Raw genomic sequence first — 72,089 nt, forward strand, 5'->3', positions numbered from 1 at the left:
ACAGCAAATATCAAACATCATACATTCAATCAACACAGTGACATACTAAAATTAACAGTGGGAACAAATCAAAGCCACCCAATATGGTCACTTCAAATCGTCTTAGTTCTCAGTATAGTGCTGACACAAAAACACTATAAAAGCACTAAAGCTCAGTAGGTGGCAGGGAGGGGACAGGTTGACTGGGAAGTGGTACTGGGTTCTTCTCCTTACAACTATGCAGGAGGCCGGGCATCCTTCATGGAAGCTCTGTCACCCTCTGCCTGTTCATAACGTGGGGTCGATGGGCCCTCCAATGGACCTATGGACAGAAATTGGGAGGTCTGTGAACCTGAATGGCAAAAAAGACACCTTTATGTTCACTAGCTCCTACATGAGGTTTACTCATCTCTTCAATTATGAATAGTGACAACAAATCGCAGTAGCATCACCAGTTCCTGTGGCTCAATTAACACTACCTGCGGCTCAATAGTCAATTGAATTCATGAATTTTCATATCACAGTACAGTCATTACAGAATCTGGAAATGTCACTTAAAATTATTATAAAATATTAGGCCTGGCTGCTGAGCGACTGAACAGCAACAGCAAAAGACCAACCTAAAAAAAAAAAACAAAAAACAAAAAACTATAGAATAAATTGTTATTGTTGAGTGGCTAAGTCATATCCAAACTCTTCTTGATCCCATAGACAATAGCCTGCCAGGCTCCTCAGCCCGTGGGATTTCCCAGGCAAGTACACCAGAGTGGGTTGTCATTTCCTTCTCCAGGGGATCTTTGTCACCCAGGGATCGAATCCCCATCTCCTGCATTGGTAGGCAGATTCTTTACCACTTCACCACCTGGGAAGCTCCACAAAACAAATTAGGTTATTTCAAATATTGATAACTATACTTTGACATATTATTTTTCATTTTAAATCTATATAAACTTAATTGCATTTTCAGCTCTCCCAGAAATGAAATCTTAAACCAGTCAGTCAGGAATCACCTGATTAGCACTAGTTAGGTAAAATGCTTGGTAGACCCTGCCATCCCTAAAGAAAAGTAACCTTGCAATAACCAACCTAATTTTTTGGCCTAGTATAACTTCCCCTGTTCTCACTCCCATCTGTCTGAAAATTTCATTTGGTACAGCTCCTCAGAATTCCTATCTGCTAGATTGGGTGTTGCTCAACTCACAATTTTTGTTCAAATAGAATCTTAAAGTTTGTAATATGTCACCTTTATCTTTCAACAGTTCTAGTGTCAGAAGAGGGAACCAAAGGAGACCCCCAATGGCCTCCAAGAGCAAGGAGCAGCTAGGGAAAGGCAAAGGTACCCACTGAGTCTCTGGAGTTCATTACTTTCCTGCTGCCCCTGGAAGTGGAGGGTGACATACCAAAAATTAGCACCCTAGCTCCCTGGCTTCTGTATGATGAATTTCTAAGGCTTCTTTGAGTGTTTCCTCTTCCAGACTGGGTTCAGAAACTGACAAGAATTAGACTAGGTCTGATTTTAAAACTGGACTAGGTATAGGGTCAGATTGGGTTCAACTTAAACTACACCGAGCCCTGTGTGAAGCCTCAGATGAATGATATTTTGTTTTAAGGCTGATCAGGTTAACCCTACCAAGGATAATCTTGAATTACAATGGCAACCATGGAAAACTTTTAATCTACATAAGTTTATTTATCAGGTACCCTAGATAAAAGGAGTCTCAGACAAGCAATAAGCATAAAAAGGTAGAGGTGAAATTAGTTTTCCTCCTCCACAGTTTCTGGTGGCCAGGATGAGACCTGCTGGAACACCCCACTCACTCTTGAGACTGCAGACGGGATCCTAGGAAAACTAGCAGATGCCAGCAAAGGATGAGAATTCTTCCTAAAGTTAGCTCTCCCAGATTTCTATCTGTGGTGCCTGGTCAAGAGAAACATAAATTTTCACACTGTTCCTTTCTTTCCAAATTCAGATTGGAGGCAAAAAAACATTTGTAAGAATTAGATCTTTAGGGACTTCCCTTGTGGTCCAGCGGTTAGGATCTGGCCTTCCAACACAGGGGGTTGCAGGTTTGATCCCTGGTCAGGGAGCTAAGACCCCACATGTCTTGCAGCCAAAAAAACCAAAACATAAAAGAGAAGCAATACTGCAACAAATTCAATCAAGATTTTTTAAAAGGCCCACATAAAAAAAATCTTAAAAAAAAAAAAAAGAAGAATTAGATCTTTGGATTGTGGCTCATGAATTTAACTTTCTAAAGGAAATCATTCCTGAGTATTCACTGGAAGGACTTTTGCTAAAGCTGAAGCTCCAATACTTTGGCTACCTGATGTGAAGAACTGACTCACTTACAAAGCCAACTGGTGAAGACCCTGATAGTGGGGAAAACTGAAGGCAAAAGGAGAAGGGGGGAAGCAGAAGATGAAATGGTTAGACAGCATCACAGACTCAGTGGACATGAATTTGAGCAAACTCCGGGAGACAATGGAAGACAGAGGGGCCAGGCATGCCACAGTCCTTGGGGGCGCAAAGCTCTGGACATGACTTAGCAACTGAACAATTTGTTCACTGTCTATCTTTCTCTCCCAGGCACAGCTGGAGCCTTCATATTTGCTTTGTGTCATGAGCACCTGTCCTGTCCCTTGTTTTGTGTCCTGAGAACCTGGCTTAGCAATTGTCTGACTGGGGCCAAAAAAATATGGCCAGACAGAATTGTGGCTCACTCTCCACTGAATAGATGTGACTGGACAGAAACATGGGTTTGCATTACAGTTAGGGTTCAACCAACTGCAGCCAGCTCTCAGGGCAGTTGTCTAAGTCTTTCTTTCTCTCAGTTATTTCTGGATATTGGGAAAGTAGTATCTTACACCCTCTTTGGGGACATCTCTTACATTCGTGGAGTTGTTCAGTACTGTCAGGAGTATTTACTATTTGTCCTGACTGAAATGTGACAAGTTATTTAAAAGCATTTTTTAAAGTAGCTTTATGGTCAGAAGTTGGCCAAATTAAAGGCTGATATTCAGAACCTAAGAGGAACTTTCTGTTTAGGCCATGCGCCTAAGCTAAAATGAAACTACATGCCCAGAAAAAAAGAAAAACATTCTGAACCCTTGTGGGAGGACTTACTGAAATACTCCAAAGACAAACATCTCTAAATCTAGAACACAGGAATCTTTTCACTTCTCTCTTAGCACATTACTTGCCAAGGATTTTTGCAGAAACTAATCCCTGTGGCTAACAATTTGCTATATAGGTGAATATTGAAATGTCTCCAGTGAATAAGGTTCAGGTAACAAAAGGTGTGTTAACATGTCTTTGGTCAATAATGAGTTCATAAAGACCTCTGAGACATAAAGAAATAAACGGAATATAATATACTTATATGGGTAGGTTACCACCTTGATATCACTCAGTTTTCAACCCAAATCTTTGAGGAATTTAAAACAAATCTCCAATAAATTGAGGACAACTTGTACAACTTGTCCTACAAATTGAGACTTTGCAAGAACAAAAAAAGATCACCTGTCCTTTTTACCAATCCCCAAACCTCCCCTACTCATCTCAAAAGGCTTGTAGGTATTGAAAAATCTCTGCCTTTAGGAAACCAAAGTCCTTCTAGGAGGAACTTGTTTTCTTTCTCTGTTCCCTTGAGATATAAATATTCTACTCTGTCTTCTCTAAGAACTGAGAGTCATCTCTTTAAAATGCAAACTTCAGGGGGTCATCCTTATCAGAAGGGGGAAAAAAGGGGGGAAAGGCTATGTGTATGCTAAGTAAATGAAAAATCTTAAAAAATCTTCACTACAAATGTTAGCAAAAAGTATAAGCCTCTTGAACAAGTAATCTGAATTATTCCATCTGCCAGATACACATTTGGGATCTGTCCTTTTATAAATTAAAGTTTATAAAAATTTTGCATTATCATATCTGTTTCATGGCTAAAATTTTAAAATGAAAGTGATATTGTGCAGGGCCCCTTGGGCCTCCTGGGCACAAAGGCTTTCTGTGTCCCCCCATTATAAGAAACAGCCTTCACTCAGCCTCCATGACCTTCCCTGATTTCCAAAGGGCAGATTCAAGCAGTTGTTAACTAGGGAAGGGACGGGATACAAGACCAGGGAGAAACAGTCAAGAACAGCCTTGGGACAAGGTCCTATTTCCCCATCAATGTACACACACAATATCTTTGAGCTACTTTACAGAAACTAAAAGCCCCTCCAGGTGGGAGAAGCTAGTGATTAATGATGGCATGCTGCCCAAAAGCATGTAGACCCCAGATCAGTTGACCTGAAAGCTGATGATACTGACTCCTACTTACCTCACCACCAACCCATTAGAAGAATGTCCAGGAGCTGATCATACCCTCTTTAAACAACTACTGTTAACATAAACATTATAGCTCTCGTAGCTCAGTTGGTAAAGAATCCATCTGAAATGCAGGAGACCCCTGTTCAATTCCTGGGTTGGGAAGTTCTGCTGGAGAAGGGATAGGCTACTCACTCCAGTATTCTTGGGCTTCCTTTGTGGCTCAGCTGGTAAAGAATCTGCCTGCAATGTGGGTGACCTGGGTTTGACCCCTGGGTTGGGAAGACCCCTCAAAAAGGGAAAGGCTACCCACCCCAGTATTCTGGCCTTGGACTGTATAGTCCATCGGGTCACAAAGAATTGGACACAACTGAGCGACTTTCACTTTCACTTAAAACTCACTATCTTCCTTAAGTTGGGATACATAGTTTTGAGGGCATTAGCCTGTTGTGTGCCCCTTTGCCTGGTTTCACATCCCCTTTCTTGCATATCATTTTCTACTCACCCAAAACTCTGTCTCTGAAATTTCATTCAGCACTAGTGTACAGAGAAGCTGAGCTTTTGGCATCAAAAGCTTTTGATACAGAATCTGTCTGTATGTTTATGTACATCTATGTATAGATATGTGATATTGTTTCTACTCTGGGAGGTATTGCCAAACTTAATTTGTAAAGAGCTCTATTTAATTGACTTAAATTAAGTGTACTCTCAGGAATATAGAAGCTAGAATGTTTTTCAAGTTCACATGATCTAGGATAATCTTTAGTAAATAAAAGCTAGTTTAAGTGTTGGTTCAATTAAAACAGGACTATCTTTAGAGTTCTCAGTGTTCAAATATAATGCAGACATATAACTTTTATTCTACTTAAGTTTATTGAAAGCTAAATAAGCTCACATTATCTCTGTTGCATAATTTGCCAGCAAGAAAGATAACTTAAGCTGATAGTTAGCGTTTAATGTCTCATAAGGCTTGTATGAGTAATCTAAACATCACTGTCAAGAATAAGTAAGTTAAAAAGATATAAGTTAGGGAAAACTTTATAAATGAACTTTTCAACAATAATTATGCTTTATGATAAGTCTACATAAGAATGGTTTCTAAATCATTTTTAAAACTTGAAATCTTAAAGTTATATTGATATAAATTAAATGATGGCTATTCACTGAATAGCTAGATCATTTTCAACTAAGATAAAACACTGAAATATTAATTACTGAACATAGGTTTATTCATTTTGGCTTCATTTTATAGAGGAACTAAAGATATTTGAGCTTATTAGCAAACATGTTTTTGAGACATTAAAAAATTTACTGTAAGGAAGAATGTACTTCTAGAAATTATTAAATGTATCTATAAATTAGGCAATCAATAGAGTGCCAGTGTAACAGAGAGTCCACAATTGCTAACTTCTTAGTTTCCAAGAGGGCTTAAAGATGCTAAGGATTAAGAATTCTAATCAGGGGGAGATTAAGATGGCAGAATAGGAGGATGTGGGGTTCACCTCCCCGCCTCCCACAGACACATCAAAAATACCTCTACACATGGAGCATTTCTCACTGAAAACAAACTGGAGACTGGCAGAAAGACTCTTGAACAGTCAACGCTTTAAGGAAGATCCATGTAGAGTCAGGTAGGGAGGGAGGAGAAGCGATCAAGTTGGGACCAGCACCCCGGTAGAGGACACAGGTAAGGAGTGGGATTACACAAGTTCAAAGATCCTCCCTGGGGGTAAGCAGGTAGGGCCACATATTGGGCAACCCAAACCTAGGGTCTGACACCAGGAAGATGAGTCCCCTCCGCTGGTTTGAAAACCAGTGGGACAAACAGGAGGACTGTAAGAAAGCTAGACTCTGTTTGTAAAGAGCACACACACATACACTTGCTTACACCCAAAACTAGGCGGAGGAAGCAGGCTGAAACTGTCCGGGATTCTGGCCAATGTCCAACAAAGCCCAGTGTGAGCCCCAGCCTGAGATGAGCACCAGTTCTAGCCATTCTTGCCCTCTGGCAGATCTCCACAGTGGAGTGGGGCTGCTGCAGCTGAGGAGAGTGTGCAGTTGTGTGAACAAAGTCAGCACAGACCCAGCATGCCATCTGAACGGGGCCGGGGTGGCCACTGCCGGCACTTGTGGAGGCAGCATAGATGAAGCTGGGCAGAGCTCTGACTGGGGCCAGGAGTTCCACAGCCCAGGCCCCTGCCTACACCAGCTGCCTGCAACATCCCCTCACCTCCAGGGGAAGGGTGCCGAGTGGGAAGCACACCCTTAGAGGGAATAGAGCCAGCTCACACACCCACCCCTGAAAGCTGCTGCTCCAGCATCTGGAGAGGAGACCACACACCCATTAAGGAGGTGGTGGCATGGAGCGGAGGAGGAACCCTGACTCAGGAGGGCTCTGGCTCTGGCCCTTCCGTCTCTAGCCCCGCCTCCTACCAAGGTGATAGCTGCCAGCAAACCCTGGGGGAAAACATGATTCATGCTTATGTCAGATCCAGTTCTCTGACCAAAGCCACTGGGAACACACAGACTGTATAAGGTTACTTCCGCAAAAGGACACTGCTTCAAGATCAAAATAGCTAACTGGTTCGCCTAATTTCATAGAGATAAAGAAAGATAAGGAAAATGAGAAGACAAGGAATTTGTTTCAAATGAAAGAACAAGAGAAACTACTTTTTAAAAAAACTAATGAAACAGGGACTTCCCTGATGATACAGTGGATAAGAATCTGCCTGCCAGTGTAGGAAACACAGGTTCAATCCCTGGTCCCGAAAGAGTCCACCTGCTATGGGCATCTAAGCCTGGGCAAGACAACTACTGAGCCCAAAGGCCACTCCTACTGAAGCCTGTGTGCCTAGAGGCTGTGCTCTGCAACACGAGAAGACGTCACATAGAGAAGCCTGTGCTCTGCAACCAGAGAATATCCCCTCTCTCCACAATTAGAGAAAGCCCGTGTGCAGCAACAAAGATCCAGTGCAACTAAAAATGTTTTTTAAAGTAAATAAACATTTGTTTCCTTCTTAGTTTTAGCCACATCTCATCTCATACAATAATATTTAAAATTTTCATTATCTTAATCTTTGTAATACATAGTTGAATAGGAAAGGAAATGATAGAAAGTATAGATAAGCACATTAAAGTTATGAAATTTATTAAGCAAAAAAAAAGTAAACATTTTAAAAAATATTTTTTAAAAATATAGGGAATAATGAAAAAACTAATGAAAACTAATGAAACAGAAATAAATAATTAACCAGATAAAGAAGCCAAAGAGTTAGTAATTAAAACACTAATATATAGAGAGAATATATGAGCACCAAACTGTAATAAGGAATTGGAAAATATTAAGAAAAAAGAACCAATCAAACTTGAAGAGTATAATAACTGAAATGAAAACAAACGCACACACACACTACAAGCAATTAATGGCAGGTGATACAGAAGAATGCATAAGTGATCTGGAAAACAGGGTAATGGAAATTGCCCAATCAGAACAACAAGAAAAGGACAAATTAAGAAAATGAGAACAGTTGTGTTACAACACCAAGAATGTTAGCATTGGTATTTTAAGGGGCCCAGAAAGAAGAGAGAGAAAAAAGGATAAAAAATGTATTTGATAAAATTATGACTGAAAACTTCCAAAATGTGAAGAAAGAAACATATCCAGGTACAGGAAGCACAGAGGGTCCCAAACAAGACAAACCCAAACAGACTCACAAAAAGGCATATAATTAAAACAGCAGGAGTTAAAAATAGAGAATTCTAAAGGCAATAAGAGAAAAGCATACAATCACATACAAACAAATCTATAGAACTATCAGCTGATTTTTCTGTAGAAACATTGTAGGCCAAAAGGGAATGCCAGGATATATTCAAAGTACTAACAGGGGAAAACCTGCAACCTAAGATACTCTACCCAGGCATATTATTATTTAGAACTGAAAGAGATAAAGAACTTCTCAGACAAGCAAAAACTAAGAGTTCCTCAATACTAAAGCTATCCTCAGAGAAATGTTAAAGGGTCATCTCTAAGTGTGAAAGAAAAGGCTACAACTAGAAGTAAGAATGTATAGGAAAGAAAAATCCCACTAGTAAAGGCACATATATAGTAAAGGTTGTGGGTCAACCACTTAAATAAGCTAGTACAAAGATTAAAAGACAAAAATTTATAAAATCAACTGTAACTACAAGAAAGAATTAGGGGGTAAACATGAAGATTAAAATATGACATCAAAAACACAAAACGTGGTGGGAAGTAAAAATTGTAGATCTTCTACAATGTAGTTTTCTTAAATGACTACCAGTTTTAAATTAGTAGATAAAGATATAGGTCAACATATATTAAACCCCATGGTAACCACAAATCAAAAATCTACAATAGGACATCCCTGGTGGTCCTGTGGTTAAGAATCTGCCTGCCAATGCAGGGGACACAGGTTTGATCCCTGATTCAGGAAGATTTCACATGCCACAGAGCAACTAAGCCTGTATACCACAACTACTGAGCCCACAGTCTAGAGCCCATGCTCCACAACAAGAAGTCTGAGCACCACAACTAGAGAGAAGCCCAAGTACAGCAATGAAGACCCAGTGCAGCCAAAAATTAATTAATTTATTACATTTTTTAAAACCCATAATAAATACATAAATACTAGAGGGAAAGAAACACACTCATACCACTACAGAAAATCAGCAAACTACCAAGGAAGAAGTTAAAAGAAGAAGAAAAGAACACAGAAGAACTACAACAACAACCAGAAAAAAGTAACAAACTGGAAGTAAGTACATACCTATCAATAATCACTTTAAATGTCAATGAACTACAATCAAGAGAGATAAGGTGGCTGATTGGATAGAAAAAAAGAGAAACACAAGACCCAGCCATATTCTGCTTAGAAGAAACTCACTTCAGTGCTAAAGACACAGACTAAAAGCATGAGGATGGGGAAGGACATGTCATGCAAACAGAAACAACGAAGCAGGGGTAGCAATATTTGTATCGGACAAAAGAGAGTTTAAAAAGAAAGGCTATAAAAAAAGGCAAAGAGGGAATTATATAATGATAAAGGCATCAACACAAGAAGAAGATACAACACTCATTAATATATATGCACCTAACATAGGATTACCTAAATATATAAAGCAAATATTAATAGACATAATGAAAAAATGACAAAAATACAATAACAGTAGGGGACTTTAATGCCCCATTTACATCAATGGACAGATCATCCAAAAGAAAATCAATAAGGAAACAGCAATCTTAAATGACACATTAGCCCATTGGATTCAACATATATCTACAGGACATTCCATCCAAAAATAGCATAATACACCTTCTTTTTAAGTGCACATGGAACATTCTCCAGGACAGATCACATGATAGCCACAAAACAAATTTCTATAAACTTTGGAGGGCAGTAATTATATCAAGCATTTTTTTGCAACTATAGCAGTATGAAGCTAGAAATTAGTTGTAGGAAGAAAAGTGGGGAAAACACAACATTGGGAGACTGAACCACATGCTACTTAAACCTAATGTATCAATGAAGAACCAAAATAGGAATCAGAAAATATCTTGAGACAAACGAAAATAAAAGCACAAGTTTTCAAATTCTGTGGGATGCAGCAAAAGCAGTTCAATGAGGGAAGTTTATAGTGATACAGCCCTACACCAAGAAACAAGAAATATCTCAAACAATCAAACCAAATCTAAAGTAACTCAAAAAAGGAAGACAAATAAAGCCCAAATCCAAAAAAGGGAAAGAAATAATAAAGATAAGAGAGGAAATAAATAAAACAGAAACCAACACTATAAAAGAGAACATCAAAGAAACCAAGAGTTGATTTTTTGAAAACATAAAAAAATGATAAACCTTTACTCAGGTTCATTAAGAAAAAAATAAGAGAAGATTTAAGAAAAAAAAACTAAAACAAGAAGAAAAAGAGAGAATAAATAACAACCAATATCACAGACATACAATCCTAAGAGAATACAAACTTATTTGTCAATAAATTGGAAAACCTAGGAAAAATTGACAAGTTTCTACTTGTCAACATACAATAAACATACAATCTTTAAGACTGAATCAGGAAGAAATACACAATCTGAACAGACTAATCACTAATAGTGAAATTGAATTTATAATTTAAAAAAAAACAATGGGAAAACTGGTCAACCACTTGTAAAAGAATGAAACTAGAACACTTTCTAACACTATACCCAAAAATAAACTCAAAATGGATTAAGGATCTAAATGTAAGACCAGAAACTATAAAACTCCTAGAGGAGAACATAGACAAAACACTCTCCGACATAAATCACAGCAAGATCCTCTATGACCCACCTCCCAGAATATTGGAAATAAAAGCAAAAATAAACAAATGGGACCTAATTAAACTTAAAAGCTTTTGCACTACAAAGGAAACTATAAGCAAGGTGAAAAGACAGCCTTCAGAATCAGAGAAAATAATAGCAAATGAAGCAACAGACAAATGATTAATCTCAAAAATATACAAGCAACTCCTGCAGCTCAATTCCAGAAAAATAAATGACCCATTCAAAAAAGGACCAAAAATCTAAACAGACATTTCTCCAAAGAAGACATACATATGGCTAACAAACACATGAAAAGATGCTCAGCATCACTCATTATCAGAGAAATGCAAATCAAAACCACAATGAGGTACCATTACACGCCGGTCAGGATGGCTGCTATCCAAAAGTCTACAAGCAATAAATGCTGGAGAGGGTGTGGAGAAAAGGGAACCCTCTTACACTGTTGGTGGGAATGCAAACTAGTACAGCCACTATGGAGAACAGTGTGGAGATTCCTTAAAAAAACTGGAAATAGAACTGCCATATGACCCAGCAATCCCACTCCTGGCCATACACACCAAGGAAACCAGAACTGAAAGAGACACGTGTACCCCAATGTTCATCACAGCACTGTTTATAATAGCCAGGACATGGAAGCAACCTAGATGCCCATCAGCAGATGAATGGATAAGAAAGCTATGATACATATACACAATGGAATATTACTCAGCCATTAAAAAGAATACATTTGAATCAGTTCTAATGAGATGGATGAAACTGGAGCCCATTATACAGAGTGAAGTAAGCCAGAAAGATAAACACCAATACAGTATACTAATGCATATATATGGAATTTAGAAAGATGGTAATGATAACCCTATATGCAAGACAGAAAAAGAGACACAGATGTATAGAACAGACTTTTGGACTCTGTGGGAGAAGGTGAGGGTGGGATGATCCCAGAGAATAGCATCAAAACATGTATATTATCAATTGTGAAACAGATCTCCAGTCCAGGTTGGATGCATGAGACAAATGCTCAGGGCTGGTGCACTGGGATGACCCAGAGGGATGGGATGAGGAGGGAGGTGGGAGGGGGGTTCAGGATAGGGAACACATGGAAATCCATGACTGATTCATGTCAATGTATGGCAAAAACCACTACAATATTGTAAAGTAATTAGCCTCCAACTAATAAAAAATAAAGGAAAAAAATAAACAAAAATTAAAAAAATCAAAAACACCTCCCAGAAAACAAATGTTCAGGACCAGACAGCTTCACAGGGGAATTTTACCAAACATATAAAGAAAAGATCATACTCACACTTCTCAAACAATTACATAAACTTGAAGGGGAAGGAAACACTCCCAATACATTCAATGAAGCCACCATTACCCTGATGCCAAAACCAGGGAAAGACCCTACAAAAAAGAAAATTACAGGTCAACATCTTTGATGCATAATGGATGCAAAAATCCTCATCAAAATATTAAAAAACCAAATTCAATAATACATAAAAAGATAATATGCCATGATCAAATGGGATATATTCTAAGGATTCAAGGAATAATAAATCAGTGTAACATACCATATTAACAAACGGAAGCATAAAAATTCTATGATCATCTCAAAAGATGCAGAAAAAGCATTAGACAAAATTCAACATCCATTCATGATAAAAGCTCTCACCAGAGTTGGAATAGAAGGAACATATCTCACCATAATAAAGGCCATTTATGACAAACCCACAACTAACATTATATTCAGCGGTGAAAAGTTTCAACATGTCCTCTAAATGAGGAATAAGATAAAAATGCTTCCCACCTATATTTAACAGAATATTGAAAGTCCTAGCCAGAATAATCAGACAAGAAAAGGAAATAAAAGACATTGGGAAGGGAAGAAGTAAAACTACCACTTGCAGATGACATAATACAACATACAGAAAACATAAAGTCTCTATCAAAAAACTATTAGAACTGATAAATGAATTCAGTAAAATTGTAGGATACAAGGTTAGTTAATATACAGAAATCTGTATAAAGGAATACTGAACTATAGAAAGAAAAATCAATAAAACAATCCAATTTACAATTGCACTGAAAAAACTAAAATCGTTAGGAATAAACTTAACCAAGGAGATGAAAGAAACACATTCTGAAAAACTATGACATGGATGAGGGAAATTGAAGACAATACAAATAAATGGAAATATATCCCATGGATTAGAAATGGAAATATATCTTCATGGATTAGAAGAATTAACATCGTTAAAATGGCTATACTACCCAAAACAATCTACAGATTTAACTCAACCCCTATCGAAATACAGGCTTCCCTTGTGGCTCAGCTGGTAAAAATCTGCCTTCAATGAGGAAGACCTGGGTTCAATCTCTGGGTTGGGAAGATCCCCTGGAAGAGAGAAAGGCTACCCACTCCAGTATTCTGACCTGCAGAATTCCATTAACTGTCTAGACCATGGGAGTCGCAAAGAGTCAGACACAACTGAGTGACTTTCACTATCATAATACACAGACATTTTTCACAGAACTAGAACAAATAGTCCTAAAATTTATATGTAACCACAAAGAACCCAGAATTGCCAAAGCAATCTTGAGAAAAAAGAACAAAGCTGGAGTCATCACACTGGCTTTAGATTATACTATAAAGCTACAGTCATAAAAACAGTATGGTACTGGCACAAAAACAGACATATAGATCAATGGAACAAAATAGAGAGCCCATAAATAACACACAGCAATGACCAGGTAGTCTAAAAGAAAGTGGGAAAGAATATATAATGGAGAAAAGACAATCTCTTCAATAAGTAGTGCTAGGAAAACTGGACAACCATGTGAAAAAGAATAAAATTAGAACATTTCTCACACCATATACAAAAATAAACTCAAAATGGATTAAAGATCTAAATACAAGACAAGAAACCAAAAAATTCCTAGAAGAAAACATGGGCAGAACACTCTTTGACATAAGAACAGTATATTTTGGATCTGTCCCCTATGGCAAAGGAAACAAAAGCAAACATAAACAAACAGAACTAATCAAACTTAAAAGCAAAGGAAACCATCAACAAAACCAAAAAACAATCTACTGCATGGGAGAAAATATTTACAAAGATATAAGTGATAAGGGGTTAATATCCAAAATATATTAAGAGCTAATACAACTCAATATTTAAAAAAAAAAAAAACTTTTTTTAAATGGACACAAGACATGAACAGATATTATTCCAAAGAAGACTCAGATGGCCGACAGACACATGAAAAGATAGAAATGGAGACCAAAACCATGATGAAATATCTCCTCACACGTATCAGAATGGCTATCATAAAAATGTCTACAAATAACAAATGTTGCTGAGGATTTAAGAAATGAGAACTCTAATACACTGTTAGTGGGAATGGAAATTGGTGCATCCAGTTTGAAAAACATTTTGGAGGTTCCTTAAAAAACTAATATAGAGTTACCATACAATCCAGCAACTCCACTCTTGGGCATATATCTTGAGAACATTCTAATTAGAAAATGTTTATAGCAACACTATTTACAATAGCCAAAACATAGAAATAAACCAAGCACCCATCAACAGATGAATGGGTTAAGAAGAGGTGGAATGTAAGTACACAATAGAGTATCACTCAGCCATAAAAAAAGAAGGAAATATTGCCACTTGCAGCAACATGGATGGACCTAGAGATTATTATACTTAGTGAGCTAAGTCAGATAAAGACAAATTTACATGATCTCATTTATATGTGGTATCTAAAAAATAATACAAGCAAATCTATAGACAAAACAGAAACAAACTTACAGACATACTATAGAATGCAAAGTTTGGTTACCAAAAGGGTAAGGGGAATGGGGGAGGGATAAATTAGAAGTACGGTGTTAACAGATATAGATCAAGTAGATAAGCCAAAAAGGTTTATTGCACGTGCCATGTGCTCAGTTGTGTCTGGACTATTTATAGCCTGCCAGGCTCCTCTGGCCATGGGATTTCTTGTGCAAGAAAAACCCATTTTCTCCTCCAAGGATCTTCCCAGTCCAGGGACTGAACCCGACTCTCCTGTGTCTCCTGCATTGCTGGTGGATTCTTTACCCACTAAGGCACTGGGGAAGCCCCATTGTATAGCATAGGGAAAGTTATTCAGTATAATGTAATAACCTATAGCGGAAAATAACCAGAAATACATGTATATGGATATAACCTAATCATTTAACTGTATACCTGAAACTAATACAATATTGTAAGTCATTTATAATTCAATTAAACAGAAATACATAGAATTTTAAATTATTTGTGGGAAAATTAACAAATTTTTAATATTAAGCTCTAATATCTTTTAAAACATTAAAGTTTTTCACTCAAGGTCTTCAAAAGTGTTCTTCAAAAGAGTTTTCGAAATGCCTTCATCACAGTCAGAGATTATCTTCTATTGTATTTTCTGATGATTATCACCGTTATAGATAAATGCTATTTTTACAAGTTTATTTTGTATCCAGCTCCTCGTTGACTCTTTTAATACTAATAATTTGCTAACTCTGGTGGGGATATTTTTGGTGGACAATAACATCTGCAAAAAATAAAATTAAAAAAAGAAGAAAAATGAAAAAATAAGACAATTTTTTCCTTACAATTCTCATACACTTAATTATTTGTTTGTTTCATTTTGTTTTATTGTTCAGGACTTCTAATGTAACAAACATGTTTGTCTTATTCCTGACCTTGAAAGGAACTTGGGCTCTATAAATCTTTATGTTTAATTTTATCTCATTTTCTTGTTTCTTGTCCCTTTTGGTTTACTCTATTGCTTTGTACAAACCACAGGGGTTTTATTGATTGATGCTGGGGTGCAGTGGACCTATTTCTTTTTTTGTTTAAGCTTTATGTGTGTTCCAAAGTACAAGAGGGTTGACACCCACCAATCTATAACCATTGTTCTCATACTTACCGAACTTGACTGCAAGTGAGGCTTTTGAAAAAAAAAATAAACTCCTGGACAAGGCATTTAGTAACTATAATTCAGTTTATCTGGGCTGCAGCTTGAGAATCCATATTTTTTTAAAAGTTTGCAGTCTTCTCTGACCATCAGCAGGATTTAGATATCACTGAATTTGAGTACCTATAAAAAGATGGTCTAGTGTGAAAAGGATAAAAAGGAACCTCTAAGGTTCTAATGATTTCTCAGTAAGAAGTTGACAGATGTTTAGGTGGCTTGGGGGAAAATCTGTAGATGGCAAGTCATCTCAGAAGAGGAAATCACATTAGTAAAAACCAAGAGCTGAAGGAAAGGAAGGTCACTTCCTGAAAAATACAAACAGTTACTCATGAAAATGTAAAATGAAGAAAAGGAGTGGCAGGAACAAGAGAGTTAAAACAGAGGCGATAGAATGAAGCCATATTAAGACTGAACTTTACCCCCAAGTAATGAGAAGCCATTGAAAGGGTTTCAGCAGGGAAGGACATGAGTAGTCTTGCTTGAGGACTGATTAGTAACAATGGAGAAAACTAATTAGAGAGAAAGCAGGATGGAAGCCCTGACCCTTGGGATGACCACTACAATCAGGCAATCAATGATGGCAACTTGAACTGTGCTATAGTTACAGATAGGCAAAAGATGTACTTAAGTAGAACTAACAGACAGTAATGATGACTGGTGATAAGATGTCTAAGAAGAGTAAAAGCAAATGCACTGGAATCACTTTATTATTCATAAGAATTCTCTGAGCTCTGTGTTTTGGATTTAATATGTTTATCTAAAACTGTTGAGGCATTCTCTAAAACAATGCCGCAGCTGTTGCTGCTAAGTCGCTTCAGTCATGTCCGACTCTGCGATCCCATAAACGGCAGCCCACCAGGCTCCCCCATCCCTGGGATTCTCCAGGCAAGAACACTGGAGTGGGTCGCCATTTCCTTCTCCAATGCATGAAAGTGAAAAGTGAAAGTGAAGTTGCTCAGTCGTGTCCAGAGTACTGGAGTGGGTTGCCATTGCCTTGTCTGCTAAAACAATGAGGTTAATGATAAATGCTTACGTCTTATTCAAAATTGCCAGAGTTTAAATAAAATTGATGATAATATGTACATAAATATTCAAATGCATAATAAGTAAAAATGATTTGGACTGGTTCATTTCAGAGTATGTCACATTCCTTGCCATTCCAGTTTTGGTCCACTCTAACTTAGCCATTTCCCTCCACCACTGGAGTCAAAGTGTGAAAGTGTGAGTTGCTCAGTCATGTCCGACTCTTTGAGACTCCATGGACTTTGCCCATCATGCTCCCTTGAACAGGAAATTCTCCAGGCAAGAATATTGGAGTGGATTTCCATGCCCTTCTTCAGGGGATCTTCCCAACCCAGGGATCGAACTCACTGCAGACAAATTCTTTACCATCTGAACCACCAGGGAAGTCCTGGAACAGCTCCACAAAGTCCCCAAGCCCTAAAATACCGCCAAGCCTGTTAAAGTCACCAGTCAGCTCAGAGACTGAGCTGAGGATAAAGAGGATTGTGGAGAAACTAGACCAGCTGATCCCACCCAGACCCTTCACCAACGTGAGCTCCACCAGCAGCGCCACACACAGCAGAGCCACCCTCCTCAGCCCCCAAGACACATACTGCAGGGGGGACCGGCTGGATGTCCTGCTGGAGGTGAGGGACCACTTGGGGCACAGGAAGGAGTATGGCGGGGATTTCCTCAGGGCCAGGGTGTCCTCCCCAGCCCTGAAGGCAGGTGCTTCTGGGAAGGTGACGGACTTCAACAACGGCACCTACCTCGTGAGCTTCACCCTGTTCTGGGAGGGCCGGGTGTCCCTGTCTGTCCTGCTCATCCACCCCAGTGAAGGGGCGTCGGCTCTCTGGAGGGCCAGGAACCAAGACTGTGACAGGGTGATTTTCAAAGGCAGGACTGTTAATAGCCGTGCCCATAACTTCCTTGAATGTGACCTAACTCTAAGCCCGAGTGCTGAATTATGACACTTGAGAGAAGCCTTCTACTGCCTGAGGTCTTAACATGTATGCTGTGAGGTCCTAACTGGTATGACCACCAGTAATTGAGAAATTTCTTACCTTACTGTCAAGGAAGAAAGCCTTTTTTTCACAGGTAAGTATACCTTTGGATACCTGAGAGGTGACAACAGACACCGCTACATACAGTTCAGTTCAGTCGCTCAGTCATGTCCGACTCTTTGCGACCCCATGGACTGCAGCACGCCAGGCTTTCCTGTCCTTCACCATCTCCTGGATCTTGCTCAAACTCATGTCCATAGAGTCAGTGATGCCATCCACCTGCCTTCAATCTTGCCCAGCATCAGGGTCTTTTCCAATGAGTCAGTTCTTCGCATCAGGTGGCCAAAGTATTGGAGTTTCAGCTTCAGCATCAGTCCTTCCAATGAATATTCAGGACTGATCTCCTTTAGGATTGACTGGTTTGATCTCCTTGCAGTCCAAGTTACTCTCAAGAGTCTTCTCCAACACCACAGCTCAAAAGCATCATTTCTTTGGTGCTCAGATTTCATTGTAGTCCAACTCTCACATCCATACATGACTACTAGAAAAATCATAGCTTTGACTAGATGACCTTTGTTGATATAGTAATATCTCTGCTTTTTAACATGCTGTCTAGGTTGGTCATAGCTTTTCTTCCAAGGAGAAAACTACATTGCCCACCTCAATTAATAATGGGCATGACCCACTCAGATGCCTCTGCTACTCAAGGTCTGACTAGGTATGTGGTGTCTTCTTGAGCCCCCCTGCTCATGAGTCCCACCACCAAGATTGCCATTCTCACTCAGATGTTCAATAAAAAAAAACTGCCCAAGGTGGAATTGTGTATTATACATGTCCTTTTCCATCATGCCCTATGATAATCTCAGATCTAGTCATGTCTTTTACTGTAGACCTAGGTTTTACAAAATATGTTCAGTGGAGAAGCATTCTGCTATGTGTTAATAGATTTTATACTGGAAAAGTTCTCCTTGATAAGTACATGACAACATCTATGCTTCTTCATCTCTCATATCACTTTCTGTAGACTACCTCTTAAGTATCTCTTGCATTTACCCATTTCTCTCCATGTCTAGTGTTCTTACCCCTGTTCAGGTCATCATTATCTCATCTAGATTACTTGTCATAGCTTCCTTTTTGCCTCTCTTATCCTCTCTAATCCACTGTTCGCATTGTAGCTTGAGTCATGTTTCCAAAAATTCAACTTCTTCCTACTAAGTGTGTACTCACTCAGTAGAAGCCAACTGTTTTTTGACCCCATGGGCTGTAGCCCACCAGGCTCCGCTGTCTATGGGATTCTCTAGGCAAGAATAATGGTGTGGGTCGCCAGTTCTTTCTCTAGGGGATCTTCCTAACCCAGGGATCAAATCTGCATCTCCTGAGTCTCCTGCATTGGCAGGTAGATCCTTTACCACTGGGACCACCTGGGAAGCCCATCTCAAACTGATCTCAAGATCAAGTATTCTCAACTATTCTCAGGTCTCTGGTTGGAGGAGTCCTTCACACTCCCTGGGTTGCGATCTAGCAATTCTCGGAAACCGCAAGTTGAGCAGGCCTCCACAGACTGGGGTGTAAGCGGGTTTCTCGTATCAATCACAGCAAAGTTGATGCCAAGGCCCTCTCCCCTTGTTCACAAACAGATGTTCACTTCCTGGTCTGCCAGCTTTACACTCTGCTGCAAAACACTTCCTGAGCCACTTTGGAATTTGCAAAGGGTAACTTAAATGCCACCACAAACCCCAGAACCTGGGGGCCAATCCCTGAGACCACCTAGCAGTTTCAAACTCTTTTGCTCCTTTGCTAATTTACTGTTAAGTCTTGGGGACTCAATCCATTTCCTTTTCCCTTTCCACTCCTTTTTTCCTCTAGGGATCCATTTTTTTCCCATGGATTCGCTTTTTCTAAGCTTGGCCACAGGGTGGAATGCTAGGTTCCCTTTCTAAGCAGTTTTCTTATTTTAATTTTTAATTTTTTAAATTTTATTGGAGTATAGTTGATTTACAATGTTGTGTTAATTTCAAATGTACAGCAAAGTGAATCATATATATATATGTATATATTCTTATATACATATATATACTCTTTTTTTAGACTCTTGTCACATATAGGTCATTGCAGAGTATTGAGTAGAATCATAGCAGTTTTCAAAGTCAAGCTTAGAGTTCTTTTCCCTTAAGTTTCCAAAAAATATGCCAAGAAGTAAAGTATGGATAGCAAATATGGAAAAAAAACATGCATTCCAGATCTTACATAGTTATCCAAATGTTGGCTCCTGATCCATAGTCCTTGATTCTCTTCTGAAACAAGTAAAAGCACAGTTGGGTTTCTGCTCTTTCCCTTTGATCTCTGATGGTACACCTCACCAGATCTCCTCCTGTCCACTAATTACCCTTATGCCTGAGTCCCAGTAAGGATGAAAATGTGCTGATCCCTTCATTTCTCTGCAGTGAACCTGAAGAGACATCCATAGCACAGAATCAGGTACCATTTATATCTGCTGGACTCCTGTGTCCCTATTCACCCATGTTCCCTTTCTGCCTGCTACCACTTACCTACACAGGATTGGAACAAAGAGTGAATCAAAGGGAAGATAAGAGCTTTGAAGCAGGAAGTCAGGAAGCTTTTCATCAACTGAAGGAAAGAAATGCAATATATATTTTTTCATGCATCAGACTGAGCAGGGTTTCCCAGGTGGCATTAGTGGTAAAGAACCTGCTTGTCAATGAAGGAGACATAAGAGACGTGGGGTTGGGAAGATCCCCTGGAGAAAGGAATGGCAACCCACTCCAGTATTCTTGCCTGGAGAATCCCATGGATAGGGGTGCCTGGCGGGCTACAGACCACAGGGTTGCAATGAGTCGGACAAGACTGAAGTGACTTAGCAGGCACACACAGACTAAGCAGGACTTTCTGCCAGCTCTTTGAGAGGTATTAGGGACACAGCAGTGGATCAAGCAAATGTATTACCTTCCTTGAGGAAGCTCACAATCCTCAGAAAGCAAGTTTATAGAAAAAATGAAAGGTAAACATAAAAAACAACATATATAAAGAGGGAACCCTGTGATAAGAGGTCTTCATGCCCTGTTGAGGAGCCTGAACTCCTTCGTGAGGGGAATTTTAAATAAAGGACTTTAAAATAAAGGATTTTAAGCAGTAATGAAGTTGCATTTGCAATTCAAAAGGATGCTCTGGCGGTTGTGTAGAAGAATTTAGATGGGATAAAACAGAGACAATCTGGCTAGTGGCTTATAGTAATCTAAGAAAAATATTATATGAACTTGAATAAGTGATGCAAAGGTAGCAAAAGAGAAGAGAACTTGCAGGTTAGATAAATACTTTGAATCTAAAATTCCAGACACGGTGAATGCACATGACAGAAGAGCAGAGCTGCCCTGAACTCAAGGCTCTCTTAGAAAGGTATTTTTTCCTAAAGCATATACAGTGGCTACACACACATAAACACAAAATCCCAATTCACACACACACAGACACACATAGAAATGCCCAATAGATACAAAATTTATAATGGCAATACTTCACAGTTATAGGAAATTTTAAATTATCCTTCACTCACAAGCAAGTAGCTTCCATTACCTATATTGTGTGAACAGTCATTTTTGTCTTGTGAAGGTCCAGTATGGAGCAGAATGATGATGCATCTTAACCACATTGATCTCTCCTGATGTGACAGTAAGTTTGCTTTGTCCTGTGGTAGGTGGTATGTAGCATACATCTTCTAAGAGACAGTCTGATGCAGAGGAAACTTCATCAGAATCAACCCTAGCAATCAGGATTTTCCAAGGGCACAATTCCTAGCAGGGGTCTCTGAGGTCAGTCACCTTGAATTTTAAAGAGAAAAATCAATTCAAGGAAATTATTTCAAGCTCCTTTGATAACAGATTTCATCTCAATTTTTTCCAGAGGGGAGAGGATTCATATCCTGTCTCCAGATTTAAACCCAGGAGTGTATCTCCTAGAGTCAATGATTCTATATGGGGAACATTCTGGGCCAATCTTTGATGGATACCCACAGCTTTAGAGTAGGAACATTTTGATTTAGTTAGCCTAATTCTCTGTAGGCATAACTTCCTAACCTTTAGTGGATGCACTTAAAAGTTTTATATTGTGTTTTCCATTTCATTAAATGTGTTTTAGCGGCAAACACAAAGCCACGCTACTTAGGAAAGAACAATGTTTATATTTAGCTTTAATAGAACTTTCTTTAAAGCCTATGAGTTTACCAATAACAATCATTTTGAGATTTACTTCAACTGATTTATTGCCTAATATTTATTCATTTATTCAGCAAATGTTTATTGAGATTCTAACAGATATGAGGCATTAAGGGCAAATGGAGAAAAATAAATGTTCAGCACGGTTGCAATCTGAAAGACATTTAACCTACCAATTCTATGAAGGAAGTAAAAACGCAGAAGGGCTTATGATAAGGTGGTATTTGACTTAGCCCCTAAGGATATCTGTAGACAGGGAATGGAGTGAAAGAGAAAACTCATAAAGATCATGAATAAGGTTGCCAGGTTTAGCAAACAATCGTACAATGTATCAGTTCAATTTTGATAATTTCTAATTGCCTATGCATATTACATGAGATAAAGGGAAAATATTGCATGGGAAGTACTGACACTAAAAAATTATTGCTCATTAGAAATAATTCAAATTTAATTTATTCTGTATTTTTATCTAGTAACTCTAATCAGGAACAAAATTATCATGAACTTTGTTCAACAGTCCAAAGGAGTGAGAGCAACTGGTGGAATGTAGGGAAGAATGAGGCTAAGAAAAGGAAGAAACTAAATTATGGAGGCTCTCAAGTATGAAACTGAGGATTTTAGTGTTTATTCAATAAGTTTTTGAAAGCTACAAAAGCCAATTAAAGGAAGAGAGTGATGCATCCACTTTGTGCTCCAAAGAGCAAATTCACAATTTAACAAGACGTGCATGACCTATAGAAAGACAATTTAAAATGTTACTATGTGATATAAAATAAAATTTATATAAACAGAAGAAAAAATACTATTGTTTCTGGGTGGGATGACTTAATATTGAAACAATGCCAACCATCTCTTTAATATTTTCTTATTGTTGCTGCAACAAAGTGGCTTGAACAATAAGTGGATCATCTTGCAGTTCTGTGGTTCAGTAGCTCAACCTCTGTCTCAATAAGCTAAAACCAACATGTGGCAGGGGCCAAATTCCTTTCTGAAAGCTCTAGAGTATCATCTGTTTCTTTGTCTTTTCAGGTTTCTAGAACTGCCCACATTCCTCAAAGCCCCCTTCCTCCTGTTTTCAAAGCTGCAATGGTGGGTCAAGTCCTCACACCACATCTTTCTGAACCATTCTTCTGCCTCCCTCTTCCACTTTTGAGAACTAAGGAGATTTAGATTGGTCCCACCCAGATAATCCAGGATATCTCCCATCTCAATATCCATACCTTTAATCACGTCTGGAAAGCCCCTTTGTCATGGAAGGTAACAGATTCACAGGTCCCAGGGATTATAAAGAAGAAATCTTTGGAGAATCATTGCCTGCAGCAATCTCTAAACTAATCAATAAATACAGTGGAATCTTAGTAACATTATTAACATACTGTTTAAAATACTCAAGCCTAGGACTTCCCTAGTGGTCCAGTGCTTAGGACTCTGAGCTTCTGGTGCAGAAAGCATTGGTTCAATCTCTGCTTGGGAAGCTAAGATCCCACAGTCTGTGCAGTGCAACCAAAATTGTTTTTTTATTTTTAATTTTTAAATAAAAATTAAAATTAGGACTTCCCTGGTGACTCAGATGGTAAAGAATCTGCCTGCAATGCAAGAGACCCAGGTTCAATCCCTAGGTTGGGAAGATCCCCTGGAGAAGGGAATGGCAGCCCACTCCAGTATACTTGCCTGGAGAATCCCATGGACAGAGAGGCCTGGCGGGCTACAGCCCATAGGGTCACAAAACATCAGACATGACTGAGCAACTAACACTTTCACTATTCTAAAATGATCAAGTGAAATAAACATGTAAGACCAATCGTAAGAGATTTGTTATATATTCGAAATGGTCCTACAGAGCACTTCCTCTGACACTTAGCAAAATGAATATCCTGACACGTTACTATTATACAAGATATTGTTTATAATAATAATAAATTGAAAGACTGTATCCTCACCAAAGGGTAGCAGTGCATTATTAGGATGGGGGTAGCAATGCTAAGTTTCCAGGGTCAGACTATTCAACCATCCAGAATGTGATGCTGTCAAGCATCATAGAAGCCCAACCCTGTCACATGGAAATTCCAACATAATTATAGGATTATGAAAACTCTCTTTAGCAGACCAAAATGACCAGGACTTAACAACTCCTCCAGGTCATCATAGAAGAGCTATTCCAGAATTTTTTCAATTCTGCTATCAGTGCCATTTTGCACTGTTTTTATTGGTTACACACAGAGAACAACCATGCTGATGAACTCTTCTGTGGACACAGACAACCAGAGGCTAAGCGTGGAGAGTGAAGCAGAGACTGTGGGTGGTCTCCTAAAATCCATTCCCCTCTCCCTCTTTAGTAATTGAACAGCATAATTTTAGCTGGGTCCAGCGTCACCAAGCTAAAGGCCACAGACTTCCTGCAGCTGGTTATGGCCATGACGAGATTTCTGCCAGGATTGTGGGTGGAAGTCATATGGGAAACTTGTGGGCATGCCTTTAAAAGTGAAACAACTTGCTCCCCCCTTCCTATTGGCTGAACTGAAATATAATGATAAGAGATGAAAAAGCCATGTTAGGCTGTGGGATTGAAGTCATATATTAAGAATGCACCTTAATTGTGGTGAAGACATCAGGGGTTTATGCTCAGTCATTCAGTCATGTCCAACTCTTTGCAACCCCATAGACTGTAGCCCACCAGGCTCCTCTGTGCATGGGATTTCCCAGGCAAGAATACTGGAGTGGGCTGCCATTTCCTATTCCAGGGATCTTTCCAACCCAGGGTTTGAACCTGCATCTTTTGCACGGGCAGGTGGATTCTTTATCACTGTGCCACCTGGGAAGCCCAGGGGTTTATACATAATGCTCAGACTCATCAAACTGTACACATTAAGTATATGGTGTTTTGTACACCAGTTAAATCCCAGCAAAGCTGTAAAAGAAATAATAAAATTAAGAGCATCACGCTAGCCTCTCTTTAAAAAAAAGAACAGCTGAACAAGCACATAGAAGGAACTGGAGTCCCTGACACCATGTAACATCATATTAGCCCTGACTTGCTCACCCTATGACTGTTATGTGAGGGATAAATACATTTGCATTTTTTGGTCATTATTATTTTCTTCCCACTTAATATAGAATGTGATATTAGTACAGAAGTGCTAATGTAACCAAACCAAAATACAATGCATTGGTCTAATGGTAGGTGAGTGATACAGTGAGTGACAAGGAGGCTTGACAGGTGAGGAATTTGATGATTAAAGTTACCTCAAAGCAAAGATCATGGTGCCTGCTACCTGAGATACCTTGGAAGGAAGACCTTGTGCCAAGAGAGCTTGTAATTCTAGTGGAACTTACTGAAAAAAATCTCAGAATATTGGCATGTCACTTTTAGCAAAATCTCATTTAAAAACATGAATTCAAGTTAGATTTTAAACTTTTTCAAGTTTTTAAAATGTAGATGTGCTATTTTTAAGCTATTTTTTAAATTTTGAAAAATTCCTATAAAAAGGCTCATAGAAAAAATAAAACTACTGCTTCATTAATAAAACAAGGGTAAGTGATTTGATACAAAGACACCAAGTGTCAGACCAGTGATACTCAGGTTAGAAACCAAGGCCTATGTCAGAACAGCATCAGCAGAGATGCCAAAGAAATGACAGAACCTCAGGACTCAGCTAATAACCCGATTTGGGAGAAAGTGACCAGGAAGGAGTCAAGATGACTCAGAATCTCTTAAAAGAAAGACAGAGGAGAAGGGTCTAAGACAAATCAAATGATCAAAGAATAGTACTTGGAAGGGAGGAAGTAGGAAGTAGGAGTCAGCAGAAGAGAGAAGCTGGATATTTAACTTATCCCAATGGATAAACCTACCACCAGTTTATCTGTTACCAGAGAGTGAAAGGTGAAAGAGAAATGCCAAAAAATAAAAAATAAAAAAAATAAAAATAAAAAAAGAAAGAAAGAGAAATGCCAAGTTGGAATGAAGACTCCTGTCCCTGGTGGTTATACTTTAGAAGGAAGTAGATTACATTTCACAACCAGAATTCAGTTAATACAATTAAGATAAATGACTGTTTGAAAGGAAAACTCATTTATCTCCTGGGAGACTCTATACTGGGGCAATAACTGCACTACTTAACTCCAAGTTGTAAAAAAGCATGCAATTATTTTATATTCTTATAGAAACTTAGGCTGCTTTTAAAATATCTTTAATGAGGTCTCTATTCTCACCTTTTGACTGTTTTCTTTTCAACTTCACTTATCTTTCTAGATTTGAGCCTTTTAATTTAAAATATATTGTATTCCCTCTTTCATGAGAAATGCTGTTCTTATTTATAAATCCCAATGAAAACTTTACATTTTGATTGATACTTCACACATACAAACAGATACTCTACCCTAGACCCTAGGGAAGATCCAGTCAGAAATAATCTTGGTGGTTGAGCCTTTTAAATGATAGGATATACTTTTTAGAATACGAAATGCAAGAAGGCAAAATGGTTGTCTGAGGAGCTTACAAATAGCTGAGTAAAGAAGAGAAGTGAAAGGCAAAGGAAAAAAGGAAAGATAAACCCATCTGAATGCAGAGTTCCAAAGAATAGCAAGGAGAGATAAGAAAGCCTTCCTCAATGATCAATGCAAAGAAATAGAGGAAAACAATAGAATGGAAAAGACTAGAGGTCTCTTTAAAAAAATTAGAGATACCAAGGGAACATTTCATGCAAAGATGGGCACAATAAAGGACAGAAATGGCATGGACCTATCAGAAGCAGAATATATTAAGAAGAGGTGGCAAGAATACACAGAAGAACTATACAAAAAAGATCTTCATGACTCAGATAACCACGATGGTGTGATCACTCACCTAGAGCCAGACATCCTGGAATGTGAAGTCAAGTGGGCCTTAGGAAGCATCACTACAAACAAAGCTAGTGGAGGTGATGAAATGCCAGTTGAGCTATTTCAAATCCTAAAAGATGATGCTGTGAAAGTGCTGCAGTCAATATGCCAGCAAATCTGCAAAACTCAGCAGTGGTCACAGGACTGGAAAAGATCAGTTTTCATTCCAATCCCAAAGAAAGGCAATGCCAAAGAATGTTCAAACTACCACATGATTGCACTCATCTCACATACTAGCAAAGTAATGCTCAAAATTTTCCAAGTCAGATTTCAACAGTACATGAACCGTGAACTTCCAGATGTTCAAGCTGAATTTAGAAAAGGCAGAGGAACCAGAGATCATATTGCCAACATCCGCTGGACCATTGAAAAACAAGATAATTCAAACAATAACATCTATTTCTGCTTCATTGACTATGGTAAATGCTTCAACTGTGTGGATCAAAACAAACTGGAAAATTCTTAAAGAGATGGGAATACCAGCCCATCTAACCTGCCTCCTGAGAAATCTCTATGCAGAACAAGAAGCAACAGTTTGAACCAGACATGGAAAAATGGACTGGTTCAAAATTGGTAAAGGAGTACATCAAGGCTGTATATTGTCACCCTGCTTATTTAGCTTCTATGCAGAGTGCATCATGCTAAATGCCAGACTGGATGAAGCTCAAGCTGGAATCAAGATTGCCGGGAGAAATATCAATAACCTCTGATATGCAAATAACAGCACGCTGGGCAGAAAATGAAGAGGAACTAAAGAGCCTCTTGATGAAGGTGAAAGAGAAGAGTGAAAAAGCTGACTTAAAACTCAACATTCAGAAAACTAAGATCATGGCATCCAGTCCCATCACTTCATGGCAACTAGATGGGTAAACAATGGAAACAGTGACAGATTTTAGTTTGGGGGCTCCAAAATCACTGCAGATGGTGACTGCAGCCATGAAAGTAAAAGACACTTGCTCCTTGGAAGAAAAACTATGACCAACCTAGACAGCATATTAAGAAGTAGAGATACTACTTTGCCGACAAAGGTACATCTACTCCAAGCTATGGTTTTTCCAGTAGTCATGTATGGATGTGAGACTTGGACCATAACAAAAGTTGAGCACTGAAGAATTGATACTTTTGAGCTGTGGTGTTGGCGAAGATTCTTGAGATTTCCTTGGACTGCAAGGAGATCAAACCAGTCAATCCTAAAGGTAATCAGTCCTCAATATTCATTGATGCTGAAGCTGAAGCTCCAATACTTTGGCCACCTGATGCAAAGAACTGACTCATTGGAAAAGACCCTGATGCTGGGCAAGATTGAAGGTAGGAGAAGGGGATGACAGAGATGGTTGGATGGCATCACTGACTCGATTGACATGAGTTTGAGCAAGCTCTGGGAGTTGGTGATGGACAGGGAAATCTGGCGTGCTGCAGTTCATGGGAGTCACAAAGAGTCAGACATGACTGAGTGACTGAACTGAACTGATTCTTTTTAGAAATATTCATCATTTCCTTCTAGTTAAAAGGTTTATTTATTTTTAAATTTTTATTTATTTAACTGCACCAGGTCTTATTTTCAGCATGTGGGATCTAGTTCTCTGACCAGAGATCAAACCCGGGCACCCTGCATTGGGAACATGTAGTCTTAGCCACTGGACCACCAGGGAAGTCTCAAGGTTTATTTATTTTTTATCAGCACTAAAATTTTTTATCTTCATGGAACTAAGTTTTTAAGAAACAATTCCTTCTGGATGCAGGAAGACTAGGCATCAGTGGGGAAAATTCAGGTCTTCTTTTATGACTTTCCTACTCTGTCATAGATGTAGATTATATCCCCCAGGCAACTGACCAAAGTCAGCCATCACCATCATACTTGGCTAGCATTTCAGACCCTTCCCCTTTGACATTTTCATTCTTAGGTCATCAGGATCAGAAAGGCTACAGAATGACAACTCCTAAGAGGCCCAGTGACTAAAATGACTCTTTAAGATAGAGAACATCAGGGAGATACACGTTGACACAGAGAGGTTTGGAGACTTCCACAGTTACATTCAACATCTTACCATGAAGGATATTTTTAAGTCTCAGTGTAGGTATCATTGATACCTGAACCATGATCTTTGCATATGGCACCCAGAGTAACCACACACATGACCATGTGATTGAAAAGCAGATTAACATGTGTTCAAATTATATTTGCTAAAGCAGTTTACAAAATCCCTACAGACCAGTCTCTACAAATCATCCTAGTTGTATTGTCAGCAAAGTTTTACTTATTTTAGGGACTAAGAAAATCAAATTTAAAAGATTTCATCTGGGCAGGCAGGACACTTAAGAACAAAGACAACCAATATAAGATATGAGAGAATCAGATGTGAAGAATGATTATACTGTGTCTGGAGCTTGTCTACATGTGAACGCTTTGACTCTTTAGTTAAGTTTGGTTTGGGACTTCCGTGGTGGTCCAGTGGCTAAAACTACCTGTTTCCAATGGAGGGGGGTGGGTTTGATCCCTATTCGGGGAACTAGATCCCACACGCTACAACAAAAGAGTTCGCATGCTGTAACGAAAATGGAAGATCCCACAATGCTGCAACTAAGATCTGGGGCAGCCAAATAAATTAAAAATAAGTTGTTGTTTTTTTTTTAATAAGCCCTTTGAGTCACGATTGCTATTACTTGTGGCTGAAAGCATCCTATTTGATATTTTGGTAGGGCAAAAGAGAATAAACGTGATCATAACGGTGGTCTAAAACAGGAGTCATCAAAACTTTTTGAAAGTGAAATGGGCTAGATGACAAATGCTTTAGGCTCTGCTGGCCATTTTCCTCTGTAACAGTTGCTCAGTTCTCCCATGGTAGCCTGAAAATGGTCAAGACAACACATGAATGAAAGATACGGCCATGTTCCAATAAAACTTCATTTATGGACATGGAATTTTGAATTTCATATAGTTTCACTCTTCTTTTGACTTTTTTGGCCAATGATTAAAAAGTGCAAAGTCCACGTTTAGCTGATGGGCCCTAAAAATTGGGGGGGTGGGGTGGTGAGCTACATTTGACCTCTAGGCCACAGTTTGCCAACACCTCGTTTAAAACAAAAATCTTGATAGACATGAAGACAACTTCTTTGGAGGAGAAAAGAAACAAAATTGGAAGGGAAGAAAGCTCTCATAACTTAAGCTTATCTATCAGAAGACTATAACAAATATCACTTAATGAATGAAATATAATAAACATTTCTTACTAATATCAGGAAGAAAACCTGAATGCCTATCCCTACCTCTGTTCAACAGTGTAGAGGCAGTTTGTGTCAGAAAGAAGTAATTGTTCTGGTTATTTTGTCTTTCACTTTAAGAAACATTCTCTTTTTAAAAAATTCTCATTTAATAAATATTCTCCTTATTTAAAAAAAGAACTAAACATAAAAATTTAGAAGATGACCTAACAGAAACTCAATATATAACAACCAGTAGTTTCCCTCACAGTAGCAATAGGTGACTAGACAAGACATTGACAACAGCATGATTTGATGGAATGGAAAGTTCACTCATGAAGCATTCTTGTAATACATTTTCCCCTACATACTCTCATCCAACAACTCCCAAAGAACCAAATGGAATATTTCATCGAAGAAAATGCCTGTATTTAAAGAAGAGTCTGCTAGCTGCAACTTTCAAGGAAGACTGAAGAAAGTAAACCTTGATTTTAAAAAAGGAATGCTTTTCACTGCATATGAAGGTGACTTGTTTTTGTGAATGTGTTTTTTTGTCTGTGTTTTTGAAGATCTCACAGGTGTATTTTCGAATTAAAAATGTGATTATTGGTTCTTTGGCTACCTAGGTATGTTCAGGTTTTTACACTTTCCAGTATAAAATGTAGAGCCAGGGCCCCACTGTTGCAGGGTTGAACGTGCTGAGCTACTCCCACGGGCCCTGTACTCTGGGCAGATCGTGGCAAGCCCGCTGATATTGGGCAGCACAGTCATTCTCGCCACTGTCCTGGTAGCAAAGCCTCAATCATGTTGACTGCAGTGCTTCCTAAGAGAAGGGATGTCAATGAGAAGATGCACACCAAATAGCTAAGAGCAACATTTAACCCAAAGGTTTACAACTGGAGTGCAGGAACACGTGGGCTCCATCACCGCGTACTAACAGAGCCCGTCTGGCTTCACAGGAGGCCTAAGGCTTTCAGATACCTACACATCCCATGAACAGGCACACCTAGAACACCTCACTCCCAGTATTCTTAAGGGTCACTCCCTAACCGTTTCCCTCATACAAGCAATAGATGGTTAGACAAGACAATGACAAGGTAGATTTGACAGAATGGAACATACACATCACCACGCATGAAAAATCCTTGTAATACTTCTTCCACAGCCTGGCCCTTCTCCTGGCACTTGTGTGGCTACGACAGAGAAGAGGATGAACAGGGAGAAAGCTGCAGGAGAACCACCAGCACTGCAGCTGGGGCCCCGGCCAGGGCGAGGCATCCAGAGGGCCCTGAGTGCTGCATGCTGCCCTGGGACCAACTTCTCTTCTGCCCAAGATGCCTTCTCCCCATTTCCCTCTCCCCAACCTCTGGGTTATGTGTTCCCCACCCTCCACAGAGATGCCAGCCACGTCTCCAGTGCCTCCTTGGAAATCATCCCTAGTTTATCAAGCAGGACCAGGCGCATAGTAGCATTCAAACCGTATTTGCCAAATGAAGGGTGCTACATCCCTAAATACACACACGTGACATAGAACAGGACCTAACTAGTCATGTACACAGAAAAGGGACATAGCACATTTTAAAAACTAATCAACACTTGCGGCAACATGGATGGCCTAGGAACATTATGCTTAGTGAAATAAGTCAGACAGAGAAAGACAAATATTGTATGATATCACTTGTGTGGAATCTAAAAAATAATACAAATGAATATATATGTAAAACAGAAACAGACTCACAGATATAGAAAACAAACTTGCAGTTACTAAAAGGGAGAAGGAAGGTGGGGAGGGACAAATTAAGAGTATAGGACTAAAAGATACAAACTACTATATATAAAGCTGATAAGCAATAGGGAATTATACCCACTGTTTTATCTTGTAGTAACCTATAGTGGAATATAATATGCAAAAAAACTGAATCAATACACTGTACACTGGAAACTAACATAATATTGTAAATCAACTATACCTCAATTAAAACTAAAGCTACAGATTAATCCCACATTAAAAAATATAAAATAAAATTATAGCAAGAATACAAAAAATTAAAAAGACAATCAATAAGAAATCTTCTATAAGCCTAGAAGAGGAAGAAACAAGATAAAACAAAGCGCCATGATCATCTATGAAGAAGAGTGTGTGTGTGTATGTGTGTGTGCTCAGTCATGTCCAGCTCTTTGCAACCCCATGGACTGCAGCTTGGCTCCTCTGTCCAGGGGATTTTCCAGGCAAGAATACTGGAGTGGGTTGCCGTTTCCTACTCCAGGGAATCTTCCCAACCCAGGGACTGAAACTGCCTCTGTTGCATCTCTTGCATTGGCAGACAGATTCTTTACCATTAGCATGACCTGGGAAGCCTGAAGAAGGGGATGAGGGTCAACATTCTGTGTTTACAATGAGAGTAATTGTTGACACTTCTTTACACCTGTTTTCTGGGTGAGGGAGGGTGGACATGGAGCTGACATTATAGTGTAGAATGTATAAAGAAGAAACAATAGAAGAAGGAGGAAGCCTGGGTCTCCAAAAAATTGCATGCAGTCACTAACCACCTTATTTTTTCTTTCCTTCCTTTTTGTTTATACTAATGACACATACTGAGAACCTCAAAGATTCCCATGGAGAAGATATTAAAGCAATTATAAAGAAGAAGGGTCTGTTCTGAGAATCATTCATTAAACAACACTTGTTCACTCAACAACCATTATATGGTGACCTCAGGATGGGAACACAACATTAAACAAGAGAGAATACCAATCAGTATGAAACTACTGCAATACTCTGTGATACCTGCCACGAAAGGATGCTGGGGGAAACCCCCCGGCATCGAGTCCAGAGAAAACTTCTGAAAGAAGTGATATCTGAAACAAGACAGAGAAAAATGAGTAGGATTCAAGGACACAACAGAGGAAGTACAAAGGGAGCAATCTAGAGGTAAAGCCTTCTGGAAGGCACAGCATATACAAAAGGGCCCGTTTTCCATGTGACGAAATGGTAACCCATTCCAGTACTCTTGCCTGGAAAATCACACGGATGGAGAAGCCTGGTAGGCTACAGTCCATGGGGTTGAGAAGAGTCGGACACGATTGAGCAACTTCACTTCATTTCACTTCGCTTTAGCAAGCAGACCCTCCAGAGTCAGCTCTCTTGTTTTCAAATAAGATGATTCATAAAATTCTGCTAGCACCTATACTAGGGCTAAATGCATGGATTGTTTTTATAACTGCAAGTGTTCCACATTTTTTTTTAAATTTCAGTTTTCCACTTAGTCAATAAAACCTCTCTCAGAATTCAATCTATCCCAGGTCAGACTAAGAACATAGCATTAAATTACCTAGTGATGTATTGAGGGTGGGAAAGTTTTTTTATTTGGGAAAGATTTAATATATCCTCAGTTTAGCCATAACTTTATAACCCAAGAAACACAAGCAAATGCAATGGATAGAGTTAAACTCACTTTGTCTTGTGTCCCCAACTACAGTTTATATTACTCTTCAGTAGAGATCTTGCTTTGAATGCCCCTTACTCTGCCTAGAGGGGTCCCAGGCGGCTCAGTAGTAAAGACTCTGCTTGCAATTCAGGAGGCACGGGAAGACCCAGGTTCAATCCCTCGGTCGGGAGGGTCCCCTGGAGAAGGAAATGAAAACCCGCTCCAGTATTCTCACCTGGAAAATCCCATGGGCAATGGAGCCAGATGGGCTACAGTCCATGTGGTCTCAAAGAGTCAGACACACACACATACTCTGCCTAGTACAAGATAGATACTAAAGTGTGTGTTGAACAAATGCATAAATTGCTCAGTGTATTTTAAAGAAATATTATAGTTTCTGAAGTGCTTTAAAGGTTTGCTCTTTTTTTTCTTTTAATTAAGTCTCTTCTCCTTGGGAACTACCTCACTCTTGGAGAATGAGGGTAACCATGGAATAAGAATGGAAAATTCCCCTTCCATTCCACAATGCTTTCCATTCCATTCTCTTATAGATGGAAAATAGACTCCAGAGCTCCCCAAGCTGGCCCATAGGACAGGTTCTGAGTCCTGCTCAGCCTCTGTACCATCCCCAAGGGTTGTAGTCACATAAACTAACAACCCAGCCCCACCACACACACATATGTGTGTATGTACACACACAAACGCTCCCCACCCAGACACCTGGAGGTGGGGCTATGGAACGGTCAGATGACAAGCTTGAGAGTCAGACTGGCTGGACTGGAATCTTGACTCAGGCAGCTACTCATTCTATGGCGATAGGAAAATTATTTAATATTGATTAAGTAAATTAGTAATATTGATATTACTTAATACACTTCATTTCCTAATCTATGGAATAAATGTAAGATAAGACCTACCTCATAAAGTTGATTGTTTCCCTGTAATCACAAAATATTTATGTAGCTGGTTAAGTCTTCATCTTCTCCCCCAAATCTTCATTGCCCGGAAGCCACTTAGATCTCACATTCAAACCAATTCAAATTTCAAGTCTTCTGGCAATTTTTTCTAAGTTCCAGGAAATTTCAAGTCTAATATATTTTGACAACCCACTTTAAAAGTCACACCTTGAACCTTGTTACCACCTGACATCTCACACTTTTTAACCACAGCCACACTTCTTCCACATTTCTTCCACATTCCACAAATCGTCCACTTTTCTTACACAGGCATATCTTATTTTATTGAACTTTGCTTAATCGTACTTATTTAGACATTGCAAATATTGCATCTTCTAACAAACTGAAGGTTTGTGGCAACCCTGAGTTGAGCAAATCTATTGCTCAAATCTATTGCCATTTCTCCAAAAGCATTTGCTCACTTTGTATCTCTGTGTCATATCCTGGCAATTCTTGCAATATTTCAAACGTTTACATATTATTTTAGTGGTTATGGTAATCTGTGACCAGTGATCTTTACATTACTCTTATAATTGTTTGGGGGCACCACAAGCTGCCCTCATATAAGACAGTGAACTTAACTGATAGATGCTCTGTGTGTTCTGACTGCTACACCAACCAGCTGTTTCCCTCTCTTCCTCGCCTTAGACCGCTCTGTTCTGAGACACAATATTGAAATTAGGACAATTAATAAGTCCACCTTGGGGATTCTCTGGTGGCTCAGTGGTGATCCTCCTGCCAATGCAGGAGACACAGTTTCAATCCCTGATCCAGGAGGGTCCCACATACCTCAGAGCAACCAAGCCCGTGTGCCGCAGCTATTGAGCCTGTGCTCTAGAGCCCAGAAGCTACAACTACTGAGCCCGTGTGTCATAACTACTGAAGCCCAAGTGCCCTAGAGCCTGTGCTCTGCAACAAGAAGCCACCGCAATCAGAAGCCCTCACACCAAAACTAGAGGGTAGCTCCCGCTCTCTGCAACTAGAGAAAAGTCCATGCTGCAATGAAGACCCAGTACAGCCAAAAAATAATAATAATAATAATAAGCCCACCCTCGTTAGCCCACAGATATCAATATCAAGGCAAAACCCTCCACCAGCAAAAAGATAACTCTCTGAAGGCTCAGATGATGGTTAGCATTTTCTAACAATAAAGTATTTTTTAATTAAGGTATAGACATTGGTGTTTTTAGACATAATGCTATTGCACACTTAATAGACTACACTAAAGTGTAAAGATAAGTTTATATGCACTGGGAAAACAAAAAATTTCATGTGACTCACTTTAACTTGATATTTGCTTATTGTAGTGATCTGGAATCAAACCCACAGTATCTCCGAAGTATGCAACATGCTTGTACTCAGGGCTTCCTTGGTGGCTCAGACGGTAAAGAGTCTGCCTGCAACACCGGAGACACTGGTTTGATTCCTGGGTCGGGAAGATCACTCACAGAAGGACCTACTAATCCACTCCAATATTCTAGCCTAGGAAATCCCAAGGAGAGAGGAGCCTGGCAGGCTATAGTCCATGGGTCACAAAGAGTCAGCCATGACTTAGCAACTAAACAACAACATTTGTTCTCACTCTCATTCTACCTCCCCAAAACCTTGAAATCACACAAATGCAGCAAACAGAAATGTTTTGAATGCCTTTTATGTCCCAGGCACTGCTTCCTTGATTTTTTCATTTTCTTTCAACTCATAAGACCCTATATGGCCCCAATTTCCTTTTCTTCCCAACACAGGTTCTATAGCTAATTACTTGAACTGTTTTCTTCCCTAAATCCTCAAAATCATTGAACACATGCTTTGCTGTTTGAAGTCTCAGTTTCCTAGAAGGAAAGCATATTTTAATTTTTCATTTGTCCCTTGGACAGTTTCATCTTTCTGAAGGTTACAGAAGTAATAAGCAAAATGATTCACTAGATATCATCCTGGAGGTTACAAGTTAATTTGTATTCTCACCTTATACTACATATCAAATGAATCTCAAGTTATTTATAGATTCAAACTTTTTTTCAATCCAACTATTACAACAAACACAGGGGATTTATTCTCTATAAACCCTTCTTTTTAAAATGTAGAAGACCAACTTAAAAAAGAGACACACGATAAAATCACTTACAAAAAGGACAATTACTGATTCCACTAAACTATAGCACCTGCCAAAAAAAGAAAGAAAAAAAAACTATAGAAATAATGGTTGGGAAACCATAAATGTTGTGTGTGTTCTGACATACAAATATTATAAATAAATTGCAATAACACTGAAATGTTACAAATAGCAAAAGATGGAGGAGGAGAGATGTCTGTATCATTTTTTAGCCTGTTATTTAAAGATACTTTTTATTTATTTATTTATTTTTGTTGTTGTTGTTGTTTAATTTTTTTCATTTATTTCTATTAGTTGGAGGCTAATTACTTTACAATATTATAGTGGCTTTTGTCATACATTACATGAATCAGCCATGGATTTACATGTATTCCCCATTCCGATCCCCCCTCCCACCTCCCTCTCTACCCGATCCCTCTGGGTCTTCCCAGTGCACCAGCCCCAAGCATTTGTCTCATGCATCCAACCTGGGCTGGTGAAGCAACCTAGATGCCCATCAGCAGACGAATGGATAAGGAAGCTGTGGTACATATACACCATGGAATATTACTCAGTCATTAAAAAGAGTTAAAGATACTTTTTAAAGCTAATAAGTACATACACACACACACATACACATACATTAAAATATGTTTTAATAAACAAGTTATACATAATACATCTGTATATATTTATTACATATACTATTATATATATTATACTACATATTACATATGACAATACATAGTATATACTACATTATACTACAGTATAGACTTGGATTACTGTGATATTGAATGGTTTTCCTTGGAAATGAACAGAGATCATTCTGTCATTAAGATTGCACCCAAGTACTGAATTTAGAACTCTTTTGTTGACTATGAGAGCTACTCCATTTCTTCTAAAGGATTCTTGCCCACAATAGTAGATATAATGGTCTTCTGAGTTAAATTCACCCATTCCAATCCATTTTAATTCACTGATTCTGAAAATGTCGATGCTCACTCTTAACCATCTCCTGTTTGACCACTTACAATTTGCCTTGATTCATGGACCTAATATTCCAGGTTCCTATTCAATATTGCTCTTCACAGTATCAGACTTTACTTCCATCACCCATCACATCCTCAACACGGTGTTGTTTTGCTTTGGCTCCATCTCTTCATTCTTTCCGGAGTTATTTCTCCACTCTTCTCCAGTAGCATATTGGGCACATAGCAACCTGGGGAGTTCATCTTTCAATGTCACACCTTTTTACCTTGTCATACAGTTCATGGGTTCTCAAGGCAAGAATACTGAAGTGGTTTGCCAGTCCCTTCTCCAGTGGCCACGTTTTGCCACCATCCATCTTGGGTGGCCCTACACAGCATGACTCATAGCTTCATTGAGCTAAGGCTGTGGTTCATGTGATCAGTTTGGTCAGTTTTCTGTGATTGTGGTTTTCATTCTGTCTGCCCTCTGATGGATAAGGATAAGATGTCCTATTCATTATAGGGGACTGGGATGCAAAAGTAGAAAGTCAAGAGATACCTAGAGTAACAGGCAAATTTGGCCTTGGAGTACAAAATGAAGCAGGGCAAAGGCTAACAGAGTTTTGCCAAGAGAACCCACTGGTCATAGCAAACACCCTCTTCCAACAACACAAGAGAAGACTCTACACATGGACATCACCAGATGGTCAATACCAAAATCAGATTGATTATATTCTTTGCAGTCAAAGATGGAGAAGACCTATACAGTCAGCAAAAATAAGACCGGGAGCTGACTGTGGCTCAGATCATAATTCCTTATTGCCAAATTCAGCCTTATATTGAAGAAAGCAGGGAAAACCACTAGACTACTCAGGTATGACCTAAATCAAATCCCTTACAATTATACAGTGGAAGTGACAAAGAGATTCAAGGGATTAGATCTGATAGACAGAGTGCCTGAAGAACTATGGACAGAGGTTCATGACATTGTACAGGAGGCAGGAATCAAGACCATCCCCAAGAAAAAGTAATGCAAAAAAGCAAAATGGTTGTCTGAGGAGGTCTTACAAATAGCTGTGAAAAGAAGAGAGGCAAAAGGCAAAGGAGAAAAGGAAGGATATACCTATTTGAATGCAGAGTTCCAAAGAATGGCAAGGAGGGATAAGAAAGCCTTCCTCAGTGATCAGTGCAAAGAAATAGAGGAAAACAATGGAATGGGAAAGACTAGAGATCTCTTCAAGAAAATTAGAGATACCAAGAGAATATTTCATGCAAAAATGGGCACAATAAAGGACAGAAATGGCATGGACCTAACAAAAGCAGAATATATTAAGAAGAGGTGGCAAGAATACACAGAAACTATTCAAAAAAGATCATCATGACGCAGATAACCATGATGGTGTGATCACTCACCTAAAGCCAGACATTCTGGAATATGAACTCAAGTGGGCCTTAGGAAGCATCACCACAAACAACGCTGTGAAGGTGATGGAATTCCAGTTGAGCCATTTCAAATCCTAAAAGGTGATTCAGTTAAAGTGCTGCACTCAATATGCCAGCAAATTTTTAAAACTCAGCAATGGCCATGGGACTGGAAAAGGTCAGTTTTCATTACAATCCCAAAGAAAGGCAATGCCAAAAATGTTCAAACTACTGCACAATTGCACTCATCTCACATGCTAGCAAAGTAATGCTCAAAATTCTCCAAGCCAGGCTTCAACAGCATGTGAACCATGAACATCAGATGTTCAAGATGAATTTAGAAAAGGCAGAGGAACCAGAGATCATATTGCCAACATCCATTGGGTCATCAAAAAAGCAAGACAGTTCCAGAAAAACATCTACTTCTGCTTTATTGACTATGTCTAAACCTTTGACTGTGTGGATCACAACAAACTGTGGAAAATTCTTCAAGAGATGGGAATACCAGACCATCTGACCTGCCTCCTAAGAAATCTGCATGCAGGTCAAGAAGCAACAGTTAGAACCAGACATGAAACAACAGTTCCAAATTGGGAAAGGAGTACATCAAGGTTGTATATTATCACCCTGCTCATTTGACTTCTATGTGAAGTACACCATGTGAAATGCTGGGCTGGATGGCACAAGCTGGAATCAAGATTGCTGGGAGAAATATCAATAACCTCAGATAAGCAGATGCACCCTTATGGCAGAAAGAGAAGAAAAACTAAACAGCCTCTTGATGAAAGTGAAAGAGGAGAGTGAAAAAGTTGGCTTAAAACTCAACATTCAGAAAACTAATATCATGGCATCTGGTCCAATCACATCATGGCAAATAGATGGGAAAACAATGGAAACAGTGACAGACTTTATTTTGTGGGGCTCCAAAATCACTGCAGATGGTGACTGCAACCATGAAATTAGAAAATGCTTGCTCCTTGGAAGAAAAGCTATGACCAATCTAGACAGCATATTAAAAAACAGAGACATTACTTTACTGACAAAGGTCCATCTAATCAAAGCTATGATTTTTCCAGTAGTTATGTATGGATGTGAGAGTTAGACTATAAAGAAAGCTGAGTGCCAAAGAATTGATGCTTCTGAACTGTGGTGTTTGAGATGGCCCTCGAGAGTAACTTGGACTGCCAGAAGATCCAACCTGTCAATCCTCAAGTAAATCAGTCCTGAATATTCACTGGAGGGACAGATGCTGAAGCTGAAACTCCAGTACTTTGACCACCTGATTAAAAAAACTGATTCACTGGAAAAGGATTAAAAAAAATCCTTCCCTGACTCTGGGAAGGATTGAAGGAGGGAGGAGAAGGGAACGACAGAGGATGAGATGGTTGGACAGCATCACCAACGCAATGGACATGAGTTTGAGTAGGCTCCAGGAGGTGGTGATGGACAGGGAAGCCTGGAGTGCTACAGTCCACGGGGTCTCAAAGAGTCAGACACAACTGAGTGACTGAACTGAACTAAACTATAGTATAATATGCTACCCATTATAGATAATATATAGACTTCCCAGGTGGCACAGTGGTAAAGAATCCGCTTGCCAATGCAGGAGATACAAGAGACTCGAGTTCAATCCCTGGGGTCAGGCAGATCCCCTGGAGTAGGAAATGGCAACTCACTCCAGTATTCTTGCCTAGAAAATTCCATGGACAGAGGAGCCTGGGAGGCTACAATTCGTAGGGTCACAAATCAAGAGATACTGTTGAAGAAGATTAAATGTCTTACATAAATCTCCTGCACATATTTGTTAAAGACAATACTAGAACAAAAGCATAAATGTTTCCATTTTTTAGTACATATAAAAATGCCCTTAAATTTCAACCCAGTAACTCCATTTCCAGAATATATGTGCAAGATTATTAATTTCAACACTATATTAGCAGAATTTGGGGAAATCTATATGACCACCAACAGGCAACTGGTTAAAGAATGATACATCCATTCAATGAAATATTTTGTGTCCATCATCCATTCAATGAAAGATACTGTGGCCATCTTCATGAATGAATGAAATATTTTGTGTCCATCTTAAGAAACATAGCTCAATGTGTTCTGAAATGAAGATTCAAAATACATCCTGACATTAAAGCAAGGCACAGGACAATGCATATAATATTATCATTTATTTAAAAAGAGAATATATGTAGTGTGCTTGCATGTGCACACATGTGTATATATACATAGGCTCTGGAAAGATATTTACAAGAGTGACTAATGCTGGGTGTAAAACTGTGTGACAGGAGACAGGAATGAAAGAGGAAGGCTTCTTTCATACCTCTTTCCACTTTGTATCTTTTCAATTTTGTACCATGTTTGGTGATGGGTTAGTCACTAAGTTGTGTCCAACTCTTGCGACCCCATGGACTGTAGCCTGCCAGGTTCCTCGGTCCATCGGATTTTCCAGGCAAGAATACTGGAGTGGGTTGGTTGCCATTTCCTTCACCAGGGGATCTTCCTGACCCAGGGATTGAACACAGGCCTCCTGCACTGCAGGCAATTCTTCATGGTTACATGGTACCTAGTTAAAAATTAGTAAATTTTTACAAAATCTTGATATTTCAGTGCTAAAAATATTTATTGTAAGAAAAAAATTTTTTTTTTAATTTATTGTTTATTGTGATTTTTCCTTTCATTTTATTAGGACTTGGACATAGTGAAATATTCCTTAATATTTACTTCTTTCAATATACAGTTGTAACCACTTCTTAATCAAAATGTCTTAGTCATACATATTTTAGGATCATTATTTTTTAAATTTATTTATTTTTAATTAAAGGATAACAGTTTTACAATACTGTGTTGGTTTCTGCCATACAGCAGCATGAATCAGCCATAGGCATACCTATGTCCCCTCCTTCTTGACCCTACTTCCTATCTCCCACCCCATCCCACCCTTCTAGGTTGTTACAGAGTCCTGGTTTGAGTTCCCTGAGTCATATAGCAAATTCCCAAATAGCTATCTATTTTATATATGGTAGCATATATGTTTCCATGTTACTTTCTCCATTCGTCCCACCCACTCCTTCCCCCTTGCCCTGCCCCATGTCCATAAGTCTGTTCTCTATATCTGCAGCTCCACTGCTGCTCTGCAAATAGGTTCGTCAGTGCTGTCTTTCTAGATTCCATATATATGTGTTAATATATTTGTTTTTCTCTTTCTGACATACTTCACTCTGTATAATAGGCTCTAGGTTCACCCACCTCTTTAGAACTGACTCAAGTGTGTTCCTTTTTATGGTTGAGTAATATTCCATTGTGTATATGTACCTGGGATCGTTAATTTTTAATGGGCATTAATATTCTATAGATAGAAGTGACAGAAGTTAAAAATGGAATAATTGACACATATGTTTTACCAAAAGCTTTCTGCACTTTGATTGTGGAAGTTCCTGGATTTGACTCTTTGGTGACACTATATTAATAAAGATATAAATCCATCCTTAAGGTTAACAGAGACAAGTTCAGTTGTGTACTGCCGTTGTCATTTCAATTTGGGTGTGAATAAGAGCTGCCTACCTTTGTGCAGCACAGAAATACATTCAGAATGGTCTGACACCATGAAGTACCACTCGATACAGCAGTTTCACCAGCAGAGACTGAGCCAAGGATAAAGAGGATCGTGGAGAAACTAGACCAGCTGATCCCACCCAGACCCTTCACCAACGTGAGCTCCACCAGCAGCGCCACACACAGCAGAGCCACCCTCCTCAGCCCCCAAGACACATACTGCAGGGGGGACCGGCTGGACGTCCTGCTGGAGGTGAGGGACCACTTGGGGCGCAGGAAGGAGTATGGCAGGGATTTCCTCAGAGCCAGGGTGTCCTCCCCAGCCCTGAAGGCGGGTGCTTCTGGAAAGGTGACAGACTTCAACAACGGCACCTACCTCGTGAGCTTCACCCTGTTCTGGGAGGGCCGGGTGTCCCTGTCTGTCCTGCTCATCCACCCCAGCGAAGGGGCGTCGGCTCTCTGGAGGGCGGGGAACCAAGGCTAAGACAGGGTGACCTTCACAGGCCACTTTAACAGAGGCACCTCCCAAGTCAGTACTGACTGTGCATGAATGCTCAGTTGCTTCAGTCATGTCTGACTCTTTGTGACACTATAGGCTATAGCCCACCAGGCTCCTCTGTCCATGGGATTCTCCAGGCAAAAATACTGAAGTAGGTTGCTATTTCCTCCTCCAAGGGATCTTCCTGACCCAGGGATCAAACCTGCGTCTCCTGCACTGCACGTGAATTCTTTACCCACTAAATCACCTGTGTCTTGGTTTTAAATACAAAATTCAATTGTGTGACTACATGGATACCCGAGACCAAGAAGCTTTTTACTAGAGTCTAAAATAAGAAATATTGGAGAGACTGTGGAGTAAAGGGAGCCCTCTTATACTATTGGTGGGAATGTAAGCTGGTGTGGCCACTATGGAAAACAATCAAGGAGTTTGCTCAAAAAACTAAAAATAGAGTTGCCATATGATTCAGCAATCCCACTCCTGGGCACATACCCAGATAAAGTCATAATTTTAAAAGATACATGCCCCTCAATGTTCATAGCGGCACTATTTACAATAGCCAAGACACATGTGTAAATGTATACACACACACCCATACACACACATACACACACAGACACACACAGACACACACACACACACATACATACACACATACACACACAGACACACACACAGACACACACAGACACACACAGACACACACACACACACATACATACACACATACACACACAGACACACACACAGACACACACACAGACACACACACATACACACACACACACATACATACAGCACAATGGGATATTACTCAGTCATAAAAAAAGAACAAAATAATGCCATTTGCAGCAATATGGATGGACCTAGAAATTATCATACTGAGCGAAGTAAGTCAGAAGAGAAAGACAAATACCATGTGATATCATTTATATGAGAGATATAAAATATGACATAAATGAACATATCTACAAAGTAGAAATAGACTCACAGACATAGAAAACAGACCTGTGGTTGATTGGGTGGGGGATGGGGGGCATAGAGGAAAGGACTGGGAGTTGGAATTAGCAGATGCAAACTATTAAAATTAGGATGGAAAAACAACAAAGTCCTACTACATAGCACAAGGAGCTATATTCAATACCCTGTGATAAACCATAACGAAAAAGAGTATATAACTGAATCATCTTGCTGTACGGCACAAATTAATACAACATTGTAAGTCAACTATAATTCAATAACATTTTTTTAAAAAAAATAAATCTTTTACTATGTGAGGCCTCAACACATGCTCTGTGAGGTCCTGACCACAAGATCAACAGTGACTCTGAAGAGGAGACTTTTACATACGGCAAGCAAGCCTTCAGGCTAATGTGCAATGACACATTTCGCTATACTAACCACTCCAGTCATCCTAATGAATAGCGAGCATGCACTCTCAGTGTCCACATACCTACTGACTATCATCTTTGACCTCCAAAGGCCACGGTTCTATCAGTACCTGTCTCCACACAGGTCCTGTGGGCCCAGAAATGGGTGGCTCCCTGCAGCATGCCTGGTTGGCTCCCTTAAATCTCACCCTTTATTAAGCTCTCGTGGGTCACCAAGTTTGCACCTGCCATGTTTTCTCCTGGGCTCCTGATGGAACCAGAGGAAACTCCATGAGCAAATTTACCAAAAGGGTGTCCACAAAACGGAAAGAAGATGTGGTTAGGGGTTAGACAAGGAGGAAGGGGATGAAAGCTGAAGAGAGAAGGTGGCCAGTGCCAGCCATATCACAAAGAATCTGCTAAAACAGGTTTTTATGTATTTATTATTTTTGGCTGCACAGCATCTTCACTGCTGCATGCGGGCTTTCTCTAGTTGCAGCGAGCAGGGCCTACTCTTCACTGCAGTGTGAGGCTTCTCACTGTGGTGGTTTCTCTTTTTGTGGGGTACAGGCCTGAGGCACACAGGCTTCAGTAATTGTGGCTTGTGGGTTCTACAACACAGGCTCAGTACTTGTGGTGCTTGGGCTTAGTTGCTCCATGGCATGTGGAATCTTCCTGGACCAGGGATCAAACCCCTGTCCCCTTCATGGAAAGGCAGATTCTTAACCACTGGACCACAGGGAAGCCCTGAGATGGACTTTATCTTAAGTAAAATGGGAAGCTATCAAAGTGTTCCATGCAAGAAGATGCTTCTCTTTTTTATCAATCTGTATTTTATTATTGACTATGCTAAAGCCTTTGAGTGTGTGGATCACAACAAATTGTGGAAAATTCTTAAAGAGATGGGAATACCAGACCACCTGACCTGCCTCCTGAGAAACCTGTATGCAGGTCAGGAAGCAACAGTTACAACCAGACGTGGAACAATGGACTGGTTCAAAATTGGGAAAGGAGTTCATAAAGGTTGTATGTTGTCACCCTGTTTGTTTAACTTATGTGCAAAGTACATCATATGAAATGCTGGACTGGATGAAGCACAAGTTGGAATCAAGATTGCCAGAAGAAATATCAATAACCTTAGATATGCAGATGATACTACCCTAATGACAGAAAGTGAAGAGGAAATAAAGCCTCTTGATAACGGTGAAAGAAGAGAGTAAAAATGCTAGCTTAAAACTCACCATTAAAAAACTAAGATCATAGCATCCAGTCCCATCACTTCATGGCAAATAGATGGGGAAACAATGGAAACAGTGGCAGATTTTATCTTCTTGGGTTCCAAAATCACTGTGGACAGTGACTGCAGCCATGAAATTAAAAGACACTTGTTCCTTGGAAGAAAGCTATGACCAACCTAGACAGCATATTAAAAAGCAGAGATATCATTTTGCCAACAAAGGTTCATATAGTTCAAAGCTATGGTTTTTCCAGAGGTCATGTACGCATGTGAGAACTGGACCATAAGGAAGTCTGAGGGCCAGAGAATTTATGCTTTCAAACTGTGGTGCTGGAAGATACCCTTGTGAGTCCCTTGAACAGAAAGCAGATCAAACCAGTCAATCCTAAAGGAAATGAACCCTGAATATTCATGGGAAGCACTGATGCAGAAGCTGAAGCTCCAATATTTTGGCCACCTGATGCAAACAGCCAATTTATTGGAAAAGACCCTGATGCTGGGAAAGACTGAGGGCAGGAGGAGAAGGGAATGACAGAGGATGAGATAGTTGAATGGCATCACCGACTCAATGGACATGAGTTTGAGCAAACTCTGGGAGATAGTGAAGGACAGGGAAGCCTGGCATGCTGCAGTCCATGGGTTCGCAAAGAGTTGGACAAAACTGAGCAACTGAACAATGAAAAAGTTTATTAAACTATGCATATGCATTGTCCAAAACATCAGATTGAGCTCACTACAGTATCAAGCATACCAAAATCCAGAAATTTCTATGACACTCCCCACCACCCCCAGAAACAATCACTTCAAATTTTTTAACTGTTTTAAACTCTACTTACCACCATATTTTTAAAATATTATGCTTATGCATTTTCTGAACAAACAAGGGATCTATTTTTCTCAGGTAGAAGAAGCCCAGAGGCAAAGCCAGGCTATCACATGACCCAGTATGCCAGCAAAGACCCATCTGAGATCGTTCTGCTCTGCCTCCCCTCATTAGCATGAGACTATCTCTCTCATCCTTGTCACCTCAGTGTCTCAAGATGCATGCTGCATCTCCAGCAGCTCAACTGTATTCCAGACAAGAAAAAAAGGGCAAAGAACACATTTTGGCTGCATCTGCCACCCTATGACTTCTAATTGTGTATCACTGGCCAGAATGGTATAAAATGGCCACTCTTATTGACAAGAAAGGTAAGGTAATAAAATTTTTTTGCTAAGCATGTTGCTATCCAATGTTTTGTTAGGAAGGAAAGGAAGACCAGGCAGGTCTCTAGCAGTGTTTGCAGCACTGCTATGCCTCGCTTTTTCCATTTTGGCATTTTATACTAATTCCTTGAGTTGGCTGTAAAAGATTTAGTTCTCTTACATCACAGTTCATTCTTTACTATCTTGTCTAACTACACACAAGGGCATTTTAAGTTAACTTGGTAGTGCTTAGTATGGCTAATTAAATTCTGCTATCTGCTCAGCCAAGTAGTACACCTTCCCTTCCTCCTTAAAAAAAAAAGAAAAGAAAAGAAAACAATTCTTTTTGGTTTAGCTGAAATTTCATTTGTTTAGTTTTCTAGGTATTTATCTTTAATTCGTCCACATCCTCCATAATAATTGTCAAAGTTCTCCCATTCTTATTTTCCAAAACACTGACAGAAGCAAATAAGGTTTCAAGTCCATCTTTATCCCTGCAGAATTCTTGCACAGAGCCTGTTGTCCATCTACTCTGGTCAGAAATGACTTTTCCACCTGCTGTACCGGGAAGAAAATGACCTAGGAAGCTCCTCACCACTTCCTGTACAGCATCTACTGTCTCCTGAATTTACTGTTCATTTGGCTCTAGCCTATCTTTCAAAATCTTTCTTGGAAAAGAAAAAGAAAATTTAAGTTTTACTTCCTGCATATCTAAAATAGCTTTCTTCTACCTTGGCATTAGTTGGATACTTTGGCTGGATTTAGAATTCTGAGCTAACACTGATTCTCCTTTAGAATTTTAAAGCCCATTATTTTTCTGTTTTCTCTAACTACAGAGTTTGGTGCTATTATGATTCATAACATTTGCTGTGTCATCTGTTTCTCTTTTCCCATCCCTTTTCTTCAAATCATCTCTACACCCTGGTGTTATGATTATTCGATTTTAGGTGGGTAGGAGTAGGGAATTTTTTTCATTCATTGTGCCAGACACACCCTGGATCTTTTCAAACTGGAGACAAGTGCTCTTTAATTTCAGGAATATTGTATTTCCCCGCTATTTTCTTTATATTCCTTCTAAAATTCCTAGTAATCTAATATTACATTTCAAGGATTTATCTTCTAAACTTCTTAAATTTTCTATTTTATACCACTATATCCGTTGCTATATTTTTTGCAAGATTTTCTTGATTTTATCTTTTGGCATACCTATTGTTGATTTTTCCTTCAGTCATATTTTCTTTTTCCTTTTAGAGTTCCTAATTGTTCTCTCTGGAGATGTTTTTTCACAGCATCCCATTGATTCCTGGGTGCCATGTTTTCTCTTATATGGTGGAAACATTCGGATTATTATTATGTGGTTATTTTTTTCAAGTTTTAGTTCATTCTTCACATTATCTCTGTTTCTTCTGTGTTTCTCTCTTCTGTGCAATTATTCAGTCTCTCTTTCAAGTCGGGAGTACTCATCACATGCCTGACGTTCTTAGATGTCTGATCATATCTTTTCTTTGTGCACTTTAAAAACCGACATGGATGCTCGAGGTGCATGGACGGGGCTGGTCAACAAGGCAATCTCACTGTGCAGCGATAAGGTAGCAAACAGGCCGATTCAATGAAATACACACAGAGACAAATACCAGTATCTGAAAGCTTTTCTCTTGGCCTGTTCAGTTTCTCAAGAGAAAAACATTCTCTAATCTCTGAGAGATCCAGCTCCTGCCCAAAATCCTACGTGTGATCTTTCAGGCCCAACCATAGGTAATTACAAAGACTTTATCTAACAGGTCTCATGGGGAAAGCTACCCTCCTTCCCACACCAGACTTGATACACAGCCCGTGTTTTGCAGTTTCTGGAAGTAGTTACAGTCAAGGACTCAGACTTTCAGCCATGCTCTTTTGCATATACTTAGAAGGATGCCTGACAAATAGTGGGCACCCAATAATATCAGCTGAGTAAATGAAATGTCTGCAAAATGGCATCATGCGAGGCAATGCAGATACAGTAGTGAGCCAGCACCTGGCCTCATGGAGCCTATATTCCAAAGGAGGAATCCAAGGCAAACAGAGGGACCCTAAGTTCATCGGGGTATGTGGGGGTAGGGGGAGGGGAAAGACTCATGGGAGCCTTTATTTGAGCTGAGATAGAAAAGTTTGGTAGATGATAGAGACGGGACTGGAGCAGAGAAAAAGCAAAGCATGTAAAAACTCATGAAAATGGAAGAGCATGGTTGTGGTTATAACATAGTGCCATATTACAGGAGTGATATGAAATGAAGATACAGAGATCTGGGGGGGAGGGGTGTGGAATCAAAGCCACATCAAAGATTTTGGTAAAGCATCTGCCTACAATGTAGGGGACCCGGGTTCAATCCCTGGGTCAGTAAGATCCCCTGGAGAAGGAAATGGTAACCCACTCCAGTACTCTTGCCCGGAAAACCCCATGGACTGAGAAGCCGGGTAGGCTACAGTCCATGGGGTCGCAAAGAGTCTGACATGACTGAGCGACTTCACTTTCACTTTTCAAGGAGATAGTAGACCACTGAAGCTTTTATGTAGGGCAATGGGGAAAGGAAACATAATCAGATAAGATTTTTTTTAAAAAAAAAAAGATCAATCTAGCTATAAATTGGATAACAGGATAGAAGGGGTCAAGAGTATTCGTGATTTGGAGTAGAAGAAAAATGTTCTACAGTTAGATTGTAGTGATGGTTGTATATATTAAAAGCCATTCAATTGTACACGTTTCTGTTTTGTTTGTTTTTTTTGGTTTTTTTTGGCCACAACTCTCAGTTCCTCAACCAGGGACTGAACTGAACCTGGGCCTTGCCAGTGAAAGCCCAGAATCTTAACCAGTAGGCCCCCAAGGAACTCCTGAATTGTACACCTTAAATGGGTAAGTTAATGGTATGTGAATTATACCACAATATAACTGCTTGCTTTTTTTTTAAAGTACATGTGAGGAAACAAGTTTTTAGGTTATTCTTATAACCTGAATGACAATATAAGCCAGGGTGACAATGACAGAAATAAAAAGAAGCAGACAGATTCATAAGGTATTTAGTAGACAAAACAGAGCAAATGTAGTAAATGGAGAGTCAGTGAAATGGAAGGATCAAAAATATACTTCTACTCCTCACATATATAGTCAAATAATTTTTGACAGGGGTGCCAAGACAATTTAATGGATAAAGGGCAGTCTTTTCAACAAAAAATGTTGAAAAAACTGGATATTCATATGCAAAAAGAATGAATTTATCTTACACCATGAAAAAAACTCAAATCAATCAAAAACTCAAAATCAATCTAAGCCCTAAATATAAGGTCTAAAATTACAAAACTCTTAGGAGAAAACAAGGAAAGTTTTATGCCATTGGATTTGGCAATGACATCTTGGATATAACACCCAAAGCTCAGGCAACAAAAACAATAACAGGTGAAAATGACTATTTCAAAATTTAAAACTTCTATGCATCAAAAGATACAATCAACAGAATAAAAAGGCAACCTTATGGAACTGGAGAAAATAATTGCAAATCAAATATCTGTTAATATCTAGAATATATAAAGAATTCCTATAGCTCAGTAACAACATAGATCCAAAGAACCTAAGTTTTTAAATGAGCAAAGGACTTGAAAAGACATTTCTCTGAAAAAGATATACAAACAGCCAGCAAGCATATAAAAGATGCTCAATATCACTAAACATTAGAGAAATGCAAATCAAAACCACAATGATATCACCCATTAGGAACAGCTGCTATAAAAAAAATTTTTTTAAAGAAAATAACACATGGTCACAAGGCTGTGGAAAAATTTGAATCCTTGTACACAACAGACAGGAATGTAAAATAACGTAGCCATGATAGAAAACAGTATGGTGGTTCCTCAAAAAATTAAAACTAGAATCACCAAATGACCTAGCAATACCTCTTTTACATTTATATATCCAAAAGAACTGAAAACACCTTCAAACTATACCCAGAATTTTACCATTTCTGACCATAATCACCCAAGTGCACACCATCATCACCTCTCACCCACAATACCACAATAACCTTCAACTTTGTCTCCCTACTTTCATCCTTGGACTCCATAGTTTATTTTCCAACTGCCACCAGACAAACCCATTTAAATTATGAATCACATTCATATGAGTCACATTCTTGAATGTCATACCTTTGCTCAAAACCCTCCAAAGATTTTTCATCTCACTGAGAGTATAAGCCAAATATCGTGCCATGATTCACAAAGTTTTACATGTTCCTGCCTCTCATTACCTCTCTGGTATCATGTTCTACCATCATTGCCCCTCATTCATTACCCTCCAGCCTCACTAGTTTCTTATTTTCCTTCAAACAGGAGACAAGGGGCCTGAAATTCCTGCATAAGCCTAGCCTTTAAAGGGCTATTTCCAGAGAAATGGAGATCTAAAATATATATATATATATCTCCCATTGATGATGAAAGATGACAGGAGGCTTGTCTGTTTTGTCCTAGACTAATAAAGAAGGTGAAATCTCCCCTTAAGAGTTAATAAGCACAGACCTGCCTTGATAAAGATCTTAAATCCTAATCCATAATGCTTGCTCAATTCAGGAAATCTTCATCCAATAATTAAGTAAATAAATAAACAAGCAAGCTGGAGCTAATTCCCTGGGGGAACTTGACAGAAACAAATGCAAGCTGTTTCTGAGTTCACAAACTCAAACTAAACCACACAGAATTCCCACTGTAAAGTCCCCATTCATAATGATTCACCATTCAGAATTACACAACGACACAAGAAAACCATGTAACATTAGGAAGAAATCATAGGATTAGACCTCCAAGAACTTCAGATGAGAGTTATCTTTAAAGGCTATAAGCAGTTAAAATTATTAAAGGTGCACAAAATAGAATCCAATACATGAAAAAGGAAGAAGTCACCAACAAAAACATCACACTGATTTGTAAAAGAGCTAAACAATACCTCTAGACGTGAAAAATATAAATACAGTCATTAAAATTGAAATTCTGTGGATAAGTTAAACAGGAAATTAGAAAGAGATAAAGACAGTAGCTGTGAAATGGGATATAGATCTGAAGATATTACCCAGGACACAGTAGAGAGAAGGGTAGAAATGTGAGACAGAAAGTTAAGAGACATGAAATACATAATGAAAAATTAGTATGAGGGTTGTTTGGTTTTTTTTTTCCTTTGGGGGTAGAATTTTAAAAGATAATGGTTAAGAACTTTCTAGAAGAAGTGAAAGGTATGACTCCTCAGATTAAGATGCCCAGTGTATCCCATGCAGCATATATAAAACTAGGTCTTCCCTGGTGGCTCAGTGGTGAAGAATCTGCCTGACAATGCAGAAGATGCGAGTTGGATCCCTGATCCAGGAGGACCCACATGTCAAGGAGCAACTAGGCCCACATGCCTCAACTGTTGAGCCTGTGCCCTGGAAACCATGCTCTGCATCAAGGGAGGTCACCTCTATGAGAAGCCTGCATACTGCAGTTAGAGAGTGGTCCCCACCCCTCACAACTAAAGAAAAGGCTGGAGGAGGCACTCCTCTAAGATGGTGGAGGAATAGGACGGGGAGACCACTTTCTCCCCCACAAATTCATTGAAGGAACATTGAACACTGAGCAAATTCCACAGAACAACTTCTGAATGCTGGCAGAGAACATCAGGCACCCAGAAAGGCAGCCCATTGTCTTCAAAAGGAGATAGGACAAAATATAAAAGATAAAAAGAGAGACAAAAGAGGTAGGGACAGAGATCTGTCCCAGGAAGGGAGTGTTAACAAAGAGAGAAGTTTCCAGACACCAGGAAACACTCTCTCCAGCGGGTCTGTGGCAAGCCTTGGACTCTCAGAGGGCAACATAACCAGGACGAAAAATAAATAAATAATTAAAACCCACAGATTACGTGACTAACAGCAACTCCCAGCGGAGCAGCAGCCCAGACGCTCATATCCCCCACTAGCAAGCGGGGGCTGGACAGGGAGGCTCGGGCTGCATTGCTTGGGGTAAGAACCCAGGCCTGAATGCCCTGAGGGCAATCTGAGGGAACTAGCTTGAGATAGCAACCCAGACTGTGGGACAGCTATCCTGCGGGGGCAAACCCAGTGCAGCTGAATCACTGTGAGCAAATGCCAGTGATATCTGTTCACAGTGTTCCTCCCTCCCCAAAGCACGACTGAACAAGCGAGCCTATAAAAAAGTGACCACCACCACGCCCCTTGGGTCAGGGCAGAAATTAGACACTGAAGAGACCAGCAAACAGAAGCTAAAATAAACAGAGGGAACTGCTTTGGAAGTGATAGGTGCAATAGATTAAAACCCTAGAGTTAGCACCGACTACATAGAAAAGGACCTATAGACCTTAAGAAGTACAAGCCGGACCAAGGAACTATTTGCAAATGAACTCACCCCACACTGTCCACAACAGCTCCAGAGAAAGTCTTAGATATATTTTTACTATTATCATTTTTTTAATTAAAAAATTTTAATTTTATTTTATTTTTTAAATTTTTAAGTCCCCATTACTCCTTTGATTTTCATTTTTATAACCTATTACCTTGCAAAAGAAAGAAAGAAAGACACTATTTTTAAAGCAAACTTCATATATATAATTTTTATAATTTCTGTGACTGTTCTTCTTTTGTTTTTTTCTTTCTTTCTTTTCTTTTTTTCTGTTTTTCAATATTGTATTTTTGAGAACCTAACCTCTACTCGAGATTTTTAATCTTTGCTTTTTGGTATTTGTTATCAACTTTGTACCTTTAGGAACCCAATCTTTAGTACCCATTTTTACTTGGGAGCAAGATCACTGGCCCGATTGCTCTCTCCCCCTTTTGACTCTCCTTTTTCTCCACCAGGTCGCCTCTATCTACCCCCTCCCCCTTTTCTTCTCTACCCAACTCTGTGAATCTCTTTGTGTGTTCCAGGCTGTGGAGAACACTTAGGGAACTGATTACCGGCTGGGTCTGTCTCTCTCCTTTTGATTCCCCCTTTTCTCCTCCTGGCCACCTCTGTCTCCTTCCTCCCTCTTCTCTTCTCTGTGTAACTCCATGAACATCTCTGAGGGATCCAGACTGTGGAGAGCACATAGGGAAGTGATTACTGGCTAGCTTGCTCTCTCCCCTTTTGATTCTCCCGCTGCTCCTCCTGGTCACCTCTATCTCCCTCCTCTCTCTTCTCTTCTCCATGTAACTCTGTGTACCTCTCCGGGTGTCCCTAATTGTAGAGAAACTTTTCATCATTAACCGAGATGTTTTATCATTGGTGCTGTATAGATGGAGAAATCTTGAAGCTACTGTAAGAATAAGACTAAAAACCAGAGGCAGGAGGCTTAAGTCCAAATCCTGAGAACACCAGAGAACTCCTGAATCCTGGGAACATTAATTGATAGGAGCTCATCAAACTCCTCCATACCTGCACTGAAACCTAGCACCACCCAAGGGCCAACAAGCTCCAGAGCAAGACATACCACGCAAATTCTCCAGCAAAACAGGAACATAACCCTGAGCCTCAATATACAGGCTGAACAAAGTCACACCAAACCCACTGACATCTCAAAACTTATTACTGGACACATCATTGCATTCCAGAGAGAAGAAATCCAGCTCCACCCACCAGAACACCGACACACGCTTCCCTAACCAGAAAACCTTGACAAGGCACCCGTCCAGCCCCACCCACAGCGAGGAACTTCCACAATAAAGAGGAACCACCAACTGCCAGAATACAGAAATATACACAATATAAACAAGATGAAAAGGCAGAGAAATACCCAGCAGGTAAAGGAACAGGATAAATGCCCACCAAACCAAACCAAAGAGGAAGAGATCGGGAATCTACCTGATAAAAATTCCAAATAATAATAGTGAAAATGATCCAAAATTTTGAAAACAAAGTGGAGTTACAGATAAATAGCCTGGAGACAAGGATCGAGGAGATGCAAGAAAGTTTTAACAAGGACCTAGAAGAAATGAAAAAAAGTCAATATATAATGAATAATGCAATAAATGAGATCAAAAACACTCTGGAGGGAACCAACAGTAGAATAACGGAGGCAGAAGATAGGATAAGTGAGGTAGAAGACAGAATGGTAGAAATAAATGAAGCAGAGAGGAAAAAAGAAAAAATAATTAAAAGAAATGAGGACAACCTCAGAGACCTATGGGGCAATGTTAAATGATCCAACATTCGAATCATAGGAGTCCCAGCAGAAGAGGACAAAAAGAAAGACCATGAGAAAATACTTGAGGAGATAATAGTTGAAAACTTCCCTAAAATGGGGAAGGAAATAATCACCCAAGTCCAAGAAAACCAGAGAGTCCCAAACAGAATTAACCCAAGGCGAAACACTCCAAGATACATATTAATCAAATTAACAAAGATCAAACACCAAGAACAAATATTAAAAGCAGCAAGGGAAAAACAACAAATAACACACAAGGGGATTCCCATAAGGACAACAGCTGATCTTTCAATAGAAACACTTCATGCCAGAAGGGAATGGCAGGACATACTTAAAGTGATGAAAGAAAATAACCTACAGCCCAGATTGCTGAAACCAGCAAGGATCTCATTCAAATATGAAGGAGAAATCAAAAGCTTTACAGACAAGCAAAAGCTGAGAGAATTCAGCACCACCAAACCAGCTCTCCAACAAATGCTAGAGAATCTTCTCTAGACAGGAAACACAGAAGGATGTATAAACTCAAACCCAAAACAATTAAGTAAATGGCTCTGGGATCATACTTATCAATAATTACCTTAAATGTAAATGGGTTGAATACCCCAACCAAAAGACAAAGACTGGCTGAATGGATATAAAACCAAGACCTCTACATATATTGTCTACAAGAGACCCACCTCAAAACAAGGAACACATACGGACTGAAAGTGAAGGGCTGGAAAAAGATATTCCATGCAAATAGAGACCAAAAGAAAGCAGAAGTAGCAATACTCATATCAGATAAAATAGACTTTAAAACAAAGGCTGTGAAAAGAGACAAAGATGGACACTACATAATGATTAAAGGATCAATCCAAGAAGAAGATATAACAATCATAAATATATATGCACCCAACATAGGAGCACCACAATATGTAAGACAAATGCTAACAAGTATGAAAGGGGAAATTAACAATAACACAATAATAATGGGAGACCCCACTCACACCTATGGATAGATCAACTAAACAGAAAATTAACAAGGAAACACAAACTTTAAATGATACAATAGACCAACTAGACCTAATTGATATCTATAGGACATTTTACCCCCAAACAATGAATTTCACCTTTTTTCTCAAACGAACACGGAAGCTTCTCCAGGATAGATCACATCCTGGGCCATAAATCTAGCCTTCATAAATTCAAAAAAATTGAAGTCATTCCAAGCATCTTTTCTGACCACAACGCAAAAAGATTAGATATTAATTACAGGAGAAAAACTATTAAAAATTCCAACATATGGAGGCTGAACAACACTCTGATGAATAACCAACAAGTCACAGAAGAAATCAAAAAAGAAATCAAAATATGCATAGAAATGAATGAAAATGAAAACACAACAACCCAAAACCTATGGGACACTGTAAAAGCAGTGCTAAGGGGAAGTTTCATTGCAATACAAGCTTAACTCAAGAAACAAGAAAAAAGTCAAATAAATAACCTAACTCTACACCTAAAGCAACTTGAAAAGGAAGAAATTATGAACCTCAGGGTTAGTAGAAGGAAAGAAATCTTAAAAATTAGGGCAGAAATAAATGCAAAAGAAACCAAAGAGACCATAGCAAAAATCAACAAAACCAAAAGCTGGTTCTTTGAGAAGATAAATAAAATTGACAAACCATTAGCCAGACTCATCAAGAAACAAAGGGAGAAAAATCAAATCAACAAAATCAGAAATGAAAATGGAGAGATCACAACAGACAACACTGAAATACAAAGGATCATAAGAGACTATTTTCAGCAACTATATGCCAATAAAATGGACAACTTGGAAGAAATGGACAAATTCTTAGAAAAGTACAACTTTCCAAAACTGAATCAGGAAGAAATAGAAAATCCTAGCAGACCCATCACAAGAACAGAAATTGAAACTGTAATCAGAAATCTTCCAACAAACAAAAGCCCAGGATCAGACGGCTTCACAGCTGAATTCTACCAACAATTTAGAGAAGAATTAACACCTCTCCTACTCAAACTCTTCCAGAAAATTGCAGAGGAAGGTAAACTTCCAAACTCATTCTATGAGGCCACCATCACCCTAATACCAAAACCTGACAAAGATGCCACAAAAAAAGAAAACTACAGGCCACTATCACTGATGAACATAGATGCAAAAATCCTTAACAAAATTCTAGCAAACAGAATCCAACAGCATATTAAAAAAAATCATACATCATGACCAAGTGGGCTTTATCCCAGGAATGCAAGGATTCTTTAATATCCACAAATCAATCAATGTAATACACCACATTAACAAATTGAAAAATAAAACCATATGATTATCTCAATAGATGCAGAGAAAGTCTTTGACAAAACTCAACATCCATTTATTATTTGAAGAAAAAAAAAAAAAATCCAGAAAGCAAGAATAGAAGGAACCTACCTCAACATAATAAAAGCTATATATGACAAACCCTCAGCAAACATTATCATCAATGGTGAAAAATTGAAAGCATTTCCTAAAGTCAGGAACAAGACAAGGGTGCCCATTCTCACCACTACTATTCAATATAGTTTTGGAAGTTTTGGCCACAGCAATCAGATCAGAAAAAGATTGGAAAAGAAGAAGCAAAACTCTCTTTGCAGATCCTCTCTTTACAGGATCCTCTACATAGAAAACCCTAAAGACTCCACCAGAAAATTACTAGAGCTAATCAATGAATATAGTAAAGTTGCAGGATGTAAAATTAACACACAGAAATCCCTTGCATTCCTATACACTAACAATGAGAAAACAGAAAGAGAAATTAAGGGAACAATTCCATTCACCATTGCAATGAAAAGAATAAAATACTTAGGAATATATCTACCTAAAGAAATGAAAGACCTATATATAGAAAACTATAAAACACTGGTGAAAGAAATCAAAGAGGACACAAACAGATGGAGAAATACACTATGTTCATGGATCAGAAGAATCAATATTGTGAAAATGAGTATACTACCCAAAGCAATCTATAGATTCAATGCAATCCCTATCAAGCTACCAACGGTATTTTTCACAGAACTAGAACAAATAATTTCACAATTTGTATGGAAATACAAAAAAACTCAAATAGCCAAAGCAATCTTGAGGAAGAAGAATGGAACTGGAGGAATCAATCTGCCTGACTTCAGACTCTACTACAAAGCCACAGTCATCAAGACAGTATGGTACTGGCACAAAGACAGAAATATAGATCAATGGAACAAAATAGAAAGCCCAGAAATAAATCCACACACCTATGGACACCTTATCTTTGACAAAGGAGGCAAGGATATACAATGGAGAAAAAACTATCTCTTTAACAAGTGGTGCTGAGAAAACTGGTCAACCACTTGTAAAAGAATGAAACTAGAACACTTTCTAACACCATACACAAAAGTAAACACAAAATGGATTAAGGATCTAAATGTAAACCAGAAAGTATTAAACTCCTAGAGGAGAACATAGGCAAAACACTCTCCGACATAAATCACAACAGGATCCTCTATGACCCACCTCCTAGAATGTTGGAAATAAAAGCAAAAAATAAAAAAATGGGACCTATTTAAATTAAAAGCTTCCACACAACAAAAGAAACTATAAGCAAGGTGAAAAGACTGCCTTCAGAATGGGAGAAAATAATAGCAAATGACGCAATGGACAAAGGATTAATCTCAAAAATATACAAGCAACTCCCGCAGCTCAATCCCAGAAAAATAAAAGACCCAATCAAAAAGTGGGCCAAAGAACTAAACAGACATTTCTCCAAAGAAGACACATGAAAAGATGCTCAACATCACTCATTATCAGAGAAATGCAAATCAAAACCACAATGGGGTACCATTTCACGCCAGTCAGAATGGCTGCTATCCAAAAGTCTACAAGCAATAAATGCTGGAGAGGGTGTGGAGAAAAGGGAACCCTCTTACACTGTTGGTGGGAATGCAAACTAGTACAGCCACTATGGAGAACAGTGTGGAGATTCCTTAAAAAACTGAAAATAGAACTGCCATATGATCCAGCAATCCCACTGCTGGGCATACACATCAAGGAAACCAGAATTGAAAGAAACACGTCGGAGAAGGCAATGGCACCCCACTCCAGTACTCTTGCCTGGAAAATCCCATGGATGGAGGAGTCTGGTAGGCTGCAGTCCATGGGGTCGCGAAGAGTCAGACATGACTGAGCGACTTCACTTTCACTTTTCACTTTTATGCATGGAGAAGGAAATGGCAACCCACTCCAGTGTTCTTGCCTGGAGAATCCCAGGGATGGAGTCGCACAGAGTCGGACATGACTGAAGTGACTTAGCAGTAGCAGCAGTAAAGTCTACTACTACTTTATTTAGAGGATAGGTGTAGGTGAGAGCAGGAGAGAGAGGGGTAGACACGCCTGTCCCTGCTTTCCTCATCCCACCTGGACCCTTCTTTGCCCTTGAATCTATTCCTCCCTTTCCCCAGCAGTCTATTTATTAACTAGCAAGAGGGCAAATAAGGGCTCTTCTAGGATTGATTTTGCTAATTTTTTTGAGGATACTGAGCACCATTTCACCATATTCTGTACCCTTATCTGACAGTCCCTCCCAGAACTGAGTTTTCTTTTCATCCAGGTTCAGATGGAAAAACAAAAAACAAACCATATCGTCATGCACCAATAAAAAGTAAGCTGTCCAGATGGAAATAAAATCTAATTAGGCAATAAAAGTAAAAAAAAAAAAAAAAAGAAAGAAAGAAAGAAAGAGACACGTGCACCCCAAAGTTCATCGCAGCACTGTTTATAATAGCCAGGACATGGAAGCAACCTAGATGTCCATCAGCAGATGAATGGATAGGAATGCTGTGGTACATATACACAATGGAATATTACTCAGCCATTAAAAAGAATACATTTGAATCAGTTCTAATGAGGTGGATGAAATTGGAGCCTACTATACAGAGTGAAGTAAGCCAGAAAGCAAAACACCAATACAGTATACTAATGCGTATATGTGGAATTTAGAAAGACAGTAATGATAACCCTGTATGCGAGACAGCAAAAGAGACACAGATGTATTGAAGAGTCTTTTGGAAACTCTGTGGGAGAGGGTGAGGATGGGATGATATGGGAGAATGGCAGTGAAACATGTAAATTATCATATGTGAAACGAATCGCCAGTCCAGGGTCGATGCATGATACAGGGTGCTCGGGGCTGGTGCACTGGGATGACCCAGAGGGATGGAATGGGGAGGGAGGTGGGATGGGGGTTCAGGATGGGGAACACATGTACACCCATGGTGGATTCAAGTAAATGTATGGCAAAACCAATACAATGTTGTAAAGTAAAATAAATAAATAAATTAATTAATTTTTTAAAATATTTTAAAATTTAAAGCTTAAAAAATAAATTAAAAAAAAAATTTTTTAAAGGCTGCATAGCAACAAAGATCCAACAGAGCCAAAGTTGGATAAATACATAAATAAAACTTTAAAACATATATATAAATTATGCAAATCTTGACTTAAATAAATAAAACTAAATCCACATCTCCATAGCTATGACAGAACACCAAAGAGACATAAAGTGTTAGACCTAGATTTTTAGTTTGCACAATAGAATGCATTCTGGTAACATTTCCTGAGATAAAGAACACTGAAAGAAGCCCAAAATTTGGTGGAAAAAGACAGGGATTGGATTTTGGACATGTTGGTTTGAGAAATCTTTGGACCATCAACATTAGCTGCCAAATAGTCACTTGTAGCAAAACCTTCTTTCTCATTGTCTAAGACAGCGTTTCTCAATTATAGCACTACTGACATTTTGGACTGGATAATTCTTTGCTATGGAATGCTGTCCTGTAGCACTATAGAGTGTTTAGAAGCATCCCTGGGGGACTTCCCTGGAGGTCCTGTAGTTAAGAGTCCTCCTGCCAATGCAGGGGACACAGGTTCAATCCCTAGTCTGGGAAGTAAGACCCTACACGCCACGGAGCAACTAAGCCCATGAACCACAACTACTGAAGCCTACTTGTCCTAGAGCCTGCACATCACAACAAGAGAGTAGCCCCCATTTTCTACAACCAGAGAAAGCCCACACACAGAACTGAAGAGCCCATGCACCACAATGAAAACTGCCAAAAATAAAATAAGTAAATAAACAAACAAAAGAAGCATCCCTGGCCTTTACTCATTAGATGCCAATAGCACCCCTTCCAGTTGTGACAACAAAAAATGTCACTAGATACTACCAGAAGTCCCCTAGAACAAAATACCATGCCCAGTTGAGAAGCACCTATCTAAAGTAAGACTGTCATTTTTAAAATATAGCATCTACTGAGAAACTTTTTTTTTTTTAATATTCCCAACAATATATTGAGATTGTAAGTCTCTCCAAAAGTGCTCCCTCTGGTCCTAAATGTAGTGCACTCCATCTGACAGTTCTCTGAGCTTTCTTGGAGCTTTCTTGATCCACTGGCTCTTGAGTAAATAAGGCACTTGTCTCCATGCACCAAAGATTCCTCCCTAAAACTTTAAGTTCCCATACTTGAACAGCAAAACAGTCATCCAGAATTCAATAGTTTTTAACATAAAAAATATTTTAAGTATACAGCAATGAGAATAGATATTGCATACTTCCAAATTTTAAAAAAGGTCATTGAAAGATGATCTGAAGTTCATGCTCATTTCAGCGTCTGAAGAAATAACAGGCTAGTTTTCTATTTCCCTTTTTTTGGAAGGTTGAGTCTATGCACTGAAATAATGGAACACATTGAACCCTCTGAGGTCTCAGTGTGTTACCATAAATCTGCTCTTTGCTGTTAAGAGGCAATGCCGAGGGCAATGGTTCTCAAATTGACTGAACCACCTGGAGGGCTTTTTAAAGACAGAAATTTCCCAGTTTTTACACTGAAAATTAGGCCCGAGATAGAGTTCCAAAAACTGTTCTTGTTTGTGAACTCCTTGTGTAATGCTACTAAATTTGAGAAGCGTGGTGTTATAGGATAAACAAACAATCTTAGGATTATAACCATTGAGCCTCAGTCCTAACCTGGCCCCAGTGAAATGGTCTTCCAGGTCACAATTAGAGTTGTTGCTAAAGATGGCAGCATATTCCTAAGGAACTCATGGGTCAAAGAGGATATCAAAATTGCAATTACAGAAAGAGACTAGAAAGACTAAAAGTAGACCTACAAAATGCATTCAACTGATTTTCAGCAAAGGCACCAAGACAATTCAATAGGAAGTGCAGAGTTTTTCTACAAATGGTATGGAAACAATCTAATATTGAATAGCTAATGAGAAAAAAATAATGAATCCTGACCTCTACACTTCATCCAAATGATAACTTGGATGAATGATAAGATCAAAAAAAGTTAAAACTGTAAAGCTTGTAGATGAAAATATAGAATATATTTGCAATGTTTCAGGTATGTAAAGATTGCTTAAATGAAATAAGAAAGCAATAACCACAAAAGAAGAAATTACAAAAATGGACTTCATTAAAACTAAAGCCTCCTAATCTCCAGAAGACACTGCAAAAAAGAAAAAAAAGATAAACCACAGACTAGAAGAAAATACTTATAATACATAAATCTGGCAAAGACCTTATATCCAGAATAGATAAAGAATTCCTGTAACTCAATAATAAAAAGACAACTCAGTTTAAAAACAGACAAAAGGCTTGAACAAACCTTAACAAAAAAAGTTATATAAATGGCCAAGAAGAAGCACACCTAATAGTCATTGGTCATCAGATAAATACAGATTAAAATCACATGAGATTTTATTTTATAATCCCCCAAAAATGACAAAAATTAAAGACTGACAATGCCAATCATTAGCAAGGATGTAGAACAATGAAGTTTGGTGCATTTTCAGATGGAGTCTGTAATTGTACAACCACCAGAAAAACTGTTTAGAACTTTCTTTAAAATTAATCACACATCTACCCTTGAGGGGCTTCCCCAGAGGCTCAGTGGTAAAGAATCCACCCACAATGTGGGAGATGCAGGAGAGGTGGGTTTGATCCCTGGGCTGGGAAGATGCCCTGGAGGAAGAAATGGCAAACCACTCTAGTATTTTCACCTGGGAAATCCCATGGACAGAGGAGCCTGGTGGGCTGTAGCCAATGGGGTTGCAAGGAGTTAGGGGACATGACTGAGATTCTGGGCACACACAAACACTAGCCCTTGATCCTCTGACTCTATTAAGTAGTTACCCAAAGGAAACAAAAACAATTTTATTCATAATAGCTCAACATTGGAAACACCCCAAAAACCCCTCCAGAGGAGATAGGATAACCAAATTGTGGTACAGTCATGGGGTCGCACAGAGTCGGACACGACTGAAGCGACTTAGCAGCAGCAGCAGCAGCAGCATATGATACAAGTTCTGAAATTCAGCAATTTTAAAACTCAGCAGTTTAAAAAGGAAAGTGTTCATTGATACCAGCAACAATATGAATTAATCTAAAAATCATCATGCTGAGGGAAAGAAGTCAGACACAGAGAGCACTACTGTATGATTTCATTCATATGAAATTCAAGCATCAACAAAATGACTCTGGTGACAGGACTCCGAACAGTGGTTGACTGGTGGGGGACTGACTGGAAGGGGACAGGAGGAACATTCAGGGGACAGGGAAGTTCTGCATCTTACTTGCTATATTGGTTACACAGACTTATGAAAATTCATCAATTAAGAAATGCATTTCACTGTACGTAAAATTTGGGCTTCCCTAGTAGCTCAACTAGAAAAGAATCCACCTGTAATTCAGGAGACCCTCGTTCGATTCCTGGGTCGGGAAGATCCCCTGGAGAAGGGATAGGCTACCCAGTCCAGTATTCATGGGCTTCTCTGGTGGCTTAGATGGTAAAGGATCCACCAGCAATGCGGGAGACCTGGGTTCAATCCCAGGCTTGGAAAAATCCCCTGACAGAGGGCAAGGCTACCCGCTGCAGTAGTCTGGCCTGGAGAATCCCCATGGACAGAGGAGCCTTGAGGGCTACAGTCCATATGGGGTCACAAAGAGTTGGACAGAACTGAATGACTAGGCACAGCAGAGCACGTGAAAAATTTACTTCGATAAAAAAATTACCAAATTGTACTCTTTCAAATATGTGCATTTCTCTCTCTCTCTTTTTTTTTTTTTCTTGGCCTCCCCATGCCCTGTGAGTACTTCTCCAACCAGGGATGGATCCCATGCCACCTGCACTGGGAGCATGGAGTCTTAACCACTGGACCACCAGGGAAGGCTCAAATATGTGCATTTTAATGTCTGTAAATTATACTCAAAGTTTACAAAAGCTAAAAAAAGAAGAAAAAAAAAAACAGTCCATCTATAGAACATTAAACATATAGAAGTAACAAAATCTACAAATCAAAATTGACATGACGGGGAGAATGGATACGCGGTACAAGGATGGCTGAGTCCCTATGCTGCGCACCTGAAACTATCACAGCATTGTTAACCAGCCACGCTGCAACACAAAATAAAAAGATTTTTAAAACTGATACGATGAGGACAACTTCAGAAGAAACCTCACAGCCTTAAATATTTATTCTTAAAATCAGAAAAATAAACTTGAAAAAATGTCAAAAAAAAAAAAGAAGAGAGACCTAAGAGGTAAGTAGAAATGAATTGATAAATATATAAGTAAAAATTATTAGACAACAAAAACAGATTTGATAAATAACTCCTAGAAATAATTTCTTTAAATATATCAACAAAATAGGCAAAGCTCTTACAGATTTAGACAACAGAAAATATATTCTAATCATTAAAACTGAGAATCAGGCTTTATTTACAGATATTACCAATACTTTGTAATCCCATGAGAAATTTAAATGCATCACTCTAAGCTAAACATTCTGAAAATAAGAATGAAACACATGATTTTCTAAAAAACACATTAACTTCCAGAGATGATTTGAGGAAGTAGTTCATCTGGGTACTAATAACCATGGAAGAAATGAAAATATTGGCCTGGAAATAACTCCAAACGCTGTACCATGTCTGGACAATTTTACTACTGAGTTCTAGCAGAGCTTCAAGGGAAAATAATTCACATATAATTTAAATGGTTCCAGAGCACAGAAAAAGATGGCATACTTCCCAATTCATTTTCCCAAGCCAGCAGAACTCTAATCCCCAAGTCCAACAAAGAGAGCACAAAAAAGGAAATCACAAACTAACCTCCCTATTAATATAAATAACATGCTAACCCAGTAGCATGTTAAATATACCAATCAGTCACTTCAACACCTCAGAAGATTAAAAAATAATTCTTTTAATAAATGCAAAGACTAAAAGTAATTAAAATAAATGAAATATTAAAATAAATATAAAAGCTTCCTGATAACAGAAGAAAACCTTAATCTATTAGAGAATAGTTATTGCATAAGGATAGCCAGTATTAGCGACAATGATGAAATACTAGAGCCCATTCCCATTAAATTTACCAACAAGAACAGTGTGCTGCTTATTATTTAGCACTTTTCTGGAAGTTCTAGTCAATGTAACAAAGAACAGTAGAATTTTTTTAGTTGGTAAATTTTAGAAACATGGGTCCAAATTAATCTCTATTTTCAGATCATGCTTCTCTAAATGGAAAACCAAAGTAAATCAAAGGAAAACTGATTAGTAGAACTCAGTAAGATAATTAATTTTAAAATATACAAAAAGTCCACAATATTTTTTTATATACCACCAGTAAACAGTTAAGAAATTTAATAGGAAAAAAGTCCCATTTTCAGCAACAATCAGAAACATAAAAGGCTTAGGAAATGTCTTAATAAGAAATGTGAAACAACTTATATGATGAAAACTACCAAATTTTATTTATTAAGGTCCAGAAAAGAAAACCTGTTTATATGAATGTTTAATATCATAAATATAAAAGGAATCTTAATGAAAATACATGTTTGATGCAATAGACATGAACTTGGGCAAACTTTGGGAGAGGATGAGGGACAGACAGACCTGGCCTGCTGCAGTCCATGGGGTTGCAAAGAGTCAGACACGACTGGGCAACTGAATGACAACAACAAATGAAAATACTAAAAGATGCTTAAGAAGCTAACACAATAATTCCAATGTTCATTTTGAAAGAAGGAACAAGTTTTAATTGCAAAAATTATTTTAAAAGATATGTAATAGGACAGTAGTAAAAGATGTATAATACTTGTTTCACCAACTATTAAAATATACTATGAAAGTGAAAGTGAAGTTGCTCAGTCGTGTCCGACTCTTTGCGACCCCGTGGACTGTAGTCTACCAGGCTCCTCCATCCATGGGATTCTCCAGGCAAGAATACTGGAGTGGGTTGCCATTTCCTTCTCCAAGGGATCTTCCCAACCCAGGGATTGAACCCAGGTCTCCTGCATTGCGGGCAGACACTTTAACCTCTGAGCCACCAGAGAAGCCCAAAATACACTATAAAGACACAGAAATTAGAATAACAGAGCATTACAACAGGAAAAGACAGAAAGAATCAGAACCAATTATATATAATCATTTTCCTCTATGGTAAAAATGTCATCTTGATTCAAAACAATCCTCCATGGGAGGAAAATAAGGAATTAATCCCATTTTAGCAGAGGAGGAAACAGGATCAGAAAGTAAAGTTACTGCTCTAAGTCACCCATTAAGTTTATGGCAGAAAGTGAAGAAAAACTAAAGAGCCTCTTGATGAAAGTGAAAGAAGAGAGTGAAAAAGCTGGCTTAAAGCTCAACATTCAGAAAACTAAGACCATGGCATCCGGTCCCGTCACTTCATGGCAAATAGATGGGGAATCAGTGGAAACAGTGGCTGACTTTATTTTTCTGGGCTCCAAAATCACTGCAGATGGTGACTGCAGTCATGAAATTAAAAGACTTACTCCTTGGAAGGAAGGTTATGATCAACCTGGACAGCATATTAAAAAGCAGAGACATTACTTTGTCAACAAAGGTCTGTCTAGGCAAGGCTATGGTTTTTCCAATGGTCATGTATGGATGTGAGAGTTGGACTATAAAGAAAGCTGAGCACAGAAGAATTGATGCTTTTGAACTATGGTGTTGGAGAAGACTCTTGAGAGTCCCTTGGACTACAAGAATATACAACCAGTCCATCCTAAAGGAGATCAGTCCTGGGTGCTAATTGGAAGGACTGATATTGAAGCTGAAACTCCAATACTTTGGCCACCTGATGTGAAGAGCTGACTCATTTGAAAAGACCCGGATGCTGGGAAAGATTGAGGGCAGGCGGAGAAGAGGATGACAGAGGATGAGATGGTTGGATGGCATCACTGACTTGATGGACATGGGTTTGGGTGGACTTGGGAGGTGGTGACAGACAGGGAGGCCTGGTGTGCTGCGGTTCATAGGGTTTCAAAGAGTCGGACACGACTGAGCGACTGAACTGAACGGAACCCATTAAGTACCCAGCTAAAAACATAACTAACTGTTATTGTTTTCTGGAGATGAGATTACAAATGATTATTTTTTTTCCTACTTTGTGATGATCCCTTTCTCTAATGCAATAATAAAGACGATATGTTTTAAATGTTAAACTAATGTAAATTTCATTTCCCATTTGTTGTGCTATCCTGGCTCATCAACAGCATTCATCATTCTGGGGAGAAAAAGAAGTATTGCTCAGTTTTGATCTTCAAACCAGAATTCTAACATACTAACAAGAAGACCTGAAAGCTAGGTTTGGTTCGTTGTTTTTTGAGTGGACCCACAAAAGGGTATTTAATATCGTCCATATTTTAAGAGACTCAAGTCTAGCCAACTTGATCGGAGTCTTACAAAATCCATAGAATAGGCAAGAAAGAAGATACAGCATTCCTATCACCTAGAGAGGAAAAGTAGAAAGCCCTTTGGCCACTGGGAAAAGTAGCTGGAAGAGAAGAGAGAGAGAAGTTATCAAGGAGAGAAATCAGTTCTGCCCCCATACCTCCCACAGTCAAACCCTGGATAAGGTTTGCAATAAAAATACTCCAGATAGTTTGAGGTCATGCCAAAAGCAAAGGTCGGTGGGGGGGGGGGGGGTCGAAATTCCCTTTCCATTTGGAACTCTGATAAAAAGATAGCTTGCAGGTACACTGTGCCAACATATAGTAGAATGAAAATGATGACACAGGCAAACGCCACCAAGGGATGAGGGAGGGAGAGGGGACCAATGTTGTGGGGTCACATAGGGCATCAACATCAATAGAAGTCAAGTAGGGGCTCAGGTATCAGTGAGACAAAATGCAGAACTTTCCCAAGAGCAACCATCTTGCATCTCCCTTGATAGAAAACAAGCTACACTGGCCACAAAGGCATCAACAGCAGCTGCAGAAAGGACAGAAGCAGACACTCAGAGCTGACGTGGCATCTAGTTGTTTAACTCAGTTTGCTAAATCACAATTTTGACAAGACCAGTGTCATGAGTGTGCAGGTCTGCTAACTGCCTTGTTTCAGAGCTAAAGGATGCTTTCCTAGCCTCAGAGTCAGTGGTGAAGAGTTTGGGCAGTATTGCCTTTCACATTTGGAGTTATCCTAGACTGTGGTCCACTTAAAGGCAGGAGATACTTTTTTTATCTCTGTGTTCATAGTCTTGCAGAGCGATGGGGCAGTCACTTGATAAACGGGTGAGGAAAAAGCAGGCTTGCAACCACCACGTGCCAATGAGCACAAATGGACATGTTCTTTAATGTGTCTTTCAGCTGAAATCTGTGCATAAATATTCTTAAAACAGTAGCTGTGCTACATTCCTCTACATGCCAAGGTAGGAGAAACACATCGTTGATTTTTCTGATACTTACAAGTGTATAGGAAGGTCTGTAACAAAAACAGCAGTGCTGAATATAATGGGTGTTTGTTTTACCAGAGAGTGAAAAGATGGGAACAAGGAGATTGAGGTAAGCTACCAGCTCCCAGTGGAAGGGAGGACAGATTTCAGAAGTCTGCAAACAGATTGAATCAAATGCCATCAACAATCCTCTGAAAGAAAAATCAATTCATACCTCATGTGAGATTCTACCCCAGGGGATTGACTACTTCCCAAGAGTTTTTGAAAGTACATTTCTTCTATCTTAACTTTAAAATTCAAGCATTTTTAAAAAATTTCTTAAAATGTGATCTTTCTATGCTATTTGTCTTATTTGGGCTCATCCACCCTTTCAGCTTGTGAATTATTTTTATCACTTCTCCTGTCACAAGAAATATTAAATATATTCTTCCTCTTTAAGTGTTCTAATAAACGTATCTGTCATCGCAGTTTTAATTCTTCAGAGCTAGGGTTCTGCCCTTTTTAGGGTTCATGCTCGAAATCTGATTATCTTATCATGTGTTTTAAAACCTTACCAAAATCTGAGATGAGTTCCTTTTCGGTGCTGGGTTTACTTTGAAATTTGTTAAGCAATGAGGCAGAAATTTCAGGACACCAATCAAAGGTCAATGTTCATTCATTTCCACGGCAGGACTAGGCAATAGTAAACATTACTTCACAGTTTTCAGCTGTCTGCCAGTGATACCTCTCCCCCACCCGCACAGTAAGTTAGGAACTCACTTGGTACCAAGGGTCAGATACCCAAGGTCTGTGCATTCTATAAGGTAAAGGTTCTGACTTTTTTGCTCACCCCCTTGGACACAAATAAGTGGTCCTTGGCAAATCCAATCATACCTCTAGAATCTCAAGTGAGGCAAGTTCAGTGGGCAGAGTTCTCTTTCTGATCTCTACTTAAACATTAAAACAGCAAGCAAACATCATTTCTAGAGAGAGATTTCTCAAAATAATTAGCAAATATTGTATATTCTCTTATTGTAATAAATATCATTTATTTTTCTGAAAAGAAGCATACTGTTCTTCAGTTCAGTTCAGTCGCTCAGTCATGTCCGACTCTTTGCGACCCCATGAATCGCAGCACACCAGGCCTCCCGTCCATCACCAACTCCCAGAGTTTACTCAAACTCAAGTTTATCGAGTCAGTGATGCCATCCAGCCATCTCATCCTCTGTCGTCCCCTTCTCCTCCTGCCCCCAATCCCTCCAGCATCAGGGTCTTTTCCAATGAGTCAACTCTTCGCATGAGGTGGCCAAAGTATTGGCATTTCAGCTTCATCATCAGTCCTTCCAATGAACACCCAGGACTGATCTCCTTTAGGATGGACTGGTTGGATCTCCTTAAGTGACTTAAAATTAAGCTATAATTTGATAATCCCTTTTTTGTTGTTGTTAAGTATAGGGGAATAGAGTAGTGGACTTCAGGCCCATAAAGGATGTTTAATAAATACCTCTGAAAACATTAGAGTGAATACCTACCTACCAGGTCACTGAATTAATTAGGACTCTCAGTTGTTAATGACAACAATCTACCTCCTATCAGTTTAAGGAAGGGTATTATGTTAAGTGGGATGCAGAAATTTAAAGTGAGCACTGGACTCAAGGCTCACACTGGTTTTGAAGCTTATCTCTCTCCAACTCTCAATTTTTTTTCTGATTGGGGGCCAGGGTCCTTCAGAGAAGCCCCTCACCATGTATGCAGCAGCAAAGGCAGTTACCCACAGACCCAGATGCATCCTTCTAGCTCAGCCTTTGCTGCTGCATACATGGTGAGGGGCTTCTCTGAAGGACCCTGGCCCCCAATCAGAAGCAAAACTGAGAAAACAACCTGGTTAAAAAATGGGCAGAGAATCTGAATAGACATTTTCCCAAAGACAACTTACAGATGGCCAACAGGTGCTGAACAGCACTAATCATCAAGGAAATGCAAATCAAAACCCAGTAAGGTATCACCTCACATCTGTTAGAATAGCTATTACCAAGAAGACAAGCAATAACAAGCATTGGCAATAACAAGGATGTGAAGAAAAGGGAACCCTTGTGCACTGTTGGTGGGAATGTAAATTGTTGGTTCCTCAAAAACTAAAAAATGAGAATTTCCTGGCAGTACAGTGGTTAGGATTCTGTTCTTTCACTGCCAATGGCTTGGATTCGATCCCTGGTAGGGGAACTAAGTCCCTGCAAGCCACATGGTACGATGAAATTAAAAAAACAAAAAAAATATAACTACTGTATCACCTAGCAATTCCACTGCTGGATATTATTTGAGAGGATATATGCAGCCCTATGTTCACTGCAGCATTACTTACAATAGCCAAGAAATGGAAACAGCCTAAATGCCCACCAACAGGTGATTGGATTAAAAAAAAAAATGTGGTTTATAAATACAATGGACTCTTTTTCAGCCATTAAAATGAACGAAATCTTGCCATTTGGGACAACATGGATGGACCTTGACTATATTATGCTAAGTGGAACAAGTGAGACAGAGAAAGACAAGTACTACATGATCTCACTTATACGTGTATAATCCAAAAACAAAACAAGCAAGAAACAAACAAACAAATCCTGAGCTCGTTTATAGATACAGAGAACAGACTGGCAGTTGCCAGAAGTGGGTGGAGGTGCAGGGAGTTGGGAAAAATGAGTGAAGGGGGTCAAGAGGTGCAAATTTCCAGTTGTAAAATACGAAAGTCACGGGGATATAATGTGTACCATAGTGACTATTGTTAACAATGTTACTATTTTGCTAATAGAGTAGATCTTAAAAGTTCTCATAGTAAGAAAAAAAATTTTTTTAACCATGTATGGGTACCAATATTAACTAGACTTACTGCAGTGATCATTTTGCCCTATATATCAAATATCAAATCATTACATTGCACACCTGAAACTAATATAAAGTTATTTGTCAAATATACCTCAATTCTAAAATTAATTTAAAAAGAAAGGAAGAAATGCCATTTCTCTAGTCCCACTCCAGACACTGGAGGTGTGGCCCACCAACCTGTACTGGACCAAACCTTCCAGGCAGTTCTGACCTATACTAAAGTTTGAGAATCAGTGTCCTAGCTGTCTTTCCCATTTGAGTGAAAAGATTTGCTTTTCAACCTTATGTAGTTAAGATCAGGGATTGCAAAATGTTTCCATAAAAGCCTAAATAGTTAACATTTTAGGTTTTGTGGGCCAAGAGGCAAAATCATGGTTAGGTAGGTATTTAGGTAATCACTTAAAACACAGCCATTTAAAAGTGTAAAAACCATTCCTGACTGGTGGACTGTACCAGAGCAAGTGGTGGGCCTGGTCAAGAGTTTGGGGTCAGGCAGACTATAAAAATATAGAAAATATTTTTAAAGAAAAAGAAAAGAAATATGTGCTTGTAGATGCAGGGGGGAAAAAAATCCACATGCAGGAGGAAAGATAAAGACTTATCACCCCGAAGAATGTCTCAGG

At 39.1% G+C, this 72,089-nt stretch overlaps 1 pseudogene; it reads left to right on the forward strand.

Annotated features, from left to right (window-relative positions):
* Positions 1–13,830: 13,830 nt before the first annotated feature.
* On the forward strand, positions 13,831–42,845 carry LOC136175957 (NXPE family member 1-like; annotated as a pseudogene).
* The last annotated feature ends 29,244 nt before the right edge of the window (positions 42,846–72,089 follow it).

Source organism: Muntiacus reevesi, chromosome 9 (genome assembly GCF_963930625.1).
Source record: "Muntiacus reevesi chromosome 9, mMunRee1.1, whole genome shotgun sequence".
NCBI classification, from domain to species: domain Eukaryota; kingdom Metazoa; phylum Chordata; class Mammalia; order Artiodactyla; family Cervidae; genus Muntiacus; species Muntiacus reevesi.